Source organism: Lipotes vexillifer, unplaced genomic scaffold (genome assembly GCF_000442215.2).
Source record: "Lipotes vexillifer unplaced genomic scaffold, Lipotes_vexillifer_v1.1 scaffold1103, whole genome shotgun sequence".
Lineage (NCBI taxonomy): Eukaryota > Metazoa > Chordata > Mammalia > Artiodactyla > Lipotidae > Lipotes > Lipotes vexillifer.
In genome coordinates, this window is record NW_006775759.1 from 582795 (window position 1) to 651213 (window position 68419).

At 35.0% G+C, this 68419-nt stretch overlaps 1 protein-coding gene across 1 annotated transcript; it reads left to right on the top strand.

The window, feature by feature from the left end:
• Window positions 1-14564: 14564 nt before the first annotated feature.
• LOC103078627 (UDP-glucuronosyltransferase 2C1-like) lies at window positions 14565-51187 on the top strand. The gene is made up of 6 exons (XM_007450175.1): window positions 14565-15351; window positions 21383-21531; window positions 28787-28918; window positions 42374-42461; window positions 43787-44006; window positions 50663-51187. Exons 1-6 carry the CDS (start codon window positions 14631-14633, stop codon window positions 50940-50942), a joined length of 1590 nt encoding a protein of 529 aa, XP_007450237.1. The 5' UTR covers window positions 14565-14630; the 3' UTR covers window positions 50943-51187.
• Window positions 51188-68419: the final 17232 nt, after the last annotated feature.

The window sequence follows — 68419 nt, forward strand, 5'->3', positions numbered from 1 at the left end:
CCCCAGCTAAGCTGATGGCTAACTCTGTACTAAAGAGTAAGCTCAGGGAAGCTCCAAAGATAACACTTCCCTGACCCCAGACCAAATTGCTGGTCCAGAGGGTCATGAGTAAATAATATGGTGCTGTTTTAACCCTAAGTTTAAGAATGGTTGGTTATTTTTGTGTATAGTGTAAGGGAGTGTTCTAATTTCATTCTTTTCCATGTAGCTGTCCAGTTTTCTCAGCAACACTTATTGAAGAGGCTGTCTTTTCTCAATTGCATATTCTTGCTTCCTTTATCAAAAATAAGTTGACCATATGAATGTGAGTTTATCTCTGGGCTTTCTATCCTGTTCCATTGATCTAAATTAGAACACTTCCTAACACCACACACAAAAATAAACTCAAAATTGATTAAAGACCTAAATGTAAGGCCAGACACTATAAAACTCTTAGAGGCAAACATAGGCTGAACCCTCTATGACATAAATCACAGCAAGATCCTTTTTGGCCCACCTCCTAGAGAAGCGGAGATAAAAACAAAAATTAAAAAATGGGACCTAATGAAACTTCAAAGCTTTTGCACAGCAAAGTAAACCATAAACAAGACAAACAGACAACCCTCAGAATGGAAGAAAATATTTGCAAACAAAGCAACTGACAAAGGATTAATCACCAAAATATACAAGCAGCTCATGCAGCTCAATATCAAAAAAACAAACAACCCAATCCAAAAATGGGCAGAAGACCTAAATAAACATTTCTCCAAAGAAGATATACAGATTTCCAACAAACACATGAAAGGATGCTCAATATCACTAATCATCAGAGGAATGCAAATCAAAACTACAATGAGGTATCACCTCACACAAGTCAGAATGGCCATCAAAATAAAATCTACAAACAATAAATGTTGGAGAGGATGTGGAGAAAAGGGAACCCTCTTGCACTGTTGGTGGGAATATAAATGGATACAGGCACTATGGAAAACAGTATGGAGGTTCCTTAAAAACTAAAAATAGAACTACCATATGACCCAGCAATCTCACTACTGGGCATATACCCTGAGAAAACCATAATTCAAAAAGAGTCACGTACCACAATGTTCACTGAAGCCCTATTTACAATAGCCAGGACATGGAAGCCACCTAAGTGTCCATCAACAGATGAATGGGTAAAGAAGATATGGCACATATAGACAACGGAATATTACTCAGCCATATAAAGAAATGAAATTGAGTTATTTGTAATGAGGTGGATGGACCTAGTCTGTCATACAGAGTGAAGTAAGTCAAAAAGAGAAAAACAAATACCGTATGCTAATACATATATATAGAATCTAAACAAAAAAAAATTATATATATATATATGTATATATATACATACATACATATATATGGTTCTGAAGAACCTAGAAACAGGACAGGAATAAAGACACAGACGTAGAGAATGGACTTGAGGACATGAGGAGGGGGAAGGGTAAGCTGGGACGAAGTGAGAGAGTGGCATGCACATATATACACTACCAAATGTAAAATAGATAGCTAGTGGGAAGCAGCCACATAGCACAAGGAGATCAGCTCGGTGTTTTGTGACCACCTAGAGGGGTGGAATAGGGAGGGTGGGAGGGAGACACAAGGGGGAGGAGATATGGGGATATGTGTATATGTATAGCTGATTCACTTTGTTATAAAGCAGAAACTAACACACCATTGTAAAACAATTATACTCCAATAAAGGTGTTTAAAAAAATGATTGGTTATACAGCAATATGTAACAATGATATTATGATTTATCAAAAACACAGTACATATGTAGCTCTTTAAATAAACAAGCCCAAAGAATATTAATATAGTTGATCAATGTCAAATTGGAACAAAGTCCAGAGTGTCAAGGACTTCTAGGTTACTCGTACAAACTCTATAATGGTTGCTAAACTTTCGTTGAGAAACTCATATTTCCATCTCCTCACTACTCTTAACAAAATATATCTTTTTAATTTGAAATTTATATATTATACATATATATGTGTGTGTATGAATTCTAACAAACACAAAGAAAGTAAGGTTTCTTTTCAAATACTTGAGGGAAAATGTAATGAGTAAAAAAGGGACTTACCTAATACTCCACTGTACACAGATAATACCCGGACTGTGATAACTGTGAATATTTTACTACTTTTAGTCATGGTGATTGGGACCATATACTTTTGGAAGAATAGTTACTAGTGGTTGTAATATATCAGGTACTGGATAAATATGAGAAAAACAGAAATTATGAATAAATGAAGGTACATGTTTGTTTCTGCATTATATTTTCTGTGGCAAATATAATACAGAATGAGGACTCTAAACCATCATATTAAGGCTAAGTGAGAAAGCCAGAGGAGCATCCTTAGCAGCATATAAAGAAATTCCCATCTCTTGCAGAAGGAAAAAAAATCAGTGTCATTTTGAAATAAAATATTCCCCGTTCTACTTAAATTCCTAACCTAGTTTTAAATTTTTCGAAGATCAAGACCCTAGTTGAGAAAGAGCAGAATGACAGAGAAATAGTTAATGTATGTGAAAATCTTGATTTCCTAGATTCCCCTGAGCCTACTCCTCTCTGTGAAGGGATAGTACTTCTCCATTGTTTGAGGATGTTATACTGTCCTCTACCCTTCAGAACATCTTGCATCCCTGTCAGTATCTGCTCTTATCTCCCTTCTTGGCCACAGGCCAATAACTAGGGTTAATCACGTGTATAGAGCCAGGTATAAGATGGATCGACTAAGGGAGGAAGCATAGTATAACTCAAAAGAACTGGAGGACTTATCCAATATTTACCTGCAGGAACTGAGAGATGATATGTGGAACTGTATGCTGAGGAAAGAATTAAGGAAAGTAGAATTTAAAGTTGTATAAGGAAGCATCGTTTTAAATTTTGGAGCACTCTCTCAGGACAGGATTTAATACCTGGGTTTAGACTCCAGGAGAAACTTGGAAAAAGTGATGGCCTATAGGAAGTAAAAGTGATATGCTGAAAGTGCCATGATAAACAGTGAAAGAAGGAATCCAAAGGCTTAGAGCAGTGGATATATTAAGATTTATATGCTTGTAAGTCTGGAAAATCTACCACATGATTGTTTACTGAAGTTATAAAATGTTCATTGTGGCCATACTGTGAGGGCCAGGCTGTTGGCAGTAACAAAACTGAGTTCAATAATGTTAATTGTAATCAAGTCCAAAAATAATACAGACTAGGTAATGGCACTCAGTCATCAGAAGTCAAGCAGTCACAATGATCACAGTGAACAGTGAAGTTAGAGAGGCAGCCAGGCAGTCTTAACTCATGAAAAGCTATCAGTATGGTGATAGAGATAAACAGGCCACCAAAAAGGGCATTGTCCTGTCTATACTACAAGAAGAGTTCGAGGATCAGTATCAGAAGGATGAGGACCATCGCCTTCACTCCAATCATGATCACTTGCCAAGCTTTTAGACCTGGAATTTTTAGACCTGATCAATTGACTAATGAAGAGACTGGGTCCTTTACAGGAAGAATGCTGTAGCATCACAGTAAGTGTGCATGCTAATAATTTCCTCAATTCTTTCCCAAGAGGATGACAGCATCCTGGGGCAACTGATGATTTTTTCAATCCCTCAAATATATAATTGGATAAAAATACTTTGTCAGTGGCACAAATCCAAACTGTATCCTTGACATGTGGGATAAAAGTTGTAATAGTGGGAAAGGTCTGGTAGAAGCACTCTGTATTAGATTCCTAGGGCTGCTATAACAAATTACCACAAACTTGGTAGTTTATAACAACTGAAATTTATTCTTTCACAGTTCTGGAAGCCAGAAGATTGAAACCAAAGTGTGTCAAGGTCCATTTCCTTTTGAGATTTTTTGAAAAAATCCATTCCATGATTCTCCTAGATTCTGTTGGCTACTGACAATGCATGCTGCTCCTTGGCTGTGGTTTCTCTCAAATTGCTGTCTCTCTTCACATCACCTTTTCCTTTGTGTGTCTATAAACCCCTTCCATCCTTCTTGTCATAAGAATATCTGTCATTGGATTTAGAGCCCATCCTAAATCCAGTATGAACTTATCTTGATATGCTTAATTAATTACAGGCATATTTCAGAGGTATTGTAGTTTGGGTTTCAGACCACCACAACAAAGCAAAAATCACAATAAAATGAGTCACAAGTTTTTTGGTTTCTCAGTGTATATAAAAGTTATGTTTACACTACAAGGTAGTCTATTAAGTGTATAAAAATGTACCTTCCTTGATTAAAAAGTGCTTTATTGCTAATAAATCTGAATGTTAAGTGGGTCATAATATTTTTGCTGGTGGTAGGTCTTGCCTTGTTAAAGACTGTTAATAGATCAGGGTGGTGGCTGCTTAACACTATGTTGACTGTGACAATTTCTTAAAATAAGAAAACACTGAAATCTGCACATCAACTGACTCTTCCTTTCATGAATAATTTCTATGTAACATGTAATGTTGTTCGATAGAAGTTTACTCTCAGTAGAACTTCATTGAAAATTGGAGTCTATATGCTCAAACTCTGCTGCCACTTTATCAGCTAAGTTTATGTAATATTCTAAATCCTTTATTTTCATTTCAACAATTTTCACAGCATCTGCACCAGCTGTACTTTCCATTTCAAGAAATCACTTTCTTTGCTCATCCATAAGAAGCAACTTCTCACTCATTAGTTCTATCAGGAGATTGCTGCAGTGAATTCAGACCTTCAGGGTCCACATCTAATTCAAGTTCTTCTGCCATTTCCGCCACATCTGCAGTTCCTTCCTCCACTGAAATCTTGAACCCCTCAAAATCATCCATGAGACCTAAAATCAATTTCTTTCAAATCCCTGTTAATGTTGAGATTTTTACTTCTCCTCATGAATCACAAATGTTCTTAATGGTGTCTAGAATGGTGAATCCTTTCCAGAAAATTTTCAACAGACTTTGCCTAGCTCCATCAGAGGGATCACTATCTGAGTCAGCCATAGCCTTACAAAATGTATTCCTTAAATAATAAGAGCTGTATGTTGCAATTACTCTTTGATCTCTGGAATGAAGAATGGTTGTTATGTTAGCAAGCATGAAAACTACAGTAATCTCATTACACATCTCCATCAGAGCTCTTGGGTGACCAGGTGCTTTGTCAATGAGCAGTATATTTGAAAGGAACCTTTTCTTTCTGAGCAGAGGACTCAACACTGTGCTGAAAATATTCAGTAATCCATGTTTTAAAGAGGAGATGTGCTGTCATCTGGGTTTTGTTGTTCCATTTATAAAGCACAGGCAGAGTATATTTAGCATGATTCTTAAGGGCCCTAGGACTTTTGGAATGGTAAAAGAGCACTGGCTTCAACTTCAAGTCACTAGCTGCTTCGGCCCCTAACAAGAGAGTCAGCTTGTCCTCTGAAACTTTAAAGTCAGGCATTGACTTCTCTTCTCTAGCTATGAAAGTCCTAAATTGCATCATCTTCCAATATAAGGATCTTTTGTCAACACTGGAAGTCTGCTGTTTAGGGTAGCCACTTTTTTTGGTTTTGTTTTGTTTTTTTGTTTTTTTGCAGTACACGGGCTTCTCGCTGTTGTGACCTCTCCCATTGCGGAGCACAGGCTCCGGACGTGCAGGCTCAGCGGCCATGGCTCACAGGCCCAGCCACTCAGCGGCATGTGGGATCTTCCCGGACTGGGGCACGAACCCGTGTCCCCTGCATCGGCAGGCAGACTCAACCACTGCGCCACCAGGGAAGCCCTAGGGTAGCCAGAGGGTAGCCACTTTTGTTAATGATCTTAGCTAGATCTTCTGGATAACTTGCTGTAGCTTCTACATCTGCACTTGCTGCTTCACCTTGTGCTTTTATGTTATGAAGTTGGCTTCTTTCCTTCAACTAAATGATTCAAACTCTGCTAGTTCCAATGTTTCTTCTGCAGCTTCCTCACCACTCTCAGCCTTCTCAGAACTGAAGAGAGTTAAGGTTTTGCTCTGGATTAGGCTTTGCCTTAAGAGAATGTTGTGGCTGATTTGATCTCCTATCTAGACCATAGACATTTTCTCCACATCAGTAATAAGACTATTTCACTTTCTTATCATTTGTGTGCTTGCTGGAGTAGCACTTTTCATTTCCTTCTAGAACTTTTCATTTGCAAAAATATTCCTTGATTTTGTGCAAGAGGCCTAGCTTTTGGCCTACCTTAGCTTTCCACCAGCCTTTATAACTAAGCTTGATTATTTCTAGCTTTTGATTTAAAATGAAGTACATTCAACTCTTCCTTTTACTAGACACTTACAGGCCATTGCAGTGTTATTAATGGCCCAATATCAATATTGTTGTGCCTCAGGGAAGGGGGAGATCTGAGGAGTGGGAGAGAGACAGGGGAATAGCCAATTGATGGGGCAGTTAGAACACATATATTTATTGATTAAGTTCATCATCTTATATGGGTGAGGTGTTCTGGTGCAACCCCACACCTTAAAATAGTAACATCAAAGATCACTGATCACAGATCACCATAGAAAATATAATAATAATGAAAAAATTTGAAATATTTCAAGATCACCCAAATGTAACACAAACATATGAAGTGAGCAAAGGCTGTTGGTAAATGGCACGGATTGACTTAATTCACTCAGGTTTACCACAAACTTTCACTTTGTCAAAAGCCAACATGTGTGATGCACAATAAAGCAAAACACAACAAAACAAGGTATGACTGTACATTTCAAGGACGCTTTCTCTGTATAAGATCAGTTTCATAGTTAAAACATGGGCGTATTTTGGGATATCCACTATAGCCTTGAAACGTCTTCCTCACACCACCAACCTGACCCAAACCAAAGCACAAACAGAAGATAAGATCACATTTCTATGGATGGTACAAATTAACGATCTTAAAAAGTTAAAGAATGCAGGATGATTAGCTCCATCATATCTGGGCCCTGCAAAACCAAAATATCCTGGAAAATGGTACTGGCCTCCTGCAAACTCATCCAAGAATTCACTCTACTCTCAGCCTCTCTTTAAGATGGGATATCTCTGCTAGAGCCTGTTAACACATCTTCAGGTACATAGTAGGAGGTCATTTCTTTGGTAATTGTGTTCTCTGTTGTCTCTATCTGAGACGATCAGACAGAGTGCTCATTCACTTGGAACAGAAACAGCAAACATTTACAATTTTTACTGAGGACTATATAAAATAAACTTTTTTCTCTTCCCTCATAATATAGGCCAATGAGATATGAATTATCTGGATATCCTTCAGAAAATTGTATGAACTATGTTGATATAACATTGAGCTAATCACACAGGATGAACAAGAAATGACTATTATGTTGGACACCTGTGTAAGACACATGCACCTTAGAAAGTGGGAGATAAACCCTATGAATATTCAAGGGTGATCTGCCACATCAGTGACATTAATTGGAATCCAGTGATCAGGGGTATTTGAGGTCATGATTTCCAAAAGAGAATAGATTTTTGTATTTGCCTTTCTTTCTACAAAGAGAAAAAAACAGTAGTCATTTGTAGGCCTTTCCAGGAATTGGGGAAAGCATATGTATTCCATCCTGTTACTCATATGCCAGGTAACACAAAACACTACCAGTTTTGAGTGGGCCCATAGCAGAATAGAATTCTGCAGTTGGTGTATCCTGTGGTGGGCTATAATATTAGGTAGACCTTATAGTATTAAATATATCAATAGTTAGAAAACACACTGTGTGGAATCTCTGCCAAGGTTAATGGCAGAATCACAACACAGCAATACAAAGTCATCTGGACTGAAGAATTACATGTGTTTGGAAAAACAACGCCTGGCATGCTATGGGACCCTTTTAGAGATGGAACATTCAACCATAGGACAGAATGTTATTTCCTACCAGAGATTATCCATCATAGAATAGGGATTAAGCAATAAAGTAGGCAAAATTACCCAGCCAGGTCACATCAGACAGCCTTTATTATCATCCACCCCAGTGCCTGTCCCTAGAACAAATTAACAAAGTGGTTATGGTGACAGTGAGTGGAGCTATGCATGGGCTCCAACATATGGGCTCCTGTTTACCAAGGCTTATGTAACTACTCCCTAACTGAGTATCAGGATGATCACATCTGCTAGGAATCTAATTGAACACTGAGTTCCTGATAAGGCACTGTTGTATGAGTACACCAACTGGATATTGGGGGCCAATTTCCTAACTTGGATCTCTTCCACACTGGCTATTTACCCTGACAGGAATAGTCACATATACTAGGAATTACTTTATCTTATTATCTGCATGAACTCTGCAAAAAGGTCACATTCCATTAACCAGGTATTTTAGCAATTTTAACAGTTCATAACACTGAAAGATATAAAAATGGTAAAAAATCAAGATATTTTAAGGCCATGGGTGAAAATTGACTTCAACGTGTGAACACAAAGTCTTATGAGTAGCTTACTTATTTGGTAGAAAACAGTATGGGATATTTTGAATTTCCAAATTATGCTGTTCCTATTCCAGATGTCAATTCTCCTCAAATTCTAATTTCTTTTTCTTCAATCATTGATACCACCAGTTTCTGCTGTTGATTCTGTTTGGGACAATGTAATCTCAAAAGTGGCTACAGTCAGAAAGCTATAGTGATCTTAGTGTTCACCTCATTAGCTTCCCTTCTCTTAGTTGTCATGTTTCTGTGATGCCTGATATTCATAACTGAAAATAGTGCTACATATAATTTGTCCAGTTTTCTATTTGCTCATGGCAGAGGGTTAGTCTGGTCCCTGTTAACCCTATCATGGCCAGAAATGGAGTCAATACCTTAAATGACTTAATTACTAAGCAGTTTAACCAACTTGGAATAGTCTTTGAGTAGACAAATGGGAGCAGAAACTGAGGAAGATTTCTAACAAAAATGGAATTTTTGTAATGTAGAAATTCAGTGACTTGCTGAACTCATATGCAAGAGAAAGCACATCCTTTTGTTTTTCCGAACTTACTAAGATTAGGAGAACAAAGTAAACACCTTTTATTCCTGCTAAAGTACATCCAGGCCAGTAAACACCTAATAATATTGAGCAAGTAATGTTGATAATGGATAAATTTGTTGGCTCTGGGTCAAAGTTCTTTAACTCTTCTGTAGTTCATGACAAATATAATTCTGGAACAGCGTTGATGCAGAGAATTTTTTTTAGTGACATCTAAGCATTATTTAAACTTTTATTTTTTCCAGTTTATCGAGATAAAATTGACACATAATGTATAATTTTGAGGTGATTTGAAATGCTTATATATTACAAGTATATACTGGTATTAATTAACACCTCTATGACATCACATAATTATCATTCTTTTCTTCTGTGGTAAGAAAAGTGAAAATCTATTCACTTAACAACTTTCAAACATAATACAATACTATTAATAATAAACACCATTCTGCACATTGAATGCCCAGAACTTATTCATCCTATAACTGGAAGTTCATGCCCTTTGACCACCTTCCCCCACTTTACCTTAACCCTCAGCCCCTGGAAACCATCATTCTATTCTCCGTTTCTATAAGTTTAGCATTTTTAGATTCCATATATAAGTGATATCATAAGTATTTGTCTTTCTCTCTCAGACTTATTTAACTTAACATAATGACCTCAAGTTCCGTCCATGTTGTGGCAAAAAGAAAGACTTCCTTCTCTCTCATAGCTAAAGAATTTTCGATTGTATGCAATGTATCACATCAACTTTATCCACTGATGGACTCAGGTTGTTTCCATATTTTGGCTGTAGTTAATAATGCTGAAATAAACATGAAAGTGCAGATATCTCTCCAAGATTCTTGTCTCCATTCCCATTGGATATATACCCAGAAGCAGAATTGCTTAATCATGTGGTAGCTTTATTTTTCTTTTGGGAAACCTACATAGTGTTTTCCATAGTAACCATATTAATTTACATTTCCCAAAACAGTATACTAGAGTTCTCTTTTCTCCACATCCTAACTAACACTTTTTTTTTTTTTTTTGGCGGTACGCGGGCCTCTCACCGTTGCGGCCTCTCCTGCTGCGGAGCACAGGCTCCAGACGCGCAGGCTCAGCGGCCATGGCTCACGGACCCAGCCGCTCTGCGGCATGCAGGATCCTCCCGGACCAGGGCACAAACCCGCGTCCCCTGCATCGGCAGGCGGACCCCCAACCAATGCGCCACCAGGGAAGCCCCCTAACCAACACTTTTTACACTTTGTGTTTTGATGATAACCATTCTAACAGGAGTGAAGTGACATATCACTGTGGCTTTGATTTGCATTTCTGTGATCTTTAGAAATGTTGAGCACATTTCAATGTAGTTGTTGGTCATATATATGTATTCTTTGGAAAAATTATTCAATGTGTCTGCCCATTTTTAAATTAGATTTTTTTTTTTTTACTGTTAAATGTACGAGTTTTTTTCTTAATTTTTAGTGGAATATAGTTGATTTACAATGTTGTGTTAGTTGCTGTACAGCAAAGCAAATTGCGAGATTGGGTTTGACATATGAATTCTTTTTATATTTTGGATATTAATATCTTATCAGATATATGATTTGCTAATACCTTCTCCCATTCTGTTACCTTCTCTTTTGTTGATTTTTCCTTTTTCTGTGCAGAACTTATTAGTTTGATAAGGTCCCACTTGTTTATTTTTGCTCTTGTTGCTGTGCTTTTGGTGTCAATCCAAAAAATCATTGCCAAGACCAATGTCAAGGAGCATTTCTCCTGTCTGTTTCTCTAGGAATGTTTTCAGTTTTTGTTATCATATTTAATTCTTTAACCATTTCATACTAATTTTGTGAGTGGTGCTGTATAGGGTTTCAGTTTCATTCTTCTACCTGTGGTGATCTAGTTTTCCTACCCCATTTACTGAAGAGATTATCCATTCCCCATTTAGAGTTATTGGATTTTGTGTCAAATATTAGTTGACCTTACTTATGACAGCTTTTTTTTGAACTCTTAATTCTGTTCCATTGGTCTATGTGCATATTTTATACCAGTGCCATACCATTTTGATTATTATTATTCCTTTGTAATATAATTTGAATCAGGAAGTGTGATGCCTCCAGCTCTGTCCTTCTTTCTTGAGATTGCTTTGGCAATTCAGGGTGTTCTGTGTCTGCATACAAATATTAGGATTGTTTTTTCCTATTTTTGTGAAGATGCATTGGAATTTTTATATTAACTGCATTAAATAGAGAATGCTTTGGTTAGTATGGACATTTTAACAATATTCTACTCATCCATGACTTTGTATATCATAACTTTTTGTGTCTTCTTCCATTAACTTCAAAAATGTCATAGTTTCCTGTGTACAGAACTTTCCTTTCACCTCCTAGGTAAATTTATTCCTAAGCATTTTATTATTTGTTATGCCATTTTGAATGGGATTATTTTGTCTCTTTTTTAGGTGTTTTGTTAATAGTGTATAGAAACACAACTCATTTCTTTTATGTTTATTTTTATTCTGAAAATATACTGAATCCACTGATTATTTCTAACAGTTTTTTGGTGGAGTCTTTAGAGTTTCCTATATGTAAGATCATATCATCTGCAAAGAAACACAATTTTACTTTTTCCTTTCAAATTTGGATGTCTTTTATTTTATTTATTTATTTATTTATTTATTTATTTTTGGCTGTTTGCTCTGGCCATAACCTTGTACTCTGTTGAATAGAACATATGTGTTATTCCTGGTAAAACTTCAGAGGGAAAGTTTTCAGTGTTTTATTATTTACTATTATGTTATCTGTGGGTTTGTCATGGATTGCCTTTATTATGTTGAGTCATGTTCTTTTTATACCCAGTTTAAGTGTTTTTATTATGAAAAGTTGTTGTTTTTTCAAACTTTTTGCATCTATTGAGATGATCACATAATTTTTATTTTTCATTCTCTTAATGTTGTGTATCACATTATTGATTTACTTAGGTTGACCTATCCTTGAATCCCAGGGATAAATCCCATTTGATCATGGTGTATGGTCCCTTTTTCTGCACTGTTTAATTTGGTTTGTTAATGCCCTATTGAAAAATTTTACATCTATATTCATCAAAGATATTGGTCTGTAATTTTTTACTCACTCAGATTTTGTTTTTCTGGGAAAGTATTTATCTCTATTTTTGAAGGACATCATTTTCAGGTAAAATATTTTGGGTCACAGATTTTGTCTTTCAGAACTTTGAATATATGAACCAACTCTGTCCTGGCCTGTGAAGTTTCTACTGAGAAATCCAGTAATATTCCAATGGGGATTTCTTTGTATGATATGAGGTGTTTTTTAGACTTTCTCAGAACATTTCTATGGATATGTCTGTTCCACATTGCTTCTTCCCTCTTAAGGGGGATTTCTTTCAATTGTACATCTCCTTTTGATCCCACAATGCAAGCCACATATTGAGAATCTTCCATTTATTTTCCCTAGTACCGAGTCCTGAAATATTAGTTTGTGAGTATTCTTCCAATCCAACAGATATGTGTCCGATTTCTGCACTTGCTAATTCCTGCTATTTATTTTCCCTAGTACCGAGTCCTGAAATATTAGTTTGTGAGTATTCTTCCAATCCAACAGATATGTGTCCGATTTCTGCACTTGCTAATCCCTGCTGTCCATGGCAGTGCACAAAAGTATACATTTCTGTGGGTCAGGGATGAGGAGCAGAGTGGTGTGGGTGAGGTACACGAAGCACTGGAGAAACCTGTGGCCACTCAGAGGGGTCTGCAGATGAGGTGCCCAAGGAGATGGTGGGAATCCTGATGGAGTCCTCAAATGGTTTAGCAGGAAGAATAACAAAGTGGTTAGTAGCAGTGCTTTGATGGGTTCTAAGGACTGGCAATGATCCCAGCCTCTCGTAGCCCCTAAGCATTTCAGATCACCTCAGTAATCTCGGTAAGGTGAGGAAAAACTGTACATTCCTTATTGCTAGGGAAACCAGGCACTCACTTATACAATTTCACTTTCCCCTGTGGGAGACATTACATTTCACATGGATCTTTCCTGGCACTAAGCCACAATAATTGGGAAAGGAGTGACACAGAAAAATGAAACTATTCATCTTACCCTCTTCAATGCACACGTTCTTGGAATTATTTGCTTCAGTGGTGGAACAAAACTTCTTCACTGGACTTTCTGATTCCCAGAAAGTTATGCTCACCCTTGGGGGACTGCCAAAATCATTTTTCTGTGGGGATGACAGTAGAGATATCCTATTCTGCAGTCTTGCTGATGTCACTACAGAAAAGAAATTCTTACCATGAAAACCTCAAAGGAAGCTGATATCAATGGAGGTGGAACAACATAAGATTAAAAAACAAGTCAGGATCTTGTGGGCCATTTCAGAGAGTACAGATTTTAATGTATAGACTAGAGAAAGTTATTAAAGCATTTTACTCAAGTATGATAATTTCTGAAACAGATTTTTTTTTGAAAATCAGAAAAATTTCTCTATGGAGAGTGAGTTGCAGGTATGAAGAAGTTGAAGCAGTGATACCAGAAGGGTACTGCAGTAAGTCAAAGTTAGATATAAAAATGACTAGAGTCAGATAGATGCAGTGAAGACTACAAATGAAAATAGGTTGATTTGTAATTTGTGAGTAGAATGTATAGAAATAGTAAGCAATTGAATAATTACACAATTATATTTTTATTAAGGACCAGTTATTCTCATGATAATGCTATTATCATCATATATTCTTATTGATTAATTGCTTGAGGAAAATCGACTTTTTAAGCAAAAGGATTATAGATGAAGTTATTGTCCTAAATATCATTGAATAAGTTTCTACATGGGATAGTGTCTTCCAGTTGTGAAGATACAAGCAAAAACTGGAATTTTACATTATAAAAAGTATCTTAGAACAGGAAGGCAAGGAAAAAAGAATTGGATGTGCTGGAAGGAAGGATAAGATTATCAAGTTATGTTCTTGGTGACTTCTCCATTCTAAGATATCTCTTCTCGATATAACATTAATCTGATGAGAACCAGAACTTGAACTCCTATCTTCAATAACAGTAAAAAGATATCTTTTTCTTCTTCTCTTAAAGATAGATGTGATTTAGCAGGAAAGGCACTGAATTTAGCTTCAGAACATTTGGATCTAAATCTCCCTGCCTTAACATCTCAAAGTGTGCATACTCTCTCCTTCTGGCAGTAAGTGATGGCCTCATTCTTATCTGCAATATTTGGCAGAATTATCAGTATGAGAAACACTACAGAGACCATTCTGTTCAAAAGAACATTCAAATAAAACCAGAGAAAAAGATCCAAACAATCTAGTCTTATTTGAATATGCATCAGATGATGATGGATTTTCTTAACATTATTTAGAAATTATTATGGATTTGTGTTTAACTTCACACCCTCTTTTTTTGATATCCTCTAAAAGAAGTTTGGTAACTCTCATTCTGAGGTTTGTTTGTATTTTTCCTAACTTATTTTATTGACTTTATCGATATTTTTTTTTCCATCAAGTCACTTGCATTTCATTTTACTCCTCAATACAAAGTACACAACTCAAAGTTCAGCCCAACCTACTATAAATTGATTGGGAGGGTCAAGGACAAATCTTTGGATTGTGAGTTTCATGCGCTTGGTTTAATCCCAGATTTAGCTTGAGCAAACTTAATATCATGAAGACTGTGAAAGGCTTCTGTGTCCTTTTCATGCTGCATCTATGGTTCTTTGACTCTGGAAAGACTGGAAAGGTACTTGTATGGCCCATGGATTTTAGTCATTGGATTAATCTAAAAGTTATTCTGGAAGAACTCCACCTTCATGGACATGAGATAACCATCCTGGTACCTTCAACAAGTTCTCTGCTTGATCATACCAAGATTCCCTTTAATGTGGAGATACTTCAACTTTCAATAAGTAAAGAAAGTTTCATGGAAGAGTTCAGTGCTGATCTCTATACACTTTCTTTTGAACTGCCGAAACTTTCATGGTGGGACAGGCAAGTGAAACTGATAAAAGTTATAAAAAATTTTTTAGCATCAGCTAAAAGAGTATGTGACAGTGCTGTCACAAACAAGGATTTACTCAGCAGGCTACAGGCAGCTAAATTTGATATCTGTATTGCTGACCCTTTAAGTTTTTGTGGGGAATTGGTGGCTGAACTCCTCAATATTCCGTTTATATACTCTTTTCGGTTTTCCTATGGGAATGTCATTGAGAGATTGTGTGCCAGGCTTCCTATGCCTTCTTCATACGTTCCTGGCATCACATCAAGACTGACAGACAACATGACTTTTATACAGAGGCTGGAGAACTGGTTATTGTATACAATGAGTGATATGATGTCTTCATACTATGCATTTGCAGAATGGGATGAGTATTACAGCAAGATTTTAGGTAAGAGAAATTTGCATGTAATAATGATTTGTATTTCATATGTAAAATGTGAATATTTATCTGACTGTAGGAAAACTTACAAAAGACTTTTTTTTTTAAGTGAGGACCCAAGTTCCTGTTGCTTAACTGTTTTGAGTGAAAACAATAAAAACAGCTCTTTTTCTTTCTTTTTTGAAACTTTTTCTTTTTTTTAGATCGTTGAGTACTGCAAACATATCAGAGAAGGAATATTCTCTATATTTCTCCATAAATTCTGTTTGATGCTACTAATTTTTTTTCAGAGTATCTGGAAAACCCAAATCTGACGTGTGCTTAAGTTCCATAACCTTAGACTACTTCTCTCTTGTTTACTTCTCCTTTTATACACTTGTTTTCTTTCTGATTAACCTGCTGTCTCTCAGGCTTTCTGTTTGCATCCTATCAAGGCTTGATTGACTGATTCCTGGGCTTGGAAAGTGGTAAGCACGAAACTGGAAAATAAATAAATATATCTTGATTTCATCTGCTCTTGTCTTCAAAAGGAGAAACAAGATTTTTCTCTAAAGGACCATGTTTCTAGACTTTTAAACTTATCCCATTGTTATCTTGTTGTTATTGTTCTATTCATAATTGTATTAGAGGTCAACTAGAGAGCTTTGACCCTGAGTACAAAGCTTTTCTCAATTTAAGCAAGTCTGTAACCACTTTAATTTTCCTTTTTCATAATTGATTTTTTTATTAAAGAAACTTTTATTTAATTGTGTTAAGGATGATTTTGCATAGTATATTAGTCATCTTAGAGGAAGCAGTATCCTATTTATATTATTTAGTTAGATTTTTTGAGATATAATTAATATATAACATTGTATTAGTTTCAGATGTGGATGAAAAAGTTAATCAATAGTCAATCTAAGAAGTGGACGACTTTATTTGAGCCAATGTGGGGATTATAACCCAGGAGACAGTCTTTCAGAAAGCTCTGAGGAATGTTTCACCCATTAGAAGTCAAAGTACAGTTATATATTTTTGAGACAAAGTGTTTTACATCAAAGGGTTATACATCAGAGTAATGTATTGACAGTTTACATAGGCCAACAAAGCAAGTAATGAGTTACTGTGGCCCTTTAGGGGATTAAGGAAGGAATGTTATATCCTAAGGAGTTACCTTTTTGGCACCAGGAAGAAATTGGCTTTTTTGTTTGTTTCATTTTTGTTTTGTTTGTGAGCAGACATTCCTGTGTCTTGTAAGGAGATCTTGTTAATGTACAATGCAGATGCAAAATGGACACTAACGGGGAGCAGGTGGTAGCTCAAATGGCAGAGAAAATTTTACATTAAATTTTTCTTGTCCTGCCTTAAAATCATTTTGTTTCATCACAGGTAGACAACATAATGATTTTATATTTGTACATATAGTGAAATGATCACCACAATAACTCTAGTTAATATTCATCACCACACATAGTTAAAAGTCTTTTTTATCTTGAGATGAGAACTTTAGATCTATTCTTTTAGCACATTTCAAATATTCAATACAGTATTATTAACTATAGTCACCATACTGTACATTACATCCCCAGAACTGAAAGTTCATAACTTTTGTCCACCTTTACCTATCTATTGTGCCCACCCTCCAACCGTAGGATCTTGCAACAACCAATCTGTTCTCTGAAATGTTTTTTTCCTTTTTGTTTTGCTTTTTTTTTTTTTTGAGGTTCCACATCTAAATGACATCAAACAGTATTTGTCTTTCTCAGTCTGACTTACTTCATTTACCACAATTTCCTCAAGTTCCATTCTTGTTTATGCAAATGGCATGTTGTCCCTCTTTCTCATGACTTAATATTACTCCATTGTTTATATAACCATGCTTTCTTTATCCATCACCCATTGGAAAACAGATTGTTTCCATATTATGGCTATTGTAAATAATGATGCAATGGACACGAGAGTGCAGTAGGAATTTTATTTTGAATTTTTTGAGGAACATCCATACTATTTTCCAAAGTACCTGCACCAATTTACATTCCCACCAACAGTGCACAAGTGTTCCCTTTTCTCCACATCCTCACCAGTATTTGTTAACTCTTGTCTTTTCGATGATAGCTATCTTAATAGGTGTCATGTGATTCCTCATTGTGATTCTGATTTGCCTTTCTCTGATGATTAGTGATCCTGAGCACCTTTTTATGTATTTGTTGGCTATTTGAATATCTTCTTTGGAAAGATGTCTACTCAGGTCCTTTGCTCATTTTTTTAATTGAATTATTTACATTTTTTTTTGTTTTTTTGCTGTCGAATTCTATGAGTTCCTTAGACATTTTGAGTGGTAATGACAAATCAGATACATGGTTTGCAAATATTTTCTCTCATCTCATAGGTTGCTTTTTCATTTTGTTGATCATTTCTTTTGCTCTTCAGAAGATTTTTAATTTGAAGTAGTCTTCACTTTTTTATTTTTAATTTTATTGCTTATGCTTTTGGTGTCATATTTAAAAAATCATTGCTAAGACCCATGTCAAGGAGATTTTCCCCCATGTCTCCTTCTAGGAATTTTATGGTTTTTCAGGTCTTATATTTATGTTTTTAATCCTTTGCAAGTTAATTTTTGTAGCAGAGTAAAATGGGGGTCTAGTTTCATTCTTTTGCATGTGAATATCCAATTTTTTCAGCGAAAATTATTTAAAAGACTGTCTTCCTCCATTGAGTATTTCTGGCTGCCTTGTGAAATATTAGTTGACCTTATATGCATGGGCTTATTTCTGGGCTGATCAATGGGTTTGTTTTCATGCCAGTACCATATTGTTTTGATTAGCACAGCTTTAAAATATTGCTTGAAATCAGAAAGTGTGATGCCTCCAGGTTTGTTCTTCTTTATCACAATTGCTTTGGCTATTTGGAGTCTTTTCCACTTCCATATGAATTTTAAAAGTGTTTTCTTTGTTACTAATTTTAACAGAAGTATCTCTAATACTCTGTCATTACTAGAAATGAATTTTATTCCTAAAGAATTAAAATTTACCCTTTTGGTTGTGATCTATTATTTTATGTAGCCACTTCCTTTTTTCTTTTTCGGATATCTGTTCAAAATTTCCTCTGAGAAATTATTTCTTCAACAACTCACAAACAATGTGAGTGCTTCTAATGAAGTATGCTACCCAGGAATATGCCATATATTCAAAAAAGGCATATGCCTTAATCAAGGTCGACATGTTGCACTGAGGATTTTTCTGGGCACTCTGTGACAGAAACAGGTGCTTATATCTCTAGACTTGACCCTAAAAAAAAAAAAAATGTGGACAGAAACTGCTGTACCCATCACTTACCCAAAGTCTCAGTCCAAGCTGCAAAAGGCAAAACCGAAAAAAGATAACTTAAAATCTCATCCTAGTGACATTTTCTGAGCCATGGATCAAGCAGTGACTGATCTACAGGTGTATTGAAGTTATTTGTTTACCTCTGGTTCCAGCAATTTTGTACTCAGTTTTGGAAGCTCTTTTATAGTGAGGCATAAGTTATAGGACATAACTCTGTCTCTGATTCCGTGCTAGCTCTTGGCACCTTAGAATATCCTTTTGGGGAATATATCAATAATCTGAGAAAGAATAATAAAGTCTTGGTAAATAGAAGAAAAATATTTCTTTTACTCTCATAAATTTTAGAATGCTATTAGATATAGATTGTCATTCAGTATCAATTTAGTATCTTCTTTATAAAATGTATTCCAAGTATATTTTTCAAATTTTAAAACTGTAACTCATAACTTATACAATTATAAATTGAATCATGTCATAGATATGTTCAAATAATTGAGGAGAAAACAAGTAAGAAGGTATCTGGTTCAAACCATATTTTGAGGAAATATTAATATAACATTTTGGGAGACAAAGGAATGTTAGGATAATACTATTGGGTTAGACAAAAAAATGGTCAATGTCTAATAGGGCAATGAAATCATAATTTAGGGGATGATATTTTCTACCAGACAGAAATATACACGCCAACTTTTTATCTTCACAGTGTCTGAACAAAAAAGTCCACAATAAATCAATAATAAATAACAAAATAAAATGTAGGCACACTTTCCTGAAGATGTAAATAATCCTTTAATCATTCAACAAATGCCCCAGCATTATATCAAATGTGGCATTGCTTTTGGAAATTTGGAAAAGCTTTTCCAAATTTGAGATATTTTCTCACAATCTCCTTATTCAGATCAATTATTTTTTTAAATTTCTCCTACAATATTATCTTCATTTCAATAAGATGCATTAAGCACACTAGATTACTAAATCAGTAGTGGAGAATTAACAGTAAAAAGATATCATCTTGATATGAAAGAAAGTGAACCAAACATATGACCCTGCAATTCTACTCCTAGGTTTATAACCAAGAAAAATGAACACATATGTCCACAGAAAACATATACATGAATGCTCAGAGCAGCATTATTCATACTAGACAAATGTGAAAGCAACCCAAAAGTTCACCAACTAATTAATGAGTAAACAAAATGACGTATATCCTTACAAAAATATCATTCAGCAGCAAAAAGTAATGAAATACTGATACATACTACCACGTGGATGACCCATGAAAAACATTATGCTAAATGAAAGAAGGCAGCAAAAAAGACCACATAGTGTATGATTTCATTTATATTAAGTTAAATAAGGTTTTTCTGGAATAGGCAAATAAAGGAAAAAGTAGATTCGTGGTTGTCACAGGCTGGGAAGAGGGAGAAATGAAGAATGACTGCCAATGGATACAGGATTTCTTTTGCAAGTAATAAATTTTTTTAATTTAATAATGGTGATGGTTTCACAATGTTATAAATGTACTAAAATCTACTCAATAGTATATTTAAAAAGAAGAATTGTATGATATATAAATTATACCTGAATAAAACTCTCATTTAAAAAAGTGTGGGAGTAAAGCATCACACAAAGAGAATAAAATTATACCCATGGCTGATACAAATAAGGCTCCAATATGGGGTCTGTACTGGGTCTGAAACTGGATTTTGAATACTTTTGTCATTACCAGAATAAAACCCCTAAATTACTGAGATTTGCTTGTGATCTCTTACATAGATAGATTTTCCTGGTCAGATCAAAACCCTTATATTTTCTGATCAAAACTTTAGCACACTTAGAACATCAAGGAGAATATTCAAAAAGCCATGTGGTGAGAAACCAGATAGCTATGGCTTCCTCCTATTGGTGATATGGAGTACGTATTTCAAAAGGACACCAAAACTCTGGGTAAGGTTCCTTCAAAAATGAAGCTCTGGTCCCCAACTAAGTAAAATGATTTAATTCAGAGTCACTAATCTGAGTTCTTATTCTGTTAATGTTCACTTGGTTTCCACTTCAGTTCAAAGGTATCCCTTTTGTACTGTTTATCAGCTAAATATGTCAAAATAGCAAATATTTCATCACCAAATTATTATGCAGTGCTCTCTCTTCACCAAAGAGGACAAGGTCTTGTAAAACAGGAGCTATAATTATGTACAGCAAAGGAATAATCACTTTTAAATGTTTATGAAAAGATTTCCATCCCTGATAGGATATAATTAGTTATGGAAGCATAGTCCCAAACACCAGAAGAAAAGATGGATACATTTCAAAAGCTGTTTTTAAAAGATATCAGAGGTTTTGGAGCGATGAGGATGAGATAAATTGGAATTCCAGAAGAGGAGGAGATTCTACCGTAGTAGGCTGGGATCACTGGCTGAATTTCTTGTTCATTGCTAGGAGCACGTGCTGATTCTGAGCTTGGAGTGGGGCTCAGGCTTAGCTCAAGCAGAAAGAGTCTGCTGGCAGAGAGAAAGCAGCAGACTTTTGCCTTGCTCCATACTTAAATCTGTGTTTGGTTATTCATAATCTCAGTATTATGTACTCTTGGGGGTCAAAGGCCTATTGATTTCTCATGGGTTTCATAGAACGAATATTGCTTCTTTAAAGATTTTTCTTAGAAAATTCTATCTTAAAACATGTCCCACTTAACATATCAGATTGTTTTCCCTCTATTGTCTTTTATTTTTGTTCAGGAAAACGTACCACATTATGTGAAATTATGGGGAAAGCTGAAATGTGGTTGATTCGAACATACTGGGATTTTGAATTTCCATTCCCTTACTTACCTAACATTGAATTTGTTGGAGGACTGCACTGCAAGCCTGCAAAGCCCCTACCTAAGGTAATTAAATGTGCTTCTTTTTGCTTCTCTGAGTATTTACCTCCTGGAAACACTTCTAGTTTATTATTTTTTAGTATTTGATCCTCAAACTGAAAACCTGGACACAGGAATTAATGGGAATTATCCACCTAAGACTGTTACATTACCATTAAGTATTTACTATATTAGCGTGGTAATCATTAGTGATGCTTATCAAATATGCCAGATATTTGACAACAGTAATGTCCCTAGCCCCTGAGTTTAGTGGATTTGTCAAATACTCTCAGGGCAATGAGAATGAACTGAAGTGACAGGTATCACTTCCAGGTCCAACACAATTATCAGGTGCACTTTCTCCACAGTTCTCTTTTCCTTTGTGAGGTCTTTGGGCTGTGTTCCAGAGTAGGTACTCTGCCAATCTGAGTCCTGGTTAAAGAATCTATATAACAATTGCAGCTCAATGATGGACATATGGCATGAGAAAGAAATAATGTAACAGGGAAGAGCCAAATCTTGACTACATGTTGGATCTCTTTCTTTTACTTTAACCTTTGCTTTCCACTGCTTTTGTTCACCAAAATGATACTGTCTATACATAATGGCTTGCCTTGGGGAACCCTACCCCTCTGCCTGAATGTTAAACCAAAGTGCCTTTGTTCAGGCAAATATCCAGACCCTGTCCACCTGTGGATGGCTACAAGAAAGAAGAAATTAACACATCCCCTCCCTGAGGCTGGCATTCCAGGTGATATTTGAAAAACTTATGGGCTTTTCATTTTACTTCCTCATCTCCCCACCACCACTTTGTGCTATGAAAGAAACTGGCATCCAAACCCCGATAAGATGGTTATTTTGAGACTTTAGTCTGCCATCTTCTCAGTTTGCCGGCTTTCTGAATAAAGTCATATTCCTTGCCTCAACACCTCATCTTCAGTTCATTGGCCAGTCCTGCAGCGAGCATAGCGAGCTTGAACTTGGTAACAATAAGGTGTTGTTTTAGGCCACTGAGATATTGGAGCTGGAAGTTATTTTGCATAACCTAGTCTAAAAACTAGACATAGTAGGGAAATTATAATAGTTTGAGAAAAGATCAAATAGAGATGGATGGCCCACCCAAAATCCTGGCATAAGTTCAGTAATGGTGACCTGTTTGCTTTGAATAGAGGAGAGAAATTAGCCTGGAGAGATGATCGGATGATAGGTTATAAATAAACAAATGGGCAATACTAAGTATTCTTTACTTCAAATTTAAGGTCAATGAATGATCAATGTATAATTTTTAAGCAGTAACGTGATACAACTTACCCTTTCATAAATATTATCTATTGAATTGTTTGGAATGGAGCAAGATTTAAAGGAGGGAAATGAGCTGAGATAGAAGTGCAATAGTTCCTGCAAGCCATTGTAGAGATTCAAACTACAATATGATAACAATTTTGAGTATAAATGGAGAGGTTTAGGAAGTTTTTACAAAGAAAGTCAATAGGATTTTCTGATAGGCTTGAGATTAAGGGAGAGAGTTCCAGAATTAATTCTTGGCTTTTTGTTTCTTTGTACATGTCATTTCTTTGCATTTATTTATTTATTTTTTGTACAGGCAATTTAGTAGAGAATATTATCATTTACGAGGAGAAGAAGGAAAGGGGAACAGTTGTGAGGGAAAATGATTTGTTCATATTTGCATATGTTGAATGTGGTACAATGCAGTGTCTAGCAAGCATCTACCAAATACATTGGTTTAATCTCAGGGAACAGATTTATGTAGTATTTGTGGTTTTTTAAATTAATAGACTATTTTTAGAGACACATTCACAGCAAAATTGAACACAAAGTACAGAGAGTTCCACCTATCTCTTGCCCCCTCCCATGCACAGCTTCCCTAACCATCAATATCCCACACGCCTGCAGCACATTTGTTACATTTTATGAACCAACATTCACATAAATCTCAACCAATGTCCACTGCATACAAAAATGTTAACTCTTTGTGTTGTACATTCTATATTTTGATAAATACATAATGACATGTATCTACCCATATACTCTCATACAGACGCTCCACTGTCCTAAAAATTCCCTGTGCTCCACTTCTTCATCCTTCCTTGCCCCTAAATCTCTGGAAATCACCATTTTTTTAACTTTCTCCATAGATTTGCCTTTTCCATAAGTAGTAGTCTCACATTAGTAGTCAAGGAATAAGAACTCATGACTTTTTTTTTTTAGATGTTGGGGGTAGGAGTTTATTAATTAATTAATTTATGTTTGCTGTGTTGGCTCTTAGTTTCTGTGCAAGGGCTTTCTCTAGTTGTGGCAAGCGGGGGCCACTCTTCATCGCGGTGCACAGGCCTCTGACTATCGCGGCCTCTCTTGTTGCAGAGCACAGGCTCCAGACGCGCAGGCTCAGTAGTTGTGGCTCACGGGCCTAGTTGCTCTGCGGCATGTGGGATCTTCCCGGACCGGGGCACGAACCCGTGTCCCCTGCATTAAGAGGCGGACTCTCAACCACTGTGCCACCAGGGAAGCCCAAGAACTCATGACTTTTTACTGGCTGCTTTTTGTGAGCATTACATCACCCAGAGTGAAAAACAGAACTTGGGGTGGATCAAAATACTATAAACTAGATGCCTAAGGCTTCGGTGAAGAGGGGTTATTCCTGAAAACCTGACCGTTGACATTAGAGAAATAGATGAAAGTATAGTATAAAGACATAAAGACAAGGATACTTTTTTAAAAAATTGAACTTTTAAAAAATATTTTATTATTTTTATTTTTTTTACTAGTGTATACTTGCTTTACAATGTTGTGTTAGTTTCTACTGTACAGTGAAGTGGAGTTCCCTGTGCTATACAGCAAGTTCTCACTAGTTATCTATTTTTTACATATTAGTGTATATATGTCAATCCCAATCTCCCGATTTATCCCACCCCCATTTCCTCCCTTGTTGTCCATACATTTGTTCTCTACATCTGTGTTCTATTTCTACCTTGCAAACAAGTTCATCTGTACCATTTTTCTAGATTCCACATATATGTGTTAATGAATGATATTTTTCTCTTTCTGATTTAACTTCACTCTGTATGACAGTCTCTAGGTCCATCCACATTTCTACAAATGACCCAGTTTCGTTCCTTTTTATGGCTGAGTAATATTCCACTGTTTATATGTACCACATCTTCTTTATCCATTCATCTGTCGATGGGCATTTAGGTTGCTTCCATTACCTGGCTATTGTAAATGGTACCACAAAGAACATTGGGATACATGTGTCTTTTTGAATTTTGGTTTTCTCTGGGTTTATGCCCAGTAGTGGGATTGTTGGGTCATATGATAATTCTATTTTTAGCTTTTTAAGGAGACTCCATAGTATTCTCCATAGTGGTTGTATCAATTTACATTCTCACCAACAGTGCAAGAGGGTTCCCTTTTCTCCACACCCTCTGCAGCATTTATTGTTTGTAGATTTTTTTGAGGATGGCTATTCTGACTGGTCTGAGGTGATACATCATTGAAATTTTGATTGGCATTTCTCTAAGAATTAGTGATGTTCAGCATCTTTTCATGTGTTTTTTGGCCATCTGTATATCTTCTTTGGAGAAATGTCTATTTAGGTCTTCTGCCCATTTTTGGATTGGGTTGTTTGTTTTTTTTTTATATTGAGCTGCATGAGCTATTTGTATATTTTGGAGATTAATCCTTTGTTGATTCATTTACAAATATTTTCTTCCATTCTGACAGTTGTCTTTTTGTCTTTTTATGGTTTCCCTTGCTGTGCAAAAGCTTTTAAGTTTCATTAGGTCCCATTTGTTTATTTTTGTTTTTATTTCCATTACTCTAAAAGGTCAAAAAGATCTTGCTGTGATTTACGTTAAAGAGTGTTCTGCCTATGTTTTCCTCTAAGAGTTTTATAGTGTCCAGTCTTACATTTAGGTCTTTAATCCATTTTGAGTTTATTTTTGTGTATGGTGTAAGGGAGTGTTCTAATTTCATTCTTTCACATGTAGCTGTCCAGTTTTCTCAGCACCACTTATTGAAGAGGCTGTCTTTTCTCCATTGTATATTCTTGCCTCCTATGTCATAGATTAGTTGACCATAGGTACGTGGGTTTATCTCTGGGCTTTATATCCTGTTCCATTGATCTATATTTGTTTTTGTGCCAGTATCTTTGGAACATGGTCTTTTCTTCTTAAACTTTAGCCCCATCTACTGAAGAAGTAGAGGGAGAATCACAGTTAATCATGTATATGTGTTCTTATAACTCTCAGCACAACAATCCTCTAGTGAATGTGACCCAGCTAGGGATCTGCAGTAAGACTCAGACTTTCATCTCTTTCTTGTAAGTAAGACACAGGAAAATGTTGGGGAGAGGAGTGAAAAATTCCCCTCTCACTACAACATGATCAAAATGTCAGTTTGGTTTTGAATGCCACAAAATAAGTTTGTGGAATTACAGAATTTGTTTTTCTTTGTTTTTTGTGCATCTTAGGGCAACAGAATGTATTAATCATACTCTCAGTTCATGCCACTCCATAATCAGACCATGGCAAACATCTCTTTTGATTGATTTTTCTTACATTTTTTCTTTATTTTCTTCTCTTCCATTACCCCACAACAAGAGGGCACCCAGTCAAATGCATTTAATATTTATCATCTTATTTCAATTTAAACAGATAACTGTGGATCCTTAAACTATACGTAGAAATGATTTGAGTTGTTTAATTATATAAATGATGTTATGCTATAATTCACATTTTCTCATTCTTATTAGTATATATAATTTTTTTCATATGTATCCAAGTTTCTATTTGTAAATCCATTTCATTCATTCTGACTGTAGCAGAGAATTTTGGTATATGTATTTATTCCCCACAAAGGACAATTTTGTGTCCCCATATCTATCATACAACGAAGAACATTGGGAGGAAAACTTACAAACCTATGCATATATTTGAGAATTATATCCAATAGTGGGATGATAGTGTCATGGGTCACAGGCATACTTAATTTTTTTCTGCATTTAACTTCACTGAATATCTACAAAAATGTATTGTTTCATCAGGAATGCTTAGGGGGTTACATCTTCCACATTTTATCTAGACCTTGATTATTATTCTATTTTCTAATACGGGTCAGTTTCATAGAGGTAAAGTGATATCACACTGATGAATTTTATTTGTAATCTCCATTTATAGCAAAGTTGAACATTGTTTCAGAAACTTATCAGTTATTCTTGTTTTCCCTTTGTGAAACTCATATATTTAGTATATTTTTTGTATAATCTTTTTTTTCAAGTAATAACAATTCTTTCCATCATTTAGAATATCTAGATATTAATCCTTGATCTAGCCATTGCAAATATCTTCTCCTATGACTCCATATATTTTTAAATGTTTTCCCTAATTACCTTTTTAAACATAAAGTACCAAATTTGATGTAATCAAATCCATCTTTTTATACATTATGATTTGTACTTTGAAAAATTTCATTTAAAATATTTTTCTCTTTACTAAGGTTAAAAAGACATTCTCTTATATTTTATTTTTAAATGTATAATATTACATTTTAACATGATATATTTAATCCATTCCAATTTTTTAAATTAATACATGGTAGGAGGTAAATATTCACCTCCCTTTTTTTGTCTGAATAATGAACATATTATTGTACCACCAGTTAATAAACCATCCAATCAGTGTGATTTTTTCTCACTGATTATCCCAATGAATTATATCATCTTATCATACAGGAGGCTTTCACATACTCATGGCTCTCTTTCTGGCCTCACTACTTTATTTTATTATTCACTTTGTTAGCAGGTCAGTAGATTTTATTTTGTATTGTGTATTATTATTGGATTGAAATAGTCTCCAGTACTCTTTTTTCTTTTTCAAAGTTCATTCATTATTTTTGAAAATGTATTTTTATATACTTTTTAAAATATTTCCTAGTATCTGAAGAATATGATGATAAAATTGAAAATAAATTTAAAGTGACTGATAGTTTTATATATTATATCAATCCATCTATAAATACAGTGTAACAGTTAATTTTATTCATCAATTTACCTGGGCCAGGTACCCAGGTATTTAGCCAAACATCACTCTGGAAGTTTCTGTGACGGTATTTTTGGATGACATTAACATTTAAATATGTGGACCTTGAGTAAATAAATTGCCCTCCATTATGTGGCTGAGGCTCATCCAATTAGTTGAAGACCTGAAGAGAACAAAAGACTGAACTCTCCCAAGCATAAAAAGAATTCTGCCAGTAGACAGCCTTCAGACTTGAACTAGAGCAATGGCTCTTCTCTGAGTCTCCAGCCTCATGACCTATTCTGCAGATTAAACTTTCCAAACTCCATAATCATGTGAGTTAATTCCTTAATATAAATTTCTGCCTTGTCTTTCCACTTTAAGTCTTACACATTTTTATCTTCTCTTATTTGGTTGAATTATTTTTGTTACTAGTTCAACATAGGATGAAAAGATTTCTTTTTACTTCATCATAATTAGATATGATATTTTTATTTTTAATGGAAAGCCATATAGTTCTATCATATTACTGTTAACCTCAGAGCATTCATTATAGTTCTTTCTGCATGTCTTATATGGTCAGGAATTTATATGTCTACCTCATTTCTAAACGTGTTCATGGAAGCTTATACGAAAAGAAAATATAACCAAAATAAAAGAAAATTGAAATTTAGAAAACAGGAAAAAGTAAATATACCAAAAGTATGTCATTATACTGACTGTGATTCAGCATACCAAACTTATGTCATTATACTGACTGCGATTCAGCAGGAAAATGAATGATAATCTTATTAGCATCCAAAACTAAATATAAAGTGAAGCACCAGAAGTATTTAACTTAAACTAGAAATTTGGCTCTGCCAGCTACTGCTGCATAGACTTGGACAAATTACTTAACCTTACTGAGATAGCTTTCTCATCTGTAAATATATACATATCTCTTAAGATCCCCATATATCTAAGTTAAATCATACATGTAAAGAGCTCTGTAATTGGGAGAAGATAACATGTAGTCAATAATTTGTAAACACACACACACAATCCCCTCTATCATGCTGAATGGAACCTCCAATTTAAATAATTTTTAACTTGCTTAATAACCAGCGATTTCAGGTTATATTTTGCACACTGAAATGGTTAATATATGAAAAAACAGAAGTGTTCTAAGAATTCAGACATATTGAGGAAAGTGTGTGACATTCTTGTAACTATCAACTTTCATATAACAAAGACTATTTCCCTCACAGGAGTTAGAAGAGTTTGTTCAAAGCTCTGGAAAAGATGGAGTTGTGGTGTTTACTCTGGGGTCAATGATCAAAAACCTCACAGAAGAAAAGTCTAATGTGATTGCATCAGCCCTTGCCCAGATTCCTCAGAAGGTCAGATAATCTTATTTTTTCAGGGACAGCTTCTTTAAATTCCATGAAGATATCCTTAAAATTGTGCTTAAAAACATAGGAAAAGTTATTGGTGTTGTTAGTGTCAATTTAATTGAACTGTAAAGAAAAAATATTAAATGGTAAAACAGGATATTTGATTCTTATCTTGCTTTAAACCTGGCATTACTAACAGGAAAACATATTTCAGAATTTTCTTTAAATAAAAGATTTTCTTTAAATAAAATAAAATTTTCTTTAAAACTTAATCATTCACTACTGTCAAACAATCAGTCAGCTTTGTGTCTAGGTTTTAAGGCTTCCATGTAATCTAACATTGTTTTTTGGTGTTTATTAAGGGTGTTTTTTGGTTTGTTTGTTCATTTTTTAATCTGAGGCATATACACAAGTTACAACTACCTTGATGGAGAATAAAGGAATAGATATTCAAAAATATAGCCTTAATTCACTGGATACCTTAGGACTATATTTCCTTATAATTAATGGATTTGTGCCAGGCCATGGTTGAGCCTGGAATTGACAACTTAGATTCCTGGAATACTCCTAAATAGATACTATTCATTTTAAACAGTTAAAATCTTTAATAATACAGTACAAGATTTATGCAGTTCACTCCTTGAAGTTCCCCAAAATTATAATTTTTTATTTATACCATTCTAGGTTATAACTGAGTGGCATTGTTTTTAAACTACCATGATCACTTTTTTCCCCTACATTTAGTTAAAATAGAAAATTGCATGTAAATTTAAGTTACAAATGCTCACAATAATTATTGTATTCATAATCAAATTACTTTCAATAATTGTTTTGTAGAAGCAGCACCCATCTAAATATTTAATCTAAATTCCATCTTCATAAAAATATTAACCTTTCAATTGCATTAAAATACAATGTTTAGGGGTGAAACCAGGGTAGACTAGGAAGCACCAAGGCCTGTCTCTCTACCTAAACAAAATTGTACTAGCAAAAACTGTCTGAAGTAACTATACTGGAACTCTGGACTCTAACTGAGCACTTGCAACTCACAGTGGAAAAACTGAGTGGGAACTGTGGTTAATTTTAGTCAATGTCATCCCTTTAGAATAGCAGCAGCTTCAAAGTCCTCATCACTCTGTCCCATGGCAGCCAACATGCCTGCATTTCTGGTGTAATTTGGTGGAACCGGTAGACAATAAGACCTTATCCTCCAAATACTGTGGTTCTGCATTCTAATTGCTGATTACTGCCCATGGTCATTGAGGTATATGCATAGAAGCTGGGCACAGTTGTTTCAACATTCATTAGAAGAAGCAACTTCCAGGGGTTTTAAATGATAAGCTTTTTTTTTTTTCCTTTTTACTTTTTTCTCCATTTGGGAGCCAGGCATTAAAGAATCAGACCATTCAAAAAACAACCTCACAAACAGTGGAATTTAGAAAATTATGTGCATGTCCAGGGAAAAACACTGGCTCATAAAATACCTGAGAAGACCTAAAGCTTTAACCTCAGCCTGATTTCTAAGAAAGAGAAACACTTCAACAACAGCAACTACAAAATCAAACTCTAACAAGAGGCAAATCTGATTTCTGAAGATAGAACATTATAAAAAGCAAATGTACAATACTCAAAAACTATCACAAGGCATACAAAGATAGATGGAAGTATGGCCCAATCAAAGGAACAAAAGAAACTGAGAGAAACCATTCCTGAGGGATCCCGGATTTTGGAATTACTAGAAAAAGACTTTAAAACTACATTTTTAAAGATGTACAAAGAACTAAAGGAAGACAATGATAAAGAGAAGAAAATGATGGAGGAAAAAAAGGAAATATTGATAATGAGAAAGAAATTATTTTTAAAAAGAATCAAAAAGGAATTCCAGAGGTTAAAAATTACAATAACTATAAGGAAAAGTTCACCTCAGGGGTTCAAAACCAGACGTGAGCAGGCAAAAGCATCAGCAAACTTGAAGAAAGGATATTTGAAATTATGGAATTCAAGGAAGAAAAATGAATGAAGAAAAATGAACAAAGCCTAAGAGACTTGTGGGGCACCATCCTGTGAATGAACTACACATTGTGGGAGTCCCAGAAAGAGAGAAATGGGCAGAATGGGCAGAAAGAATATTTAAAGAAATAATGGCTTAACATAGTCCCAATTTAATAAAATACATAAATTTACAAATCCAAGAAGCTTAGTGAATTTCAAGTTGGATAAACTCAAAGACACCTACACCAAGACACATTATATTCAAGTTGGTGAAAAACAAAGATAATGAGTGACTATTGAAAGAAACAAGAGAAAGAAATCATCACCTAAAAGATATCTTCAATAAAGTGATCAGCCAGTTTCTCATGAGAAACACTGGAGGTCAAAAGGCAGTGGATTGATAAATTCAAAGTGCTGAAAGACAAAATTGTTAACTGAGAGTTTTATATCAGGCAAAATGTCCTTCAAAAATGAAGTAGAGACTTCCCTGGTGGTCCAGTATTTAAGACTCCACCCTCACAATGCAAGGGGCATGGGTTCAATCCCTGGTGGGGCACTAAGGTCCCACATGCCACAGAGTGTGGCCTTAAAAAAATTTTTTTAAGGAGTAGAAATTAAGACATTCCCAGACAAACAAATGTTGTGGGACATCATTAACATGAGACTTTCCCTGTAAAAATGCAAAAGGGAATACTTCTGGTTGAAATGAAAGGCTGCTAAACAGTAACACAAAACCATAAGAAGAAATAAAGATCTGCAGTGAGGTAAAATTGCAGTAAAGGCAATAATAAAAACTAGTATTATTGTTATTTTGGTTGTAACTCCATTTTTTAAAATTTTTTTCTTGGGCTTCCCTGGTGGCGCAGTTGTTGGGGGTCCGCCTGCCAATGCAGGGGACACGGGTTCGTGTCCCGGTCTGGGAAGATCCCACATGCTGCAGAGTGGCTGGGCCCATGAGCTGTGGCCGCTGAGCCTGCGCGTCTGGAGCCTGTGCTCCACAACGGGAGAGGCCACAGCAGTGAGAGGCCCGTGTACTGCAAAAAAAAAAAAATCTCAATGATTAAAATAAAAATTTATAAAAACAATTATTGATCTATGTAATTAGGAGCAGTATGTATATGTATGTAATTTATGTCATCAATTATAGAAAGAGCTGGATGGATCTATAAAGGAGCACGTTTTTTATGCTACTGCAGTTAACCATCAATAGGTCAAAGAATAAGTTACAAAAGTAATCTGAAAATATTTGTTTAAATGAATGAAAACACAAGAGACCAAAGCAAGAGATGCAGAGGAAGCAGAGTTCAGAGAAAATTATAGCTGCAAGTACCTACATTGAAAAAGAATAATGATCTAAAATCAATTACTTAATCTTATATTTTAAAGAACTATAAAAAGAGGACAAACTAAACCAAAAGCTAGCAGAAGGAAAGAACTAATAGAGACTAGAGCAGAGATAAACAAAACAGAGAAAATCAATAAAACCAAAGGCTGGTTCTCTGAAAAAGTCAGCAAAATTATCAAAACTTTAGCTAGATTCGCAAAGAGGAAAAATCAGGTATACGCAAAGAATTAAAATCAGAAATGAACCTAGGTAGATTACTAATGGCTGTACAGAGATAAACATATTATCAGAGGATATGATGGAGGTGTGGCCAAGATGGAAGAGTAGGAAAACCCCAATCTCACCTCTTCTCACAGGCACACAAAAATAGCTCTGATTTGCAGAGCAACTACTGATGAGAAAAAGAAGATGAGCAGAAAAGATCTTCTACAAATAAAGATATAAAGAAGGAACCACAATGAGCCATATAGGAGTGATGGAGAAGCAGTATGGTTAAGAGAAAAGAACAAAGAACCAAAAAAAGAACAAAATAATGCCATTTGCAGCAACGTGGTTGGACCTGGAGATTGGCATACTGAGTGAAGTGAGTCAGAGAAAGACAAATATCATGATATCGTTTACATGTGGAATCTAAAAAAAGGCTTCAAGTGACCTTATCTATTGGCTTGGCCAAAAAGTTCTTTTGGGTTTTTCATATGATGTTATGGAAAAACCCAAAAGAACTTTTTGGCTAACCCAATACAAAACTGAAATAAAGTTACAGATGTAGAAAATAAACTTATGGTTACAGGGGAGTAAGAGTGGGGGAGGGATAAATTGGAAGACTGACTGACACATATACACTACTATATATAAAATAGATAACTAATAAGGACCTACTGCATAACACATGGAACTCTACTCAATACTCTGTAATGGCCTATATGACAAAAGAATCTAAAAAAGAATGGATATATGTATATGCATAACAGATTCACTTTGCTGTACACATGAAACTAACACAACATTGTAAATCAACTATACCTCAATAAAAATTAAAATAAAATAAAATAAAAGTCATCTATAAAAAAAAAAATTCATAATTCCAAGTGAGAAAATTAGCAGAGGTTGTTTCCAAGGTGTGAACAGTTTGAGCCAAACATTGGGCTCCCCAGCACACATCTCCTGCACCAGGAAGTCAAGCCTCCAGAACACTGGCTTTGAAGGCGAGTGAGGATTACTTTCAGAAGAGCCAAGTACTCATAGTAGCCAACACACAACACAGAAGATCCCATAAAGTCCAAATTGGAGCTGCCCTACAGCATATAGCTTTCATTACTAGAGGACAGTGCAGTGCTTGGACACATAGGATGTCTCCTGCAAAAGGTCACTTCTCCAATGTCAGGCAATGTAACCAACCTACCAGATATATTTTAAAAAAATCAGCAAATTAGATGAAATAAGGTGACAGAGGAATATGTTCCAAATGAAGCAACAATATGAAACCCTAAAAAAAGAACTAAGTGAAGTGCATATAAAAATCTACTTAATACAGAGTTCAATGTAATGACTGTAAAGATGTTCAAAGAACTCAGGAGAAGATTAGATGAACAGAGTGAGAAGTTAGAAGTTTTTAACAAAGAGTTAGAAAATATAAAGAAAAATAAAATGGAGATGAATAATACAAAAAATGAAATGAAAAATACACTAGAAGGAATCAATAGCAGATTAGACGAGACAGAGAAAGAGAGCAGTGAGCTGAAAGATAAAGTACTGGAAAACACTGAAGCTGAACAGGAAAAAAAAAAAAAGATGGAGAGATATACCATGTTCTTGGATTGGAAGAATCAACATTGTGAAAATGACTATACTAGACAAAGCAATCTATAGATTCAATGAAATCCCTATCAAGCTATCAGTGGCATTTTTCACAGACCTAGAATAAAAAATCTCACAATTTGTATGGAAACACAAAAGATCCTGAATAGCTAAAGCAATCTTGAGAAAGAAAAACAGCTGGAGAAATCAGGCTCCTGGACTTTAGACTATAATACAAAGCTACAGTAATCAAGACAGTATGATACTGGCACAAAAACAAATATAGATCAATGGAACAGGATAGAAAGCCCAGAGGTAAACCAACACACATATGGTCACCTTATCTTTGATAAAGGAGGTAAGAACATACAATGGGGGAAACACAGACTCTTCAATAAGTGGTGCTGGAAAAACTGGACAGCTACATGTAAAAGAATGAAATTAGAACACTCCCTAACACCATACACAAAAATAAACTCAAAATGGATTAAAGACCTAAATGATAGTAGCCAACACACAACACAGAAGATCCCATAAAGTCCAAATTGGAGCTGCCCTACAGCATATAGCTTTCATTACTAGAGGACAGTGCAGTGCTTGGACACATAGGATGTCTCCTGCAAAAGGTCACTTCTCCAATGTCAGGCAATGTAACCAACCTACCAGATATATTTTAAAAAAATCAGCAAATTAGATGAAATAAGGTGACAGAGGAATATGTTCCAAATGAAGCAACAATATGAAACCCTAAAAAAAGAACTAAGTGAAGTGCATATAAAAATCTACTTAATACAGAGTTCAATGTAATGACTGTAAAGATGTTCAAAGAACTCAGGAGAAGATTAGATGAACAGAGTGAGAAGTTAGAAGTTTTTAACAAAGAGTTAGAAAATATAAAGAAAAATAAAATGGAGATGAATAATACAAAAAATGAAATGAAAAATACACTAGAAGGAATCAATAGCAGATTAGACGAGACAGAGAAAGAGAGCAGTGAGCTGAAAGATAAAGTACTGGAAAACACTGAAGCTGAACAGGAAAAAAAAAAAAAGATGGAGAGATATACCATGTTCTTGGATTGGAAGAATCAACATTGTGAAAATGACTATACTAGACAAAGCAATCTATAGATTCAATGAAATCCCTATCAAGCTATCAGTGGCATTTTTCACAGACCTAGAATAAAAAATCTCACAATTTGTATGGAAACACAAAAGATCCTGAATAGCTAAAGCAATCTTGAGAAAGAAAAACAGCTGGAGAAATCAGGCTCCTGGACTTTAGACTATAATACAAAGCTACAGTAATCAAGACAGTATGATACTGGCACAAAAACAAATATAGATCAATGGAACAGGATAGAAAGCCCAGAGGTAAACCAACACACATATGGTCACCTTATCTTTGATAAAAGAGGTAAGAACATACAATGGGGGAAACACAGACTCTTCAATAAGTGGTGCTGGAAAAACTGGACAGCTACATGTAAAAGAATGAAATTAGAACACTCCCTAATACCATACACAAAAATAAACTCAAAATGAATTAAAGACCTAAATTTAAGGCCAGACACTATAAAACTCTTAGAGGAAAACATAGGCACAGCACTCTATGACATAAATCACAGCAAGATCCTTTTTGACCCACCTCCTAGAGAAATGGAAATAAAAAAAAAAAAAAATGGGACCTAATGAAACTTAAAAGCTTTTGCACAGCAAAGGAAACCATAAACAAGATGAAAAGACAACCCTCAGTCTGGAAGAAAATATTTGTATTTGAAGAAAGTGACAAAGGATTAATCTCCAAAATTTACAAGCAGCTCATGCAGCTCAATATCAAAAAAACAAAAACCCAATCCAAAAATGGGCAGAATACCAAAATAGACATTTCTCCAAAGAAGATATACAGATGGCCAACAAACACATGAAAGGATGCTCAACATCACCAATCATTAGAGAAATGCAAATCAAAACTACAATGAGATGTCACCTCACACAGGTCAGAATGACCATCATCAAAAAATCTACAAACAATAAATGCTGGAGAGGGTGTGGAGAAAAGGGAACCCTCTTCCACTGTTGGTGGTAATGTAAATTGATACAGCCACTATGGAGAACAGTATGGAGATTCCATATAAAACTAAAAATACAATTACCATATGACCCAGCAATCCCACTACTGGGCATATACCCAAAGGAAACCATAATTCAGAAAGATACATGCACCCCAATGGTCATTGCAGCACTATTTACAAGAGCCAGGTCATGGAAGCAACCTAAATGCCCATTAACAGATGAATGGATAAAGAAGATGTTGTACACATATACAATGAAATATTACTCACCATAAAAAGTAAAGAAATTGAGTTATTTGCAGTGAGGTGGATGGACATAGAGACTGTCATACAGAGTGAAGTGAGTCAGAAAGAGAAAAGCTAATGTTGTATATTAACGCATAAATGTGGAGCCTAGAAAAATGGTACAGATGAACCAGTTTGCAGGGCAGAAAGAGAGACACAGATGTAGAGAACAAATGTATGGACACCAAGCGGAGAAAGTGGTGGAGGGGAGTGGTGTGATGAATTGAGATTGAGATACATACACTAATATGTATAAATGGATAACTAATGAGAACCTGCTGTATAAAAAATAAATTAAATAAAATACAAAAATTAAAAAAAATAAGAGTCATGTACCACAATGTTCATTGTAGCTCTGTTTACAATAGCAAGGACATGGAAGCAACCTAAGTGTCCATCGACAGTTGAATGGATAAAGAAGATGTGGCACATATATACATAAAAGGAAACGAAATTCAGTTATTTGTAGTGAGGTGGATGGACCTAGAGTCTGTCATATAGAGTGAAGTAAGACAGAAAGAGGAAAACAAATACCATATGCTAACATATATATGGAACCTAAAAAAAGAAAAAAATGGGGCTTCCCTGGTGGCGCAGTGCTTGAGAGTCCGCCTGCCGATGCAGGAGACGCGGGTTCGTGCCCCGTTTCGGGAGGATCCCACGTGCCGCGGAGCGGCTGGGCCCGTGAGCCATGGCCACTGAGCCTGCGCGTCCGGAGCCTGTGCTCCGCAAATGGGAGAGGCCACAACAGTGAGAGGCCCGCATAACGCAAGGAAAAAAAAAAAAGAAAAAAATGGTTTTGAAGAACCTAAGGGCAGGACAGGAATAAAGACGCAGACGTAGAGAATGGACTTGAGGACATGGTGAGGAGGAAGGGTAAGCTAAGACGAAGTGAGAGAGTGGCATGGACTTATATACACTACCAAATGTAAAATAGTTAGCTAGTGGGAAGCAGCCACATAGCACAGGGAGGTCGGCTCGGTGCTTTGTGACCACCTAGAGGGGTGGGATAGGGAGGGTGGGAGGGAGGGAGATGCAAGAGAGAGGAGATATGGGGATATATGTATATGTATAGCTGATTCACTTTGTTATAAAGCAGAAACTAACACACCATTGTAAAGCAATTATACTCCAATAAAGATTAAAAGAAAAAAAAAAAGAAATCTTTAGCATTACTGTGAAGTGGAAAATTAGACACCCATAACTTGTAGACCCCAAGTTGAAATTTCGATAGAAAGAGAATTGGTGAGGATGTTATATTAAAACATTAAATCTGTTAATATGTGAACTCTTAAAAAAAAGTAATGAGGACAGTTTAAGAGACCTCTGTGACAACATCAAGCATACTAACATTAACATTATAGGGGTTCCAGAAGGAGAAGAGAGGGAGAAAAGGGCAGAGAACATATTTGAGGTCATAATAGCTGAAAACTTCCCTAACTTGGGAAAGGAAATGGTCATCCAATTGTAGGAAGCAGAGACAGTCCCAAATAGAATGAACCCAAAGAAGACCACACCAAGACACGTTGTAATGACATAGCAAAAATAAAACATAAAGAGAGAATTTTAAAAGCCCAAGGAAAAAGGAACAAGTTAAGTACAAGGAAACTCCCATAAGGCTAAAAGCTGACTAGTCAGCAGAAACACTGCAGGCCTGAAGGGAGTGGCAGGATATATTTAAAATAATGAAAGGGGAAAACTTACAACCAAGAATATTCTACCCAGTAAGGCTCTCATTCAGATTTGATGGAGAGTTCAAAAGTTTTACAAGCAACCAAAAGCTAAGAGAGTTCAGCACCACCAAACTAGGTTTACAAGAAAAGTTAAGGGGACTTCTCTAAGTCAGAAAGAAAAGCCCACAACTAAAAACGTAAAAATTACAAAAAGAAAAATCTCATTGGTAAAGGCAAATATACTGCAAAGTCAGTAAATCAGCCATGTATTAAGCTAGAAGGAAGGATAAAAGACAAAATTATACAATCACGTATACTCACAATAACTAGATAAGGGATACACAAACAAAAAGATTTAAAATATGATGTCAAAAACAGTAAGTGTGGTGAGGGAAGTAAAAAGGCAAGGTTGTTTAAAATGCATTTAATCTTAAGAGATCAGCAACTTCATCAAGTATTTTACATATATATGTATGTATTTTGCTAAGTACAGTGTGAGGAATATGGACAATAACTATGTAATATCTTCACATGTTGTAACTAGACTTATCGTGATAATCATTTTGACACATATAGAAATACCAAATCACTATGTTGTGTAACAGATACTATCATAGTGTTGTAGGTCAGTTTTACTTCAAAAACAAAAAAGAAACAAACTCACAGAAAGACAGATCAGATTTGTGGTTATCAGAGTCAGGGGATTGGGGAAGGGACAATTGGAAGAAGGTGGTTAAAAGGTTCAAACTTCCAGTTATAAGATAAATAAATACTAGAGATGCAATATACATCATAAATTTAGGTAACACTGCTGTACTTTATATGTGAAAATTGCTAAGAGAGTAAATCCTAAGAGTTTTCATGTCAAGAAAAAATTTTTTTTAATTTCTTTAATGTTATACCTGCTGTGAGAATCATTTCATAATGTATGTGAGTAGAATCATAATGCTGTACACATTAAACTTACACAGTGCTGTATGTCAATTATATCTCATAAAATTGGAATATAAAAGAGGATATTATGAAAAGTTGCACAACAAAAATTAGACAATCTAGAAGAAGTGCATAAATGCCTTGAAAAACTCTACTTACACTGACTAAAAAAGAAACAGATTACTTCAACAGACCTATATCAAATTAAGAAACTGAATTAGTAATCAAAGACCTGCCAAAAAGGTAAAATCAGGGTCAGATAACATCAATGGTAAATTCTACCAAATGTTTAATGAATTGAATAATTAAGGTAATTCTTTTCAAATATTCCAAAAATGTGGAAAGAAGGCAACAATAAATTACTCTATGAGGCCAGATGTTCTCTGATACAAAAGCCAGATAAAGACATCACACAAGAATAAAATTACGGACCATGATCATTTCTAAATATAGATATTAAAATACTCAAGAAAATATTTGCAGATCAGATCCGCTAAAATGTTGAAAAAAGTATTCACCATAGTAAAATAGTATTTATGCAAAGTAAATAAATATTACATTCATTGATTTACCAAAAGTAAATCAATCAATGTAATACATTACATGATTATAATGAAGGGGAAATAAAAACACTATCAAATGATCATTTCAACTTACACAGAAAAGGAAGTTGAGAAAATCCAACATTCTCTCCTGATAAAAACTCTCAAGAAACTAGGAATAGAGGGAAAAGCCCTCAATATGATACAGGGTATTTCTGAAAAACCCACAGCTAATATCATACTCAATGGTGGAAACTAAGGTCAGGAACAATACAAGGATGTATTGTTTCACTGCTGTTATATAACCTTATACTAGAAGTTTTAGCATGGGGATTTTACAGGAAAAAGAAATGAAAGGCATCCAAATTGGAAAGAGAGAGGTAAAACAATGTGTATTTGCAGATGACATGATCTTATGCATAGAAAATCTAAAGAATTCATAAAAAGCTACTAGAACTAATTACCAAACTTAACAAAAGTGCAGAATACAAAATTAACACACAAAAATCAGTTTTGTTTATATAAACATCAATGAACACTCTGAACATGAAATTTTTTTTAATTCCATTTACAAGAACAACAAAACAAATATTTAAGAATGAACCTAATCAAGGAAGTAAAATATTTGCTGCTGAAAACCACAAAACATTATTGCTGCAAGAAATTAAAGAATACCTAAATACTTGGAAAGTCATCCCATGTTCATAGATAGGAACACTTAACATGGTTAAGTGTCAATACTATCCAAAGCAATCTACAGATTAATGCAATGCCTATCAAAACTCTAACAGCCTTTTTTATAGAAATGAGTAATCCAATCCTCAACCTCATATGGAACTATAAGAACTACAATCAGACTAAAAAATCTTGAAAAACAACAAAGTTAAAGGAGCCACATTTTCAAACATTAAAATTAGAAATATGCTATAATACCTACAGTAAATTAACACTGTTATACTGGAAGAAGGACAGGCATATAACCCAATGGAACAGAAGAAAATGCAGAAATTAATCCTCATATATATGTTCAACTGATTTTCAACAAGAGTGCAAGACCATTCAATTGGGGAAAGGACAGTGTCTTCTCAACAAATAATGCTGATAAAATCTTGATATCCACATGCAAAAGACTGAAGTTGGATCCTTACCCTACACCATATGCAAAAGTTAACTGAAAATGGATCAGAGACAAACTTTAGCAGTAAAACTGTAACACTTTCCCAAGAAAATTCTCAGGTAAAACTTTATCACATTGGATTATGTCAGGATTTCATAGATATAACACCAAAGCATAAGCAAAAAAAGTAAATAAATAAATAAATAAATTGGACTACATCAAATTGGACTACATCAAATGCAGAACTTTTGTGCATCAAAAAATACTATCAAGAAAGTAAAATACAATGTACAGATGGGGAGAAAATCTTTGCAAATCATATCGCTGACAAGGAATTAACATGCACAATACATAAAGAACTCCTACAGCTCAACAACAGCAACAAAAACCCAATTGAAAAAGGGGAAAGTACGTGAATAGACATTTCTCCAAAGAAGATATACAAGTGGTCAATAAGTATATGAAAAGATGCTCAACATCATTAATCATTAGGGAAATGCAAATCAAAGAACAAAGAGATACCACTTCACATAGGACAGCTATTATTAAAAAAAAAGAAAGAAAGAAAATACAAGTGTTAATGGAGAAATGAGACCTCCTGCATTGCCAGTAGAAGAGCAAAATCATGCATCTTCTCTGGAAAACATTTTTGTGGTTCCTCAGAAAATTAAACAAAGAGCTATCATATAACCCAATAATTCTAATCCTGGCTATATAGCCAAAAGAATTGAAATCAGGGGCTCAAACAAATACTTGCGCACCAATGTTCACAGCAACATTATTCACAATAGTAAATGAGTGGATAAAGAAAATGTGATATACACACAAAACAGAATATTATTCAGCCTTAAAAAGAAAGGAAATTCTGGCATGGTACAACATGCATGACCTTGAAGACAATGCTAAGTGAAATAATGTTAAATGGGAAAAGGACAAATACTGTATGATTCCACTTATATCAGATGTCTAGAGTAGTCAAATTCAAAGAGACAGGAAGTAGAATGTACTTTACCAGGGGCTAGGGAGTGGAGGAAATAGGGAGTTACTGCTTAATGGTACAGAGTCTATGTTAGGGAAGATGAAAATATCTGGGGTATAGATAGTGCTTATGGTTACAAACATTATAGATGTATTTAATGCCACCAAATTCTATACTTACAATACTTTAAAATGATAAATATCATTATGTATATTTTACTATAATTAAAAAAGGCAATGCTTGATTCTATATTAATGTGTGTGTGTGTGTGTGTGTGTATATATATATATATATATATATATATACACACAGACACACATACATATATATATAAAACAAAGGTCAAAGCACTAACAGTTTCTTAGTGGGGTAAATAACATCTCTCCCCTTTGCCTCTGAAAACTGTTTCAAAAATCGCCTTTACCAGAATGGCTTAGTAACACCACTATGTAATTGTTTCAGGTACAGGTTATCTTTTTTCTTCATCTCCTAAGTAAGAATTAACCTGATAATGATAGCCTATCGATTAGGATTATTGCAAGCATTTGTAAACATGGTTATAGCATCAACGGTTTAAAAACATTTATTACTTAATCACTTCAGGCCTCAGTTTGCTTGTGTATTACCTGGAGGCACCGAACCAGATCAATTCTAAGTCAGTTGCTTCCTTCTGATAGGATGTGATTCTAAAAATTTTCTAGAGTAAAGGCATTTATCTTAACAGGTCCTATGGAGATACACAGGAAAGAAACCAGAAACTTTAGGAGCCAATACCCAACTATATGAGTGGATTCCACAGAATGATCTTCTTGGTAAGACCAAAGAGAAGCAAAATTAAATGGAAGTGAATGAGAGATAATCTGAATGATTACTCAATAACAAATAAATCCAACAAATTTCTATTCAAAATAAGGAATAAACAACAACAACAAAAAAACCTTGATGTCTTCTTCACATTTCTTGTGAAGCTTGTTAAAGAAAAAATTATAAATGGCACTTGATAAAGACTGTAAGGCACACATTATTCAAAACCATCATGATACGTATAGCTACTACTGCAATGGACTTCTACAGTAAGTCAGAGAGATTGGGCTCAACTCTGAGTGCAAAATGGAAAAGTGGGAAATTTGTAGGCAAAGTTCAGAGTGGGGGGTGTCACTGGATGGAAGATTACTAAGGAAACCTCAGGGGCAAGGGGGTACCCTGGCAAAACTGCCTGAATCAGATTCTTGCTGAAGGCAAACATCACTTGGGGGATGGTGAAGTATGAAGCAATAGCTACATAGGGTGATCAGATTTCAGGCTGGAAGAGTCTCGCTAAACGGACTTAGTAAGATGCTTGCTAAAATTGGGAAATGCAGAGATAAACAAATAAACCCCCAAATCAGGGCCTAGTTGAGAAGAGAGTTCAGAGGAGTTTGACTAGACTTTAGTCAAGGATAGAAGTTCTAACATAAATATGAAATTTCACATTTATGATACAATCTCTCCCTCCTCAGAATCAGAGTCAAGGAAAGTACCTTTAGATCAGGCTCTCATTAACTTTTGTATAGAATATTTCAGCATCGTCCTGACTCTGTATCCATTTTCTCCCACCTCTCTTTTCTTTTCCTCCCTATAACTATTTGAAAAAAATCTGATAAACTATTTCACCAACTATAATGTTATAAATGGTTCCATATTACTCAAAATAAAGGGCAAATTCCATTTTCCTAAACAGAAACCTCATGACCTTGCCCTCATCTATCTTTCTAGCCATTCTCACATTGAAACCCTGCACATATGCCCTTCCCCATCCACAGAAGCATTTTTTTCTTAAATCCCTCAGTCCTGTTTACTAAAGAATTCTCACCCCAAAAACTTGTCCAAAGGCAAGTATTTTTCATCATTTAACTCTGTGCAAACATTTCAGAGGCTTATTGGATCATTTAATTGCTGGAATCACGAGTTGCTGCTTAGCATGGAATAATCAATTGCTGCCTTCTTTAGAGTTTATAGGAATTTACATATGGCCTCATGGCACAGAATTATATAGAAGATGCTCCATAATTGAATTAATTATTTATACAGGTGTCATGATTTTCTGTTTCTGAAACTCTTACAACATAGAATAATGATATATATTTTTTCTTTTTAGGTCATCCCAAAACCAGAGCTTTTATTACTCACTGTGGAACCAATGGGATCTATGAAGCTATTTACCATGGGGTCCCTATGGTGGGAATTCCCTTGTTTGGTGATCAGCATGATAATATTGCTCGTATAAAAGCCAAAGGGGCAGCTGTTGAAGTAGACTTGCAAAGAATGACAAGTTCCAATCTGCTTAACACTTTGAAAGCAGTTATTAACAACCCCTCGTGAGTATAGAATATATTCTTTCCTGAGAAGCATCAGTATTTTAAAAGGAGTAACTTGTTTTATTCTACTAAATTGATTACTTTTACATAATCACCTGGGACTGGCTAACATTAAATATGATTGGCTTATACCTTTCAAATTTTATGAATGCATTTAGATTCACCTGGGCAATAGATTACTGGGCAAAAAGGTACAATCTCAAAGAAATACTAAATTTATTTAAATAAACTAAGCTATTACTAAATATTATTATTTTTAATAATAGTGTTTATTGTTTATTTCTTAAAAATTGCAAGGGCTTCCCTGGTGGCGCAGTGGTTGAGAGTCCGCCTGCCGATGCAGGGGACGCAGGTTCGTGCCCCGGTCCAGGAGGATCCCACATGCCGCAAGCGGCTGGGCCCGTGAGCCATGGCCACTGAGGCTGCGCGTCTGCAGCCTGTGCTCCGCGACGGGAGAGGTCACAACAGTGAGAGGCCCACGTACCGCAATAAATAAATAAATAAATAAATAAATAAATAAATAAATAAATAAAATTGCAGATATTACCATTATAAAGAATTTAGGCAATATGAGAAAAACATAAGAAGATAAAAATGAAAACCCACTTAACTCTCCTCATGTAGCTATAACCAATTACCAGTAGAAATATTACCTCAGCTATTTCCTTGTGCTAATTTATAAATAGAAAAGAAAAATAATCTTATAAAAATGGGATCATGCTACTTTTTAATTAAAAATATTTCAAGAGAAAATCAATGAAGTAAAACTGAGAGCTCCAAATGGAGACATAGAAGACCCCAGCCTCCCTGTCCCCTGACAAACATCAACAATTAGACACTATCCATGAACAAAAATATCTCTGGGAGAGCTCTAAAGTTCACTTAAGAAATTTTAGCAACAATGTGGAACAAAAAATCTCTGAGAATAATCACACAAGAACAGTGAAGACAGCTTATTTATGCCTGCATCATCCCATCCCCAGGCCAGCATTGCTCAGCACCAACAGAGAACTTCCCAGCTAGAAAGAGTTCCTCACCAGGAAAGTAAGAGGGAACTGAGTGACCAGCTTCTAAAGCCTTTTGGGGCACAGAAATAGAAAAAACAATCCTAAATTTGTATGAAGCCACAAAATATCTCAAATAGCCAAAGAAGTCCTAAGAAAGAAGATTGAAGCTGAAGGCATCCCACTTTCTACTTCAAACTATACTGGAAAGCTATAGTAAATTTAAAAGTATGGTATTGGCATAAAAATAGACACATAGACCAAAGGACAGGATTGAGAGCACTGAAACAAACCTTCATATACAAAGTTGAATAATATTTGGAAAAAGAACCAAGAATAATCAATAGGAAAATTGTTGTCTCTTCATTAAATGGTACTGGGGTAAATTGATAATCATACGCAGGAGAATGAAATTTGGAACTCTATGTTCCATCACTTAGAATCATTGACTAGAAATGAATTAAAGACTAAAACATAACCTGAAACCATGAAACTCACAGAAGAAAACAAAGGGGAAAAATTCCTTGACAAGGGTTTTGCCAACAATATTTTAGGTATGACACCAGCAACACAAGGAACAAATGCAAAAATCAACAAGTGGGACTACATCAAACTTAAAAACTTCTGCACAGCAAAATAAATGATCCACAAAATGAAAGGCAACTGGCAAAATGGAAGAAAAACTTGCAAAGTACATATCTGATAAGAGGTTAATATACAAAACATATAAAGAACTCTTATAAAGCAGAATTACTGAATAGATATTTGTCCAAAGAAGACACACAAATGGCTAACATGTACATGAAAAGCAGTTTGAGGTCACTAAGCATCAGAAAATGCAAATCCAAACCTTAATAAGGTATCATCTCACACCTGTTAGAATGGCCACCATCAAAAGACAAGATATATTGTCTTTTCATCTTGTTTATTGTTTCCTTTGCTGTGCAAAAGCTTTTAAGTTTCATTAGGTCCCATTTGTTTATTTTTGTTTTTATTTTCATTACTCTAGGAGGTGGGTCAAAAAAAATCTTGCTGCAGTTTATGTCAAGGAGTTCCTATGTTTTCCTCGAAGACTTTTATAGTGTCTGGTCTTACATTTGGGTGTCTGGTCTTTAATCCATTTGAAGTTTATTTTTGTGTATGGTGTTAGGTAGTGTTCTAATTTCATTCTTTTACATGTAGCTGTCCAGTTTTCCCAGCACCACTTATTGAAGAGACTGTCTTTTCTCCATTGTATGTTCTTGCCTCCTTTGTCGTAAATTAGGTAACCATATGTTGCCGGGTCTATCTCTGGGTTTTCTATCCTGTACCATTGATCTATATTTCTGTTTTTGTGCCAGTACCATACTGCCTTGATTACTGTAGCTTTGCAGTATAGTTGGAAGTCTGGGAGCCTGATTCCTCCAGCTCCGTTTTTATTTCTCAAGATTGCTTTGGCTATTCGGGGTCTTTTGTGTTTCCATACAAATTGTAAAAATTTTTGTTCTAATTCTGTGAAGAATGCCATTAGTTTGATAAGGATTGCATTGAATCTGTAGATTGCTTTGGGTAGTATAGTCATTTTCACAAATTGATTCTTCCAATCCAAGAACATGGTATATTTCTCCATCTGTTTATGTCATCTTTGATTTCTTTCATCAGAGTTTTATAGTTTTCTGAGTACAAGTCTTTCACCTCCTTAGGTAGATTTATTCCTAGGTTTTTTATTTTTTTTGTTGCAATGGTAAATGGGATTGTTTCCTAAATTTCTCTTTCTGAATTTCCGTTGTTAGAATATAGGAATGCCAGAGGTTTATGTGCATTAATTTTGTACCCTGCAACCTTACCAAATTCATTGATTAGTTCTAGTAGTTTTCTGGTGGTATCTATAGGATTTTCTATATACAGTATCATGTCATATGCAAACAGTGACAGTTTTGCTTCTTCTTTTCCAATTTGTATTACTCTTATGTCTTTTTCTTCTCTGATTTCTGTGGCTAGGACCTCCAAAACTATGCTGAATAAAAGTGGCGAGAGTGGACATCCTTGTCTTGTTCCTGATCTTAGAGGAAACGCTTTCAGTTTTTCACCATTGAGTGTGATGTTTGCTGTGGGTTTGTCATATATGGCCTTTATTATGTTGAGTAGGTTCCCTCTATGCCCATTTTCTGGAGAGTTTTTATCATAAATGGGTATTGAACAAAAGCTTTTTCTGCATCTATGGAGATGATCATATTGTTTTTATTCCTTAATTTGTTGATATGGTGTATCACATTGATTGATTTGCATATACTGAAGAATCCTTGCATCCTTGGGATAAATCCCACTTGATCATGGTGTATGATCGTAAGGACAACCTTCAGAATGTGAGAAAATATTTGCAAATGAAGCAATGGACAAAGGGTTAATCTCCAAAATGTACAAACAGCTCATGGAGCTCAATATCAAAAAAAAAAAAAAATCCAGTTAAAAAATGCGTGGAAGACCTAAATAGACATTTCACCAAAGAAGACACACAGATTGCCAACAAACACATGAAAAGATGCTCAACATCACTAATTATTAGGGAAATGAAAATCAAAACTACAATGAGGTATCACCTCACACTGGTCATAATAGCCATTATCAAAAAATCTAGAAACAATGAATGCTGGAAAGGGTGTGGTGAAAAGGGAACCCTCTTGCACTGTTGGTGGGAATGTAAATTGTACAACCCTCTTGCACTGTTGGTGGGAATGTAAATTGTACAACCACTGTGGAGAACAATATGGAGATGCCTTTAAAAACTAGAAATAGAACTATTATATGACCCAGCAATCCCACTCCTGGGCATATACCCTGAGAAAACCATAATTCAAAAATAGACATGTACCACAGTGTTCATTGCAGCCCTATTTACAATAGCCAGGACATGGAAGCAACCTAAATTCCCATTGACAGATGAATGGACAAAGAAGTTGTTGCACATATATACAATGCAATATTAGCCATAAAAAGAAACAAAACTGAGTTATTTGTAGTGAGGTTTATGGACCTAGAATCATACAGTCATACAGAGTGAAATAAGTCAGAAAGAGAAAAACAAATACCGTATGCTAACGCATATATATGGAATTTTTAAAAAATGGTACTGATGAACCTAGTGGCAGGGCAGGAATAAAGATGTAGACATAGAGAATGAACCTGAGGACACGGCGGGGGAGGGGGAAGCTGGGGTGAAGTTAGAGTAGCAGCGACATATATACACTACGAAATGTAAAATAATTAGCTAGTAGGAAGCAGCAGCATAGCACAGGGAGATCAGCTTGGTGCTTTGCGATGACCTAGAGGGGTGGGATAGGGAGGTTGGGAGAGAGGCTCAAGAGGGAGGGGATATGGGGTTATATGTATGCATATGGCTGATTCAATTTGTTGTACAACAGAAACTAACACAGTATTGTGAAGCAATTATACTCCAGTAAAGATCTATTTAAAAAAAAATTAAAGACAAGTTATAACAACTGTTGGTGAGGATATGAAGAAAGGGAAACTCTAGTGCACTCTTGGTGGGAATGCAAATGGTGCAGTGACTATAAAAAAGAAGTATGGAGGCTCCTCAAAGGATTATAAATAGAACTACTACACTCTCCAGTAATCCTACTTCTGGGTATGTATCTAAAGGGAAAAAAAACAGAATATGGGAGAGATATCTTCACTCCCATGTTCATTGCAGCATTGTTCACAATAGCCAAATATGAAAACAACCTAAGTTTCTGTCAGTGGATGAAAGGATAGAGAATATGTGGTATATGTATATAAAGGAATATTATTCAGCAAAGAGAAAATAGGAAATCTTTCCATTTGTGATAATATGGCATCATGCTAAATGAAATAAGTCAGAGAAGGAAAAATACTGTATGATAGCACTTATATTTGTATATAAAAGGTGAAATGCACAGAAACAGATACTAGAGTGGTGGTTACCAGGAGCTAGGATTTGGAGGAATGAAGAGATGTTATACAAAATTTAAAACTTTCAGTAAATTGAAACTTACTTCAGTGAATAAATTGTGGGGAACTTTGTACAACATGAAGGTTAGCTATAATCATAGATAAATAAATTCCTAATGATGAATTATTGTATTTATTATGTTATTCTTTCTCATAAAAATCAAATAAATATATTCTGTGAGGAAAAAACATTAAAATTAAAAGTATTACCAGGCTTTGGATAAATATTTCTTTAATATCAGATAAATTATTACTAAAAACTTCATATAAATCTATGAACAAATTTTGACATTAGAGATTAGAATAATTATTTTGTAAATGTTTCCAATTTTGGTCAGTATAGAATGACTTTTACTTGTCAATTCTCAACTTCCAGTCCATGTCTCTTAAACATCACATGTTAATTTCTGTTAGGTGTATTATCATTACAACATTATCAAAGCTTACAACACACACATCTTGTCCATGACCACATTTCCAACATTGTTTAGCATTAGTTTGGTGTTTATATGGACTTGATGTAATTCGTGTTTTATTACAGTATTTCTATTCCTGAATGATTTTGTTTTTATTATTTTTTTATCTGACAAATATTTTATTTCTGTGTCTTGGAGCTTTTGTTGTTGTTGTCTCCTTGTTTTCCTGAGATATATCCAGAGGTATTTACTCCTTAAATTCTTGTGTATTAATAAAAGCCTGTAGTGTTTTTTTTTAACCAAAGAGCAACAGGACTTTGTGTATATATATATATATATATATATATATATATATATATATTTTAGCCACAATTATCTTCCTCCGAAATGTCTACATGCTGTTCCACTATTTTCTATAATTTAATGTTCTGTATTCTCCATCAATGGTGACTGCACTTCAGTGTGGAAGAATAACCTCCCTTCTTCATGCCCTTCACAAACCCAAGGAAATCCTTTTTCTAAGTCAGCCATTCAAAAACTTAAACCAAAACCAGGGACTGGTCTTCTGTTCCTTGACTAAAATTAGAAGGGTTAGTGTTCTAGTTATTGCCATTTTCCCCTCTCACCACTGCATTTGCATCCCTCTGTTGCTTGAAGCAAAGTTTCCAGCATCTACTCAATCTCAGGCCCTACTTCTTGCCCATAGGGTCATATTAAGCTTTTTGTTTTCAATTGAAATATCAGGGCCATGAAGATCACAGACTGAAATCTTTCTTGCTACTGTTGAAGACTAGCTTCTTGTTAACACTAACACTCCAGATAGAACCTGGGGAAGGTTGGGGGGGAAGGGAAAGGGGTTCCTTTCTCATAGACCTATCCCTCAATGCTGCTTCCTGTCACTATCATGTTCCCAATACCACACTCAGCAAATGAGATCAAATTCTATATTCTCAACCTACCTATTCTACATTCCTATTTCTGAACTTTTAAAATCCTACTTCCAATTAGAAATTATTTTCTCCCCTACCTCCAATCATTACTAAGACTATGAAACATCCAATGAATTCCAGCTGATAGAACACCTTATCTAGAAATATCTCAAGAGGAAACAAACTTTCATGTGCATTCTGTGCCCTTAGTGATATATTTATGAAATAATGTATTAATAATTATGTAATATACCTTTGATAATATATAAAACTTTTAGGTATTTCATGTCCTTAACAAATTTTTCAAGTGAGTATCTACATATTTATTTAACCCTTAGCTATAAAGAGAATGCTATGAAGTTATCAAGAATTCACCATGATCAGCCTATGAAGCCCCTGGACCGAGCAGTCTTCTGGATTGAGTTTATCATGCGCCACAAAGGAGCCAAACACCTTCGGCCAGCCATCCACAACCTCACCTGGTACCAGTACAATTCTTTAGATGTGATTGGGTTCCTGCTAGCATACGTGGCAACTTTTATATTCCTGGTCACTAAATGTTACCTGTTTTGTTACTGGAAGTTTGGTAAAACTGCAAAGAAGAAAAAGAAAGAGTAGTGTTTTTTTTGTTGTTTTTTTAACAGGGGCTGGAAACCTTGATAAGGTCCATCTGAATTAATCCAGCCACTGATTTGAACAGATTCCTCTCCTACTCTTCTGGGTTCTTATCCATTCCTCAGCTTATCAAGTCAAAGATCAAAGACTCACCCCCAAATGTGCCACATGATTTAGAATTAAGGTTTAAAATAATCTATTCTTTAAAAAGAGAGGATAAACAAATAAACACATGGAAGTTGCTACCATTAAAGACTTAGTGCTTTACTTCATTCATTGCTTTCAGCTCAACAAATTGAGATGCTGTTTGAGGCCTTAGGAACATAATGATTAACTATTTTCAGTAATGATCATATTGAATATTTCCTAAATATCTAACATCATTTTGGGTCCAGCATATAAGAATTATTACATATTATCTAAAGGAACTAGACAAGAAGTAGTGTAGAGCATACTCTTTCTAGTCAGAGTTTCCCTTCCAATCAGGAAGGTCAGGAGACTGTTAGGGTTTCTACTCTGCTATTAAGCACATTTTACACCATCACTTTCCTTTCATATGACACACTGGACTTTGTCTCTCTTAGAATACAAAACACTATATTTGTCTTTGATTTGAAGATTGTCTTTCATTTGGATATTAATAATGATAGTACTTCATTTGTGTTGTAACACTTCGTGGCTTCAGAAAACTAGCTAATTATCATATGTTAGCATGGTTAATAGTATGATGGAGCAAAAGTAAATGATTGGAATTTAATACCCACTTTTTGAAAGTAACATTTTTTTAAAAAAATTCTTTCCTACATTAATTTTACTTACAATAAACACATTTGGAAATAAGCAAACTTCTTAGACTACACTGCAGATTCTCTGGGGGAAAAATGCATTTCTCTGAAATAGTATCTGCTATGAGGATGATTTCTACATATAATCAGAAACTCGGTGAGTTTTCTCATTTCTTCCTTTTCTTTTACTCCATAACTTCCCCTGGTCTTCTCACAAACTGTGTTGTGATCACTATACCAAGCACAAGTACTTAGACTTCTTATTAACTAGTGTCAGCCTGAAATCTGCAGTAAACATGAAGACAACATGTTGAATTTTAATAGAAAGGTGTCTCAAAAAAAAGAGTATTCCCTCTCCTTCTTCTCTATCCATACAGGGTCAATTTGGGGGAGTTCTGACAGTGATTTTACTTTGAAATTCTGCCAAATTCTCCATTTAAAAAAAAAAGTCTCTTTCTTTCATTTCCAAAAAGTCTACCTTCAGTATGCTTGCCAATAATTTGCCCATGAGGTCAAAAAATTATTCAATACAATACATATCAACCAAGTTCAGTAATAATTTACTATGGACTTTGATATTTATAACCCAAGCAAAATAGATTGAAAGTTACTATCATAGAACAAGCATAAGTCTATCAAGTATAAAATTATTTTAGAAAATAATATAAAATTATCTTAGGACAAATGAAAATTATTTGGGCATTTATCTGTTTTTTTAAAACAGTAATAGTGGCACAAATAAGTACAACATAAATATAAATTTATTCTTAAATGGCAAATTAACTATAAAGAAATGTAGCAGAAAAAGTGTATTTTCTTAATTTTATGAGATTTGAAACAATTAAATAATTATTATACTTTAAGGTATAAAGTTTAAAAAATGTAAGCACTAATGCTGTTTGTTTTAAGATCTAATTCATGTAATCAAAACAATAACTTACCATACTTCTAAATCATTTATTCTGGCAATAAGATAATGTCCTTTCCTAAAATAATCTTTAAAATCATAGTTTAATCTTAATGTCAAGATATCTCTTCACTTTTTCATTCTTATAAAATGATTTAATATAAAGGAGTTTAAACTCAAGATTTGGATACCTTGTTAGCAATTTCTGTTTATTCAAAAAAACTACTCCTACAAATAAATGAATATATTCTATTTTTAGAGACCAAAACTTTTCTTAAACACAAATATTTACCTATTTATATCATCTATGCATCATTATATTAACTAAATAACAATCTGGTAATAATTTTAGGTATGCAGAGGTTAAACCTTTCTAATATGCTATATTTTTCCAGTTTAAGTTTCAATAAGAAGACTTTTTTCTGGAGTTTGATGACCTCTGACTTTCCTAGTCAGTTAAAATAATATGATTTAAAATACTCTACTTGTAAACTACATATAATCTATATTTGGCTATGTTAGGAAATCCTGCTCAAATATCTTCTGTGTCATGACTTATTTGAAAATGATAATAGGTGTATGAAGGTATTTTGTACATGTGCACATGCATATATGTGTGAACACAAAGTGAAGCTATATCTGTTATAAATAAAAAGTGATTCATATGGTTGTATGTCTTGATTGTCAAACTTGCTTCCCTTTTCTCATGAGGGAAGTGTTTGTTACTGTAATTTTCTACATATTTTACCAAAAATAATGATTAACCTACAGCCTCATATCTACAATACTCCCCAAATTTACGGGAATATCAACGGTGATATTTTAAACGGCAATACAGTTGGGACTTAAAAGAGTCTGCTGCCTATGGAACAAGGAACCATCAGTTCCGCAATGCACATTGAATCACTACACACCCTTGGCTTCTCAATTTCATTTCCTCTTCAGGTTCTTTGCTTATGAATCCCACTCCAATTCTACCATGGTTCTAGATTCTGACTCTAATGTCTCACTCTCAATTCCTCCATTAATTTTCCACAGAGATGACCTTTTTATGTCTTCAGATGTAAACCACTCCTATATGATATCAGAAGTCAACATGACACCATGAAATGCAGGCACCTGTTTTTCACCCTTAAAGCCTTTGTCAGGTGGTAAAATCATGATTCTTCTACAGAGGGAAATCTCCCCACATCTTAGATCATTTGCCCTGGTTAACATGCTTCATTTTAGATCCTGTCTCCTTTCCAGGACTCCTAGACATAAAATCTCATCATGCAGGTAGTGATAGTGATGATCCTAAAACTCATGGAGAGTTTGGAACAAATTAGACCTTTCTTCCTTTATTGATATAAAACTGCTATTTCATCATGCTCACTGAGAATGAAGAAATGCCCCAAGGTCAATATAAATGGTTAAATGAGAAATTGATTTCTAAAGATTATAATTTCTTCCATGCTAAGCATGGAAGTGCAACATAAAGAATTTGCGTCACTCACATGTGTCTCAATTTGGTCCCCAGTTGCACCTAGTCAGCCACCAGAGAATAAATAGGTTACACATGGGAAGGTGAATTTCCTTTTGGGGTGTAAAGAAAGGCAAGCAAAGAAACTCCAGTGGCTTAAGAGCCCTCCCTAATGATACAGATCTCACCAGGAATCAAGTCTTCCCTTCCATAGCGAAAAGACTCATCCTCCTATGTATATTTTATAGAATAAAGATTATTGCAGGACTAAATTCCTGGTTAATCCATGATCAGTAAGGTGAGTGATGAATGAGATACACTAAATGAAATGATGTCTTTCACCTCCATCTCCATGTCATTTATATATTTCTTTCTAGGTAAACTGGAACTTCCTGAAATGTATTGATTATTGCAATTTAATATAAATAAAAAGTTGCTTGATAACTGCCTGGAAATAACAAGTCCATGAAGAAGTATAGCATGATTTAATCTATCAAATGTTTTCCCATATCTAAATTTGTGTCTCTGGTTTCAAGAAAAAATATAAGTATTGGAAAAACTGAAAAATATTACTAAGCAAGCAGGGGGCAAAGAGCCAGCGGCAGTCGAACTCTGCTCTAATACGAGGCACTTTTATATATTATAGCTTGGTCAAAATATCTCCTTTGTCAACTTCTATCCATAGACTAAATCAACAATGCTGTGATGGGTGTCTGTTCAAGGAATGACATAAAAAATCTGGAAAGTTAGGCTGGAGAACTGACTTGGTTGTAAAAGCCTATTGGCAGTAATCGTAGAATCAGAAAATAGATACATAATAATAATTCTAATGTTAATCCCCAAAGTTTTAGTTTTCCTTAGCAAATGAATTTTAATCCATTGAGAAGGAAGGAGTAATAACAGACAATGCCCAGAGACAACTCATCCATAACTAAGCAATTTTCCTTCCTAAAAGAGAAATAGCACAAATAAAATAATAGAAAAATTTGATCTGGAGAAGAGATATCATTCTGAAAGCTGCAGGAACATCAGGTGTGAGCCCTTAGAAATGTTTGATTTGTAAGGCAAACAAACATAAAGTTTACATAAAGTAGTCATACTTTCTTATGTTTAAAGTAGATTTTTTACTAAAACCATGTTTGAAAGATGTACTTCCTCAGGACTTTATTTATATTTAATGAAGTTTCTTACTGCAGTTTAATATAAATGGTTACGTTTTCTTTGTAACTCCTCCCGTCAAGAGGTGAAGCTACTTCTCCAGCCTTGAATTTGGTCCTGCCTCATGACCCGTTTTAAAACTCAATAGAAAGTAGCAGTGTTTGTAATATATCATGTATTTGATAAATATGGAAAAAGCAGAAATTATGAGGAAAACGTAGGTACATGTTTGTTTCTGCAGAATTAGTGCTTTGGAAAATATGATAGAATGAGAACTTTAGACCATCGTATTAAGACTAAGTGAGAAAGCCAGAGGAGCCTCCTTGTCAGAATATAAAGCAATTCTCATCTCTTGCAGAAGGCAAAAAAAAAAAAAAAAAAAAAAAAAAAAAAAAATCAATTTTATTTTAAAATAAAACGTTTCCATTTCTACTTAAATTCCCAACGTAGTTTGAACTTTTTTGAAGAGCAGGACCCTGGTTGAGAAAGAAAAGAAGGCCAAGACATCAGAGAAATAGTTAATGTATGTGAAAATCTTGAATTCCTAGATTTCCCTGAGCCCACTCCTCTCTGTGAAGGGGTAGCACTTCTCCATTGTTTGAGGATGATATAGGGTCCTCTACCCTACAGAACATGTTATGTCCCTCTCAGTATCTGCTCTTATCTCCCCTCTTGGCCACAGGCCAATGACTAGGGTTAAGTCACACTGTATAAAGCCAGGTATAAGAAGGATCAACCAAGGGAGGAAACATAGTATAACTCAAAAGAACTGGAGGACCTATCCAATATTTACCAGCAGGAACTGAGGGATTATATATGGAACTGTATGCTGAAGAATAGGATTAAGGAAAGTAAAACATAAAGTTGTATAAGGAAGCATCACTTAAAATTTTGGAGCACTCTCAGGACATAGGATTTAATACCTGGGTTCAGACTCTAGGAGATGGTGGTAACAGAGTACTAAGATGCCTGTAGAAACTTGGAAAAAGTGATGGCCCATAGGAAGTAAAACTGATATGCTGGAGTGCCATGATAAACAGTGAAAGAAGGAATCCAAAGGCTTAGAATAGAGGATATATTAAGATTTATATGCTTGTAAGTCTGGAAAATCTACCACATGATTGTTTACTGAAGTTATAAATTGTTCAGTGTGGCCATATTCTGAGGGCCAGGTGGTTGTCAGTAACAAAGCTGAGCTCAATGATGTTAATTGTAATCAAATCCAAAAATAAGAGAGACTAGGTGATGGTACTCAATCATCAGAAGTCAGACAGTCACAATGATCACAGTGAACAGTGAGGTTAGAGTGGCAGCCAGGCAGTCTTAACTCATGAAAAGCTATCAGTATGGTGATAGAGATAAACAGGCCACCAAAAAGGGCATTGTCCTGTCTATACTACCAGAAGAGTTCGAGGATCAGTATCAGAAGGATGAGGACCATCGCCTTCACTCAAATCATAATCACTTGCCAAGCTTTTAGACCTGAGAGTTTTTAGATCTGATCCATTGACTAATGAAGAGACTAAGTCCTTTAGAGGAAGAACGCTGTAGCATCACAGTAAGTGTACATGCTAATAATTTCTTCAATTCTTTCCCAAGAGGACGACAGCATTCTGGGGCAACTGATGATTTTTTCAGTCCCTCAAATATATAATTGGATAAAAATACTTTGTCAGTGGCACAAATCCAAACTGTATCCTTGACATGTGGGATAAAAGTTGTAATAGTGGGAAAGGTCTGGTAGAAGCACTCTGTATTAGATTCCTAGGGCTGCTATAACAAATTACCACAAACTTGGTAGTTTATAACAACTGAAATTTATTCTTTCACAGTTCTGGAAGCCAGAAGTCCGAAATCAAGGTGTTGTTATGATCCATTACTTTTTGAGATTTCTTGAAAAATCCATTCCATGGCTCGCTACAAGATTCTGTTGGCTTCTGACAATGCATGCTGTTCCTTGGCTGTGGTTTCTCTCAAACTGCTGTCCCTCTCTTCACATCACCTTTTCCTTTGTGTGTCTATAAACCCTTTCCATCCTTCTTGTCATAAGAATATCTGTCATTGGATTTAGAGCCCATCCTAAATCCAGTATGAACTTATCTCGATATCTTTAACTTAATTACAGGCATACATCAGAGGTATAGCAGGTTGGATTCCAGACCACTACAATAAAGCAGAAATCACAGTGAAGTGAATCACAAATTTATTTGTTTCTCAGTAGATGTAAAAGTTATGTTTGCACTGTAATGTAATCTATTATGTGTAAAAAAATGTACCTTCCTTAATTAAAAAAGATTTTATTGCTAATCAATGTTAATCATCATCTGAACCTTCAATGTGTCATAATCTTTTTGCTGGTGGAGGTCTTGCTTTTTTGATGACTGTTAATGAATCAGGGTGGTGGTTGCTTAAGACAAGGCTGGCTGTGGCAATTTCTTAAAATAAGACAGCAGTGAAGTTTGCACATCAATTGACTCTTTCTTTTGTTTCTCTGTAACATAAAATGCTATTTGAATACATTTTGTGCTCAATAGAACTTCATTCAAAATTGGAGTCAATCCTCTCAAACCTTGCTGCCCCTTTATCAATAAGTTTATGCAATATTCTAAATCATTTGTTTTCATTTCAACAATCTTCATAGCCTCTGCACCAGCACTACTTCCCATCTCAAGAAGTCACTTTCTTTACTAATCCATAAGAAGTAACTCCTCACCCATTAGTTCTATCATGAGATTGCAGCAATTCAGTCACATCTTTAGGCTCCACTTCTTTTTTTTTTTTTTTTTTTTTGGCTGCTTCAGGTCTTAGTTGTAGCACGTGGGCTTCTCTCTAGTTATGGAGGGGGGATTTTCTTTTCTCTAGTTGTGGTGTGGGCTCCAGAGTGCATGGGCTCTGTAGTTTGCGCCACACAGGCTCTCTCATTGAGGTGCGCAAGCTCAGTAGTTGTGGCGCACAGACTTAATTGCCCCGTGGCATGTGGGATCTTAGTTCCCCGACCAAGAATTGAACCCATGTCCCCTGCATTGGAAGGCGGATTCTTTACCACTGGACCACCAGGGAAGTCCCTAGGCTCCACTTCTTTTCTTTTTTTAAACATTAAAATAAATTATTTTTTTATTTATTTCTAAATCTTAGGTTCTATTACTTTTTTTTATTTATTTATTTTCACACACACACACACACACACACACACACACAATGTATTTTATTTTTACAAAAGATAGACTGACACCAAGCATTGTAAATGGATGACCACAACAAAAGCGACAATGATTGCAATTACCAAACACGAAACAGACTCATACTATGTCATAATATTGACATTCAGTCCAGTAATCCTCCACTGTAACAGCTCCTTTACTTTGCAGTGAAAATTGATTTGTATATTTTTTGCCTAGGCTCCACTTCTAATTTGAGTCCTCTTGCTATTTTCACATGTGCAGTTCCTTCCTCCATTGAAGTCTTGAACTCCTTAAAAATCATCCATTAGAGCTGGAATCAATTTCTTTGAAACTTCTGTTAATGTTGATATTTTGACCTTTTCCCATAAATCACAAATGTTCTTAATGGTCTCTAAAATGGTGAGTTTTTTTCAGAAGGTTTTCAATTCACTTTGACCAGATCCATCATAGAAATCACTATCCATGACAGCTATAGCCTAACAAAATGTATTTCTTAAATAATAAGACTTGAAAGTTTTAGTTAGTCTTTGATCCATGCGATGCATGATGGACGTTGTGTTAGAAGGTATGAAAACAATATTAGTCTCATTGTACATCTCCATGAGAGCTCTTGGATGATCAGGTGCCTTGTCAGTGAGCAGTAATATTTTGAAAGGTTCTTTTCTCTGACAGTAGGTCTCAAAGCTGGGCTGAAAATATTTAGCTGTAAATATACATTGTAAAGAGATATGCTGTCATCGAGGCCTTGTTGTTCAATTTATAGAACACAGGCAGAGTAGATTTAGCATAATTCTTAAGGGCCTAGAATTTTCAAAATAGCAAATGAACTTTGGCTTCAACTTCAAATCACCAGCTGCTTGGCCCATAACAAGAGAGTCAGCCTGTTCTCTGAAAATTTGAAGCCAGATATTGATTTCTCCTCATTAGCTATGAATGTCCTAACTGGCATTTTCTTTCAATATAAGGCTGTTTCATCTACATTGAAAATCTTCTGCCTGTAGCCACCTTCATGAATTATCTTAGCTAGATCTTCTGGATAACTTACTACAGATTCTACATCAGCACTTGTTGCTTTACCTTGCACTTTTATGTTTTGAAGATGGCTTCTTTCCTTAAACCTTATGATCCAAACTCTGCTAGTTCCAATTTTTCTTAGGCAGCTTCCTCACATCTTGCAGCCTTCTTAGAATTGAAAGGAGTTAGGACCTTGCTCTGGTTTAGGCTTTGGTTTAAGGGAATGTTGTGGCTGGTTTAATCTTCTAACTAGACCATGAAATCTTTCTCCATTTCAGCAATAAGTCTGTTTCACTTTGTCATTTGTGTGTTCACTGGAGTAGCATTTTTAATTTCCTTCAAGAACATTTCCTTTGCAAAAAAATATTCTTTGGTGCAAGAAGCCTAGATTATGGTCTATCTTAGCTTTCAATATGCCTTTCTCCTTAAGCTTTATTATTTTTACCTTTGATTTAAAGGAGAGATATTCAACTCTCTTTCAGTTGAAAACACAGAGACCATTTCAGGGTTTTTAATGGCCTAATTTCAATACTGTTGTGTCTAAGGGAATAGGGAGATCTGAAGAGCGGGAGAGTGACAGGTGAATAGCCAGTTGATGGAGCAGTTAGAACACATGTATTTATTGATTAAGTTCATCATTTTGTATGGGTGAGGTTCTGTGGCACCCCCTAAAATTACAATAGTAATATCAAAGATCACTGATCACAGATCACCACAACAAATATAATAATAATGAAAAAGTTTGAAATATTACAGGAATTACCCAGATGTGACACAGAGGTATGTAGTGAGAAAATGCTGTTGGAAATACGGCATTGATTGACTTGATTGACTCATGGTTGCCACAAACATTCAATTGTTAAAAAGCTGATATTTGTGAAGTACAATAAAGAAAAGCACAATAAAATGAGGTATGCCCGTACATTTCAAAGACCGCTATCTCCATTTAAGGTTAATTTTATAGATTCTGGGAGTTACAACTTGGACATATTTTGGGGTTTCCACTAGTCAACCCACTACAGACTTGAAACAATTTACTCTCACCACCATTTGACCCCAAAAACACAAACAGAAGACAGGATCACACTTCTGTGTATGGTGAAAATTAAAGATCTTAAAGAGTTAAAGAATGCAGGATGATGAGCTCCATCCTATCTGGGCCCCTCAAAACCAAAAGATCCTGGAAAATGGTAGTGGATCCTGCAAACTCATACAAGAATTCATTCTACTCTCAGACTCTGTGTCTGAAGTGATATCTCTGCTAAAGCATATTAATACATCTTCAGGTACATGGGATGAGGTCACTGCTCTGGTAACTGTGCTCTCTGCCATCCCTATCTGAAAGAAGATCAGATACAGTTCTCATTCACTTGGAAAAGACAATAGTATACATGTATATACAATTTTGCCTGAAGACTATATAAAATAAACTTTCTTCTCTTCCCTCATAATATAGGCCAATGAGATATGAATTTTCTGGATATCCTTCAGAAAATTGTACCAACCAGCTATGTTGACAACACTATGCAAATCAGAAAGATGAGCAAAAAGTGGTTAGTATGTTGGGCAACTGTGTAAGACTCATGAGCTTTAGAAAGTGGGAGAAAAACCCTATGAATATTCAACTGTGATCTTCCACATCAGTAAAATTAGATCCAGTGATCAGGGATATTTAAGGTTATCATTTCCAAAAGAGGATAGATTTTGCATTTTGCCTTTTTTCTGCAAAGAAAAATAATAGATATTGTAGGCCTTTTCAGGAATTAGGGGAAACATATTTTTCCATTCTATGACTCGTAGGCCAGATAACCCAAAAGACTGTCAGTTTTGAATGGACCCAGAGCAGGAGAGAATTCTGCAGTAGGTCCAGCCTGTAATAGTCTGTAATATTAGGTAGACCTTATAGGATTAAATACATCAGCAGTGAGAGAAGACACTGTATGGAATCTCTGCCAAGCTTAATAGAAGAATCACAACACAGCAATATAAAGTCATTTGGACTGAAGAATTATGTGTTTTTGGAAAAACAACTCCTGACATGTTATGGGACCCTGTTAAATATGGAACACTCAACCATGGGACATCATGTTATTTCTCACCAGAGACCAACCATCATAGAATTGGCATTAAGCAATTAAGTAGGCAAAATTACCCAGCCAGGTCACATCAGAGAGCTTTTATCATCATCCACCCCAGTTCTGGCTCCTAGAACAAATTAACAAAGTGACTATGGTGACAGAGAGTAAAGCTATGCATGGGCCCCAGTGTATGGGATCCTATTTACTGAGGCTCATGTAACTACTCCCTGAGTGTCAAAAGGATCATATCTTCTTGGAAAAGAAGTAAACATTGAGTTCCTGATAGGACATCATTGCTAGAGTAGACCAACTGGACACTGAGGCCAATTTCCTAAATTGGATCCCTTTCACACTGGCTATTTACCCTGACAGAAATAGTTAGATAATACTGGAAATGATTTTATCTTATTATCTACATGGACTCTGCAAAAAGGTCACATTTCATTGACCTAGAATTTTAGCAATTTTATTGGTTCCTAAGACTGAGAGGTATAAAAGTGGTATAAAAATCAAGATATTTTAAGGCCACAGGTGAAAATTGAATTCAGCATCAACACAAACTCTTATCTGAGTACCTTAATTTTTCAGTAGAAAACAGTGTGGATCATTTTGAATTTCCAATTTATTCAATTCCTTTCCCAGATGTCAATTCTCCTCAAGCTCTCATTTCTTTTTCTTCACTCATTGATACCCCCAGTTTCTGCTATTGATTCTGTTTTTGGCAATGTAATCTCAAAAGTGGCTATAGTCAGAAAGTTATAGTGATCTTAGGGTTCACCTCATTAGCTTCCCTTCTCTTAGTTGTCAAGTTTCTGTGATGCCTGTTGTTCAATACCTGAAAATCGTTGTTACATATAATTTGTCCAGTTCTCTAGTTGTTTGTGGCAGAGGGTTAGTCTGCTTCCAGTTATACCATCATGGACAAAAATGGAGTCAATACCTTAACTGACTTAATTACTAAGAAATTTAAATGACTTGGAACAATCTTTGAATAAACAAATTGAAGCAGAACCAGAGGAAGCTTTGCAACAAGAATGGAATTTTTGTAATGTAAAAATTTAGTGACTCACTGAACTCAAATCCAAGGGAAAGCACACTGTCTTATTCTTCCAGACTTCCTAAGACTAAGAGAACAAAATAAGCACTTTTACTTTTTTCCTACTAAAGTACAAATGGTTAACATCCAAGCCAGAAAACATCTAATAACATTGAGTGAGTAATACTGATAATGGATGAATTCATTGGCTGTGGGTCAAAGTTATTTATCCCTTTTGTGGTTCATAACAAATATAATTCAGGAGAATCATTAATACAAGAAAATTTTAATGATATCCAAACATTTATTGAGATATAATCAACATACAACATAGTATAACTTTGAGGTGACTTGAAATGCTTTTATATTAGAAATAATTACTGCCTTAGCATTAAATAACATCTTTGAGACACCACATAATTACCATTCTTTGCTTTTGTGGTGAAAATATTGAAAATGTTTTCACTTAGCAACTTTCAAGTGTAATACAGTATTATTAACAATAATCACCATACAGTACATTAGGTCCCCAGAACTCATTCATCTTATAATTGTATGTTTGTGTACTTTTTCCATCATCTCTCCCTTCACTTTAACCCCTACTGTCTAGAAACCACAATTCTATTCTCTGTTTCTATAAGTTTGGCTATAAGAGATATCATACAGTATGTCTTTCTCTGTCAAATTTATTTCACTTAGCATTATGCCCACAATGTCCACCTATGCTGTGGCAGATGGAAAGATTTCCTTCTTTCTCATAGCTAACTAATCTTCTATTGTAAACATATATCACATCAGTTTGCCCATTCATCTATTGATGGACACTTAGATTGTTTCTATATCTTGGCTGTAGTTATTAATGCTAAAATGAACATGAGTGCAGATATCTCTGCAAGATCCTGTTTCCATTTCCATTGGATATTTACCCAGAAGGGGAATTGTTAAATATGTGTAGCTCTATTTTTTTTTTTTCACAAAACCTCCATACTGTTTTCCATAGTAGCTGTACTAATTTACATTCCCCCAAATAGTACACTAGAGTTCTCTTTTCTCCACATGGTCACAAATACTTCTTGTGTCTTGTACTTGATAATAGCTATTCTAATAGATGTGAGGTGATAGATCATTGTGGCTTTGGTTTGCATTTCTGTGATGGTTAGAAATGTTGAGCACATCTTCACTTACCTCTTGGTGATTTATAATATGTATTCTTTGGGAAAATTATTCAATGTGTCTACCCATTTTAAAACATTTTTTTAACTATTAAATATAGAGTTCTTTATGTAGTTTGGATATTAATGCCTTATCAGATATATGATTTGCAAATATTTTCTCCCATTCTGTAGGTTGCCTTTTATTTTGTTTATTTTTATTCTTCCTGTGTAGAACTTATTAGTTTGATATAGTCCCACTTGTTTATTTTTGCTGTGGTTGCTGTGCTTCTGGTGTCAATCAAAAAAAAAAAAATCAATGCCAAGACCAAAGTCAAAGAGCATTTCTCCTATGTATTCTTCTGTGAATGCTTTCAGGTTTTGTTATGTTTAAGACTTTATCAATTGCATGCTAAATTTTGTGAGTGATGTAGGATAGGGGTCCAGTTTAATTATTTGGTATGTGGTTATCCAGTTTTCTAACCCCATTTATAAAAGAAACTATCACTTCCCCATTTAGTGTTATTGGATCCCATATAAAATATGAGTTATCCTTATAGCCAGTGCTTTTTTTGTTTTAAACTCTCAATTCTGTTCCATTGGTCTACATGCATATTTTATGCCAGTGTCATACTGTTTTGATTACTATAGCTTTGTAACATAATTTGAAGTCAGGAAGTGTGAGGCTTCTAGCTTTGTCCTTCTTTCTCAGGATTACTTTGGCAATTATTTTGTGGCTCCATATAAATATTAGGATTGTTTTTCTTATTTTTGTGAAGATGCCTTGGAATTTTTACATTAATTGCATTGAATACAGAGGACTTTGGATAGTGTGGATATTTTAACAATATTAATTCTACTCATCCATGAATATGGGAATCATTCCAACTTTCTGTGTCTTCTTCCATTTATTTCAAATAAGTCTTATAATTTTTGGTGTACAGAACTTTCACATCCTAGGTAAATTTACTCCTAAACATTTATTCTTTTTGATGCTATTTTGGATGGAGTTGTTTTCTTTGTTCTTTTTTGAGATGTTCTGTTGTTAGTGTATAGAAACACAACCCATTTCTGTACGTTGACTTGTAGTCTGCAAATACACTGAAATCACTGATCACTTCTAAAAACTTTTTGGTAGAGTCTTTATAATTTCCTATATATAAGATAATATCATCTGCAAAGAAAAGCAATTTTACTTCTTTCTTTCCAATTTGGGTGCCTTTTATTTCCTTGTCTTGACTGATTGCTCTAGCCAGGACTTCTAGTACAGTATTGAATAGAGCACATGTGTTATTCCTGATGAAATCCCAGGGGAAAAGCTGTCACTTTCACTCTCATGTATGATGTTAGCTGTGGGTTTGCATAGATTGCTTTTATCATGTTGAGTCACGTTTTTTTATTCCTAACTTGTTAAGCATTTTTATCATGAAAAGATGTTATATTTTAAAAAAATTTTTGTGTCTATAATATGCTCATATGATTTTTATTTTTCATTCTGTCAATATTGTGTATCATAATACTGATTGATATATGTTGACCCATCCTTGAATCCCAGAGATAAATCTTATTTGATCACAGTGTATGGTCCCTTTTTTGTGCTGTTGAATTTGGTTTGCTAATGTCTTGTTGAAAAAATTGACATCTATATTCATCAGAGATATTGGTCTGAGTTTTCTACCCTTTCAGCTTTTGTTTGTATGGGAAAGTATCATTCCTTTATTTCTGAAGGACATCATTTTCACATAAAATATTTCAGGATCATAGGTTTTTTTCTTTTGGAACTATTAATATACCAACCAAATCTGTCCTGGTCTGCAAAGTTTCTGTTGAGAAAGTTAATAATATCCCTCTGGGGAGTTCCCTTGTATGAAGTGAGTTGTTTTTTTCTCTCTTGCTGGTTTGGTATTTTTCTCCCTTTGCTCTTTGTTCTTCACTATTGAGAATTTGATTATCATATGTCTTGGTTAAGTCTTCTCTTTGGTGATTCTGTGTGGGAACCTCTGAGTTTCATGTACCTGGAAGTCCATATTCCTCCCCCAGCTTGAGAAGTTTTAGCTATTATTTATTAAATTAAGCTTTCTGCACCTTTTTCCCTCTCTTCTCCTGCTGAGAATCCAATAATGCAAGTATTGTTTAACTTTAAGCTGTCCTGTTCTTCACATAAGCTTCCAGCACTCTTTTTTAGTCTTTTTTCCTTTTTGTCTTCTGACTAGATAATTTCCAATGACTTGTCTTTGAGCTCACAGATTCTTTTTTCTGCTTCACTGAGTCTGCTCTTGAGGCTCTGTATCCATTTTTCATTCCATTCATTGGATTCTTTAGCTCCAGGATTTCTGGGGTATGTTGTTTGTTTCTTTTCGTTGTGTTATTTTTAGAAAAATATGGTCTGTAATTTTTCCTATTTCTTTTTATGATTTCTGTCTGTGTTGAATGTTTCATTTTGTTCATTTATTGTATTCTTGATTTCACTGAGCTGCATTTCATTGTCTGTGCTCTCTCACAGCTCTCTTAGCTTCCTTTAAAAATTATTTAAAATTCTTCTCAGGGAATTCATAGATCTGTATTTCTTTGTAATTTGTTGTTGAAAAGTTATTGTGTTCCTTTGGTGATGTCATGTTTCCTTAATTTTTTATGTTCCTTAAAGGTTTGTGTTGGTGTTTGCACATAAAGCGTCAGTTATCTCACACAATCTTTACTGACTGTCTTTGGGACAGAAATGCTTTCACCTCTCAGTCTGACTAGAAAATCTGAGACTTTCTTAGACCTTTCTTATGGATATGTCTGTTCCACATTGCTTTTTCCCTCTTTAGGGGGATTTCTTTATGTCGTATGCCTTCTTTTGATTCCACAATGGAAGCTGTGTGTTGAGGGTCTCCAATTTGTTTTCCCTAGTGTAGAGTCCTGAAATGTTCAAGTTTGTGAGTCTTATCCCAGTCCCACAGATATGGGTCAGGTTTCTGCACTTGCTTACTCTTATTCTCCATGGCAGTGTACAGCTGGAGACAGCTCTGTGGGTCAGCGAGAATGAGCATCAGGGTTTAGTAAAGGAGCACAAAGCACTGGGGGAGTCTGTGGCCCCACAGAGCAGTCTGCTGATGAGTTGTCCCAAGAAGATGGTGGGCAGGCTTCCTAATGGAGTCCAGAAATTGTTTAGTAGGAAGAACCACAGAGTGGTTACTAGCCTTGCTTTGATAAGTTCTAAGGCCTGGTGATGATCCCAGCCTCTCCTATCTCCTTAGCTTTGCAGATCACCTCAGTAATCTGGGAAAGGTGAGAAAGAAGTGGACATCCCTTATTGATGGGGAAACCAAGTACTCATAAGATTTCACTTTCCACTGTAGGAGAAATTACAGTTCTCCTACAGAAGAAGTTCTTACAAGGAACTTTCCTGGAACTGGTCCATAATGCCCTGTGGAAGGAATGACACAGGCAAAGTGAAATTGTTTTCTTACCCTCTTCAATGAATCTGTTCTTGGAATGATTTTCTCCAATGGTGGGATAAAACTTCTTCACCGGACTCCTAGAAACTTACCTTCATCCCTGGATGACTGCCAATATCAATGTTCTGTGTGGATGACAGTAGAGATCTCCTTCTACAGTCTTGATGCTGTCACTACAGGAAAGGAATTCTTATCATGGAAAGTTTAAAGGAAGCTGATATCAGTGAAGGAGGAAAGTGAAACAACATAAGATTAGAAAACTAGTCAGGGTCTTGTGGGCCATTTCAAAGAGTATAGATTTTAATGTACATACAAGAGAAAGTTATTAAACCGTTTTGCTCAAGTATGATATTTTCTGAAATAGAATTTTTTTGAAAATCAGAAAAGTTTCTCTATGGAGAGTAAGCTGCAGGCATGCAGAAGTTGAAGCAGTGATATTGGAAGGGTACTTCAGTAAGTCCAGATTAGATATGAAACTGAATAGGGTTAGATTGATGATAGTGAAAACTGCAAATGAAAATAGATTGACTTATCATTTGGAGGTAGAATTTAAAGTTATAGTAGGAAATTGAATAATTATGCAATTACACTTTTATTATTAGTCAATTATTCTTATGATAATGTTATTATCATCCTATATTCCTATTGATTAATAACTTGAGGAAAATCAATGTTTTAAGCAAAAGGACTATAGATGAAGTTATGATCCTAAATATTATTGTTTCCATTTCTACATGGAGTAGTGGCTTCCAGTTGTGAAGATCCAAGCCAAAAAAAGAAAAAAAAAAAAAGGGAATTTTACACTATAAGAAGAATCTTAGAACAAGAAAGCAAAGAAAAGAGAAGTGGATATACTAGAAGGAAGCATAAGATAATCAAGATGTCTTATTCATGATTTACCTTCTCCATTCTAAGTTATCTCTCCACAACATAACATTAATCTCACCTAGAATCAGAACTTGACTCATATCCACAATAATAGTAAAAAGATATTTTTCTTAAAGACAGTTGTGATATAGCCAAACTGGCACTTTATTTAGCATCAGAATATTTATATTAAATTCTCCTTGCCTTAACAGCTCTTAAACTGGACATATTTTATTTTTCTGGCAGCAAGTGTTTGTCTCTTTCCTATATAGAATTTCTAACATAATTATCAGTAAGAGAAATACTAGAGAGACCACTCTTTTCAAATGGACATTCAAAGAAAACCAGAGAAAAATTCCAAAAAATCTAGTTTTTTTTTTTTTTTTTTTTTTTTTTTTTT

Excerpts from the sequence above, each read along its gene's own strand:
- LOC103078627 (XM_007450175.1), top strand. The coding sequence starts at position 14,631 with ATGAAGACTGTGAAAGGCTTCTGTGTCCTTTTCATGCTGCATCTATGG. Across the intron at positions 28,919-42,373 it reads TTGCCCAGATTCCTCAGAAG|GTCCTATGGAGATACACAGG; the intron begins GTCAGATAATCT and ends TTATCTTAACAG. Across the intron at positions 42,462-43,786 it reads TCCACAGAATGATCTTCTTG|GTCATCCCAAAACCAGAGCT; the intron begins GTAAGACCAAAG and ends TTTTCTTTTTAG.